This window comes from Pan paniscus, chromosome 6 (genome assembly GCF_029289425.2).
Source record: "Pan paniscus chromosome 6, NHGRI_mPanPan1-v2.0_pri, whole genome shotgun sequence".
In the NCBI taxonomy this organism is placed as follows: domain Eukaryota; kingdom Metazoa; phylum Chordata; class Mammalia; order Primates; family Hominidae; genus Pan; species Pan paniscus.
Window position 1 is genome coordinate 153,029,630 of NC_073255.2, and position 72,089 is coordinate 153,101,718.

The 72,089-nt window shown below is 37.9% G+C and overlaps 1 protein-coding gene and 1 long non-coding RNA gene across 3 annotated transcripts in view; one reads left to right on the forward strand and one right to left on the reverse strand.

The window, feature by feature from the left end:
• Positions 1-6,100: 6,100 nt before the first annotated feature.
• On the forward strand, positions 6,101-54,591 carry TES (testin LIM domain protein). 2 transcript variants are annotated; one of them, XM_003808656.7, is made up of 7 exons: positions 6,101-6,547; positions 30,296-30,381; positions 44,818-45,070; positions 45,960-46,295; positions 47,562-47,777; positions 48,120-48,278; positions 53,102-54,591. In XM_003808656.7, exons 1-7 carry the CDS (start codon positions 6,521-6,523, stop codon positions 53,288-53,290), a joined length of 1,266 nt encoding a protein of 421 aa, XP_003808704.1. In that variant the 5' UTR covers positions 6,101-6,520; the 3' UTR covers positions 53,291-54,591. The 2 variants fall into 2 exon arrangements, with proteins under 2 accessions (XP_003808704.1, XP_063462427.1); XM_063606357.1 differs by lacking the exon at positions 6,101-6,547 and adding an exon at positions 18,565-18,830.
• A 16,805-nt stretch (positions 54,592-71,396) lies between these two features.
• LOC100993867 (uncharacterized) overlaps positions 71,397-72,089 on the reverse strand; it is an 11,114-nt gene continuing 10,421 nt past the window's right edge. Inside the window, exon 3 of the long non-coding RNA XR_155846.5 lies at positions 71,397-72,089. This exon is cut by the window's right edge and continues 1,138 nt beyond it. This is a non-coding gene — a long non-coding RNA (uncharacterized LOC100993867).

Below are 72,089 nucleotides of genomic sequence, written 5' to 3' on the forward strand. Positions count from 1 at the left end.
CACCACATTGGTCAGGCTGGTCTTGAACTCCTGACCTCAGGTTATCCTCCCGCCTTGGCCTCCCAAAGTGTTTGGATTACAGGCGTGAGCCACCGCGCCTGGCCTCCTTGTTTTTATAAAGTGCTAAAAATAAAAATAAATAAAAAATACAGCAGTACTTTTGAGATTTCCTGATACTGCTCCCCTCTCTGGCTGTTGAACATTTGAAGCATGGCCAGTGTGACTGAGAAGCCAAATTTTAAATTTTAATTAATTTTAACTAATTAAAACAAATAAAATTAATTAAAATTGAAATAACCACGTGCAGTTAGTGGCTACTAAATTGGATGGCGCCCTTCTAGACTTCTTTCCATTGCCTCTACTGCCCCATCCTGCTCAATTTTGATTTCTCTCTAAGCAATTTCTGATTGTGGAAACTTGTCCTAGAAGAGAGTCCTGGAGGGTCAGCTTTGACATAGCACAAGGGCTAGATGGCTTAATTCCCTCCCTTCGATCCTTTTTACTTTTCCAGCTGCTATTATAAAATTGGCCTGAAACGCTTTACAATAAATAACTGGAGGAGAGCATTCTAGTTCTTCCATCCATCAGACACCATTCCATTATTTTCTTCCCTCCTCAAAACATAATCTTTTATGCATATATGTCTTGTGACTTTCGGTGGTTTGCCCTCACCTCTTGTGTTCTGGGGTTTATGAAGGTACCTTATTACCGAGTTTTATTGTAAAGTTTATCCCTGGGCATTTGGTTTTGCTAATTAGTGGATCTGGTTTTTGTTTGTTTGTTTATTTCTTAATGTAGATTTTCGTAGAGATTGAAAATTACACAGACACTCCTCTGTCCCCCTAAAATGCTTGAAATAATGTATTTTTAAATAAGGTTTTTCCATTTAAAATAGTCATACTAATCATGGAATATTTTTAAAAGGAGGAAAGAAATCCCCATGGACCCACCAATCAAAAGCAAACTGCAGGTGACATTTTAGTGTATTTCCCTCATGTTCTTTTTCTATAGCTGTGAGCATACTGTATATACAATTCCATATTATATTCTGTTCTTATAACATTATAATTGTTTTCCATTACAAACATTCCTAAGTATCATTGATCAGTAACTATGCTAAATCTGTCATGTGGCTCATCCATTATTTACTTAGTCAATCCCCAATTTTTGGTCAATTAAAAAAGTTATGGGATATTAGTTTGCTCTAAGCTACATTGGCACCTATTTTCTTTAAAAAATATCCCTAGAGAACAACCTGTAATCTTATACAACCTGCTAATGAGGAATAATAGCTGTGTCAGGCTCACAAAGGAGTTCCTATGACAGGTGTTAATAAATGATTAACATCTCTAAAGAGGCCTCCTGGGACCACATTAATAATTGATGAGACAGGTGTATCATTTTCATCTTGAAATGTTTACCTCATCTAGTATAGAAAAGTTTTCAATAATTATTTTCCCTGGCATATGTAGTGTTTACTCTGTATGTGTATTTATGTGTGTACATGTATATATGTTTATGTATGTGTACTTGTGTATGTAGCATCATCTGTATCTTCAGCCCTGATGTTTCTTCTGTCCACCAGACTCATATCCTATTGGCCTTGCCAAATCAATACACACAAAACAAAACCCATTATCTTTCTCAATCAAATTTTCTTCTCCTCTTTTGTTTCCTACCTTAAGGTGTGTGTTATATCCACAAAATTGGTCACCCAAAATAGATTCCTAAGAGATAGAAAATAGAATCCTAATGGATTCCTTATCCTCTCTCTTTTCAAGAATCAGTCAAGTCCAATATTTTCTACCTGTTTAATATCATTGATAAATCCTTCTAACTCTCCACAGTCATTGCTACTGCTTTACTTTGGCCCTCATCATATTTCTTGTGGGCTACAGCTAGAATCTCCTGATTAATCTTCCATTCTTTAGACTTGTCCCATTCATTATCTACCCCCATTCCTAGCAATAAAATAAACATCTACAACTTTTTGCCCAAGTGGGGTTTCTGTAATTTAAATAGTTTTTGAAATGTTCAGAAACATTGAGTACACCAGAACACACAGAGGGGAACAATAGACAATGGTATCTACTTGAGGGTAGAGGGTGGGAGGAGGGTGAGGTTCAAAAAGATACCAATTGAGTACTATGCTCACTACCTGGCTGATGAAATCATTTGTAAACCAAACCCCAGCAACATGCAATTTAATCATGTAACAAACCTGCAGATGTACTCCCAAACCTATAATAAAAGTCAAGGGAAAAAGTTCTCCAATATCGACAGAAAGAAAAATCTTCTGCTTGTACTTACTAAGCCTCTTCCTTTGCTAATTTCCTTATAACATCTGAAACAGAGATAGATATCTTTGGAGGCATTTGGAAAACTCTTATTACTCCCTCTCTGTGAGATTTGTCCTACCTATAAGTTTGGGCTTTAGTCTATGTGTTGTCCTTTGTGTCTCTTAACTGGCACCAGCTTCAGCTAATTGAATCAGAAGTTTAAGCTTATCCAAGCTGGGCTATTTAAAGTCTTTTTGTTAGAGGGGTTGAAATCCCAAACTGGGTATTTTGCTTGAACTAAGGTGATGTCAATTAATGAGCTGAGACTGCCTTTATTGGTTGCCCATGTGTGCAGGAAAACAGAGTCTTCAAAGAGAAAGAACTAAAGCTGGTGGAGGCCAAGCAGCAAGATGAGAGACCACGTAACCCCAGTGAAGGAGTAGATTCCTTGTTCCAGATGTTGGCAAGTGCCTGGTCTAGTCGCAGATGCATCTGGCCCTTGAGTTTTGCAACATGCCTCTGTATCCTTAAAATAAAATGCCATCTTTTTAAAAGTAAACTAGCTCGAGGGTTACTATTACTTGTGATATGGTTTGTATATTTGTCCCCACCCAAATCTCATGTTGAATTGTAATCCCTAATGCTGGAGGTAGGGCCCAATGGGAGGTGTTTGGATCATGAGTGGCTTGGGCCATCCCTTTGGTAATAAATGAGCATTCTCTCTGAGTTCACAGGGGAGCTGGTCATTTAAAATTGTGTGGCACACCTCATCCTCCCCCCACACACATTCTGTCTCTCTTGCTCCTACTTTTACCATGTGAAGTGCTTTCTCCCACTTTGCCTTCTGCCATGATTGTAAGCTTCCTGAGGCCTCTCCAGAAGCCAATGCAGAAGGTATGCTTCCTGTACAGCCTGTAGAACTGTGAGCTAATTAAACCTCTTTTCTTTATAAATTACCCAGTCTCAGGTATTTCTTTATAGTAGTGCAAGAACGGCCTAATATAACTTGCAATCAAGAGTTTTAACTAAGACACTTATTCATCTTCCAAGACTAAGCCAAGGTTACTCTTTTCTAAAGATTTTACAAATCCCAATACCACCTTCTCCCTGGCTCTCACGTGTGCTTCCCTCTACCTATAACATTTCATTACTCTTACACACCTGCTACTCCCATACTAATCTGTAAACTGCTTAAGAACAAAGGGAATGTCTTATGTATTTTTACATCTCTCCAGTGATGAAGGGTACATAAATGTTTAACACATTTCCCTCATCGGATATTGTAATTTGATAGCATAGAAACTGAATTTAACCTGAATAAATATTTTGTTTGGCCTATACAGAGAACTTCGGTCTCTCTCTCTCTCCTCTGTCTCTGTCTCTGTCTGTCTCTCTCTCTGTGTGTGCCTGCACACGTGTAAAATCTGGTATTTTCATTTACTTCTCTAAAGATAAAGATCTTAAGACCATTCCTTAGTATTATCCAGTATAGTATACTGATTTCCTCTCTACTTGATTGAAACAGCAGAGTTGGGCATTTATTTGGCTGATGTGTCCATAAGTTTTGTGGAAAAGTCAAGTCCAACATTGACTAAAGCACTCTGGTAGAAACAAAGGGAGATAAAATTATAAAGTAATATCTTTCCCCACAACTGCACCAAAAATGCACTTTCCAAAGTCACCAACGATCTCCTTTTTGTTAAATCCGAAGGGCATTTGACCCTTTTCTACAATTTGACATTGTTAACTAATTTCTTCTTCAATTTCCTTTCTTGCTTTTAGGGATTTGACTCCTAATTTTTTTCTTACCCTTAATCTAGCCCTTATCTCTTTTATGTGGTTCTCTTGCTCAGCCTTGCTCACTTGGTGTCTTTGATATTCTTCTCTTTTATTTTACTGTCTCCGAGGCTCATCTCACTTCTTGGCCTTTAATTATTTATTTATGTAGGATGCGAACTCCTAAATCAGCATTCAAGATGTATATTTGGATACTCATTTCAATGTCTCAGTCTCAAACTCAATATATTAAAAGTTGTATCCTTTATGTCCACCACCAGCCCCAAAGAATGCACAACTGAACAAAACCCTGACCATCATCCTATATTTTCTCTCTTTCTGAGCTATCCATAGAGGTAATCAAGATAGAAATGTGTGCCATCTTCTATTCATTCCACTGTCATCAACTACATGTACTCATCAAACCATGCCAGTTCTACCTCCTTAATAACTGTAGCTTAACACCTGAATAACTGAACAAAAACTTACAATTTAATTCTCTTAACACTTATCTACCTCAATTTTATTTTTATAATTTATACATAATCTATAATTATTTTTATATAATTGGCACAGTGATAATTCCAGATAAAACTCACTGAATTTCTATTTCCATCCTTGCCAATGATACACACACACACTGTAATGCTGAGAGGGTTGGGAAGGAAGAATGAGAGAAAGGCAGAAGTTGACAGTTAAAAAAAAAAAGTTTCCAGATGGTTTTCTTAGTGTCATCTCTGCAACCTCATCAAATAAGGGTCCAAAATTTATGTTACAACATTTGTTTGATGCCTTATTTAAATTGCTTTACTGGACATTTTCCATCTGTTAAGCTCTCTGAAAGAAACAAAATTGCCTTGTCATAGCTAGACCTCATGATCCTGTACACTTACAACGGGCAGACTTTGCAGGGGCCCACACCTTTCAAGGTGGTTTGGGAAAATGATACAGAAAAGTTTTACATCAGCTGAAAAGAAAAATGCATAACTCATTTTGGTAATTTCGGTTTTAATTCTTAATAGGATAAAGGAAACATGCACATTATAAATCAATGCTCTGTGTTAACAAATAATCAAGTAAGCAGAGTTGCAAGTATTGGCTAAAATGAATTTTGGATATTTTTAGCTACCAAATTTCTCGAGGCAAGGCAGACATACATCTGGACCTGAATATCTGCATTATTAGGGAATTTTTGTTTGTTTGTTTTATATTGTTTTGTTATTTTTAAAAGTAGGTGCCAAATTAGGTCACCTGCTGTCTGGGCAATGTTATTTTTTGCCATAACCACAAATTGAAGAAAATTGACCACTCTTTTTCCTTAGTCAACATGCTGTGCTTCCAGCCGCAAACATCTTTGAGCAGTTGTTTAGATTCATGAGCAATGCCTCTGTCCCCAACAGGCTAAGACATTAGGCAGGTCCCTGCACCTCTGGAGTCCTCAGTTCCCTGCAAAGTGAGGAAGCTAGACTAAGTAATCGTTAGGCTCCCTTCCAGACCGACCAATCTGATGGTATTAGATGCAATTGCTCCTGAATTAGGGCATGAAATGAATTCAGCTTTGGTGCACCAATGTGATGACTGTTTCATCAAAGCCTGAGCACGCGATAGGCCTAGCACCATCTCACACAGAGACAAAGGGCAACCCTCTGCTTCCAAAGGAATGACACAACCTGTTTCTGAAGTGATTCACATCATCTTTACTTTTGAACAACCCAATGCTCAGAAAACAATCTAAGAATCTTTGCTGACTTTAGGGATGTAAGATACGGTTTCTTGACAGTATTTGGGATTGTGGAAAAAAGTAATTGAGGAAAGGGCATCTCCACAACGCAATATTGAATTTAGTGCCCAAGGTCCATCACAGGAATCCCTAACGATCCCTACAATCTCTCTCTCTCTCTCTTTTTTTTTTCTCTCTTTGCCCTGAAAATAAACTGAGAAGTTAGTATTGGGATAACTATTCCCCTTGACCCAAATAAAAAGTCCTGGGCAAACACAGGTACAAATTGCCAAATGGAAAAAGTTCTTCTCCATCTTCAGCTAGAGGGAGGCTGGATCCCAGCTCTTTAGAAGCCGGCCCGTGGACGCCCAGAGAATCCCTTCGGAGACCAGGTCAGGGTCACTGAGCTTGCCCAGCACGGCGCCGCCCCGGACGCGGCCCCGCCCCTCACCTTGCCAGCGCCGCGCTCGGGCCGCGAAGGTGCGTGCGGCGCTCGGTGATTGGCGGCGGCCCGGAGCTGCACGGCTGCCATTGGCTGCCCGGCCCTCTTTGTTCCCGGGTCCGGGCCGCAGGGCGGCTGCGGCGGACTGGGCGGCGGAAGTTCGACGGCGCCGGGCGAGTGGCTGTTGAGCGGCGGCGCGGGAGTTCCGCAGGTTCCCCGTGTCCGCAGCGGAGCCGGAGGCCAGCTGAGCCCGGCCGTGGGATCCCGGATAGGAGGAGGAGGGGACCCACAGGACGCGTAAACATGGACCTGGAAAACAAAATGAAGAAGGTAGGGGGGCGCTCGTGGCGGGCGGCGGCTGCTTCACCTGCGCGGGTCGCGCGGCGCGCGGCGGCCGGAGGTGCCGAGGTGGGTGGGGCTCGCGGGCCCCCCGGTGTGAGCCCGGCTCTGGGTCTGCGGTGCCCCGGGCCCAGGGACCCGGCCCCCTGGGTAGAGGAGGTGCTCGGCGGCCCCGCCAGCTCCCCAAACTCGGGAGCGACAGAATTGGAAGCGCGAGCGAGGGCGGGCGCGGGACTCTTCTCTCCAGTCTCACGGAGTCCCAGTGGTTGGAGGTGTTGGAAACTTAAGATGTTTCAGCTCTGCCTGTGCCTCCTCAAAAGGAAAGGACGAGCTTAGGGCGAGTGCGGGCGAGACCGTGACACTTCCTGGCTCAGGAAGTTCAACTTCATTAAGCCTTTGTGGTTTGGGGCTCTGCTGTGCTTTGACAGCTCTGATCTCCTCCCTTCGAGCTTGGCTGCCTGGGGCGCTCTAAAATGAGTGTTGATTTAATGCACTGCCTTCGCACCCGTGCTGGTGATAACTTCTAATGTGATTTTTTTTTCGGTCATTCATTACTTGTCTACCGACCGAGGCGGTGCCTCCCTCTTAGGGAATTATCTGTCAAAGAGCGCATTCTCCCTGTTTGGCAGGTAGTCCCAAAGGGCGGTTGTCACCAGCGTCTCAGCGCAGGGAGACATTTTCAGCCTGGCTGCTGCCTCGCAGGCACTGGAACCGACGGCCCTACCTGAGCCACTCCCGGGTTATGCGGAGCCTGGTGTCGCCTGGGAGAAAAGGGTGGGGACCAGACTATGACTCAGAAGGAATGCTGATGTCACATTCGAGTGAATTGCCCTGTGCGAAAGTTCTCCTCGTTCCAGGGGATTTGCTCATGTTTTACTTTGTGGTAAATTTAAGCTAGCTGTCCCTTATCAAATAGAGAAGTTTTGCAGAGAGAGAAAACAGTTTTTGTTTTTCTCGTACTCATGGTTTCTAATATTCTTATTTTATCTTCTAAACACAAAGTTTTTGACTTGAGCATTAATTCTATTTTATGCCCAGAACTGGATTTTTGAAAGTGGATACAAAATATTGTGTTAGGACTGCCGAGTTTTCGGTTAGGAAGCTATTGACCAATAAAAACTGGAAATGAGAAAACAGTTTTTTTTCATTCCTTGAGACTAAAATTCTCAAGCACTCAAAAAGGTATCCAAGAACAGAAAAACATAAATTGTTAATGGTAGCGTGATTGCATTCTATTCTCTTCCCATTTGGTTTCTTTCTTTTTTTCTTTTAAATAACTGTAATATTTTTGGTTAATCTTGCTTGTCATGGGGGAAAAGCGGGGAAAGCATTTTGCCCGCTTAGCTTTCTGTTGATGAATACTACTCTCATTTAGTTTTCAAGTAGGTAAGAGCTACTTAATTTAGTACTTGTCTAAAACTTGGGGGGTCTTGTCCTTGCTTTTAAGTATTTATTTGAAGACAGTTTTGCAAAAGTAAACATATTTTGGGCTGGCAAGGATGAACAGGTGAAGCACAGGATTTTTAGGGTAATGACACTATTCTGTATGATACTATAAAATGGCGGATACATGTAATTATTCATTAATCAAAATCCATAGAATGTAGAACACCAAGAGTAAACCCTAATGTAAACTATGTATGTTGGGGATAATGATGTGTCATTGTGTTTCATCACTTGTAACAAATGTACTGCACTGATACGGGTTGTTGGTAGTCCGGGAGGCTGCTGGAGACAGGAAGGCATGGGGGAGGTACATGGGAACTTCGAATTTTCTGCTCAATTTTGCTGTGAAGCTAAAAAATGCTTTAAAAAACAAAGTCTGTTTAATAGGGGGAGAAAAATCAAAGACATTTTTGAAACTTTTTGAGACAAGGAGTAATTCTGAGGGAAGAAGTTCAAACTTAAAAATTGTATGTGCTTGCAAAGGAAAAATCCAGACGTTGTTTATAAACAATTTCCTTAGAGTTTGAAAATGTGGATTATGATAAATAATGCCCTTGACATATGGTGTAATTTTCCTCGTTTATCCCCCACTTTACTTTTAAACGTTATATTTTCAGCCAAGAATCTTAACTTTCTCTAATCCTCCTCTTCTCCGCCTCTACCACCCCAGAAAGAATTCCATAAATTAAAGGTTTTAGAGAGAATCCCATGATATAACAAATCCCTGTTTCACTACGTTGTCTTCACTGATGATTCTTAGAATCCTCAACTGGTAAATTGGAAGCTATTAAAAAACCGCAGAGATGTGCCGTATGACTCCAATTTGTGAGTCCCTTAATAGACTTGATATTCTAACAAAAAGTTTCCCAGTACAAAATTTGGAAATCTCAGGAATGTATTTCACAATCTTAGCCATACTCTTAAAAAGAAATTTATGTTCCTTTTAGCAATTGTTTTCTAACACGTCCAAAGAAGGAAATATTACAAGACTATCTGATTTACCAGCAGAGTCCTCACCCTATTTTGGTACCTAGTTTTCAAGTCTCCTTTCTTTTTGACTCAGTTATTCAAGAAAATTTATAGTTTGAATGTACCTTGAGAAAAGGAAGATTAAAAGTTGGAACAAAGATACAACCATTTAAATACAACTAATATGACTTCTGTTTTAAGATGTATGACATTTTTTCCTTCTAAAACTTTTACATTGTTGATTTCATGAGGAATTTCTTCCAGACAGATGAAAAGCATCATTGTTCCACATTAACATTTCATGTTTAAAGATTTAAAGAGGACTGTCTTTATTAAACAGTGATTGAGATAGATGATACTATTCTAAAATTCTTGGTTTGTGAAAGGAAAGCTCGTCCACATCAGTTGTACAAATTGGGATTAATTACCAGTTAAATCCCACCATCACAAAGACAAGGGGTTTTTATAATTAGATTTTGCTATATTTTGTTTTGTTTGAAGTAAGCGAGCTGTTGCTAGGATGTGGGAGCTAGTTTGGTTATACAAAGTTTTTGTTTTAATAATACTTTAGAACAGAATTGATTCTATGTCCTTGCCCTGTCTTCTGAGTTACACATCTAGACCTCTTTTTTATTTTTTAAGTTTCATCTTAATTGGCTTTGTGTCAGTATGGTCCATGTCTGCTTGGGAAAAACAGTGGACTTTGAGAAGCAGAAACAGTCTCATTTTGCGGTGAATGGTAAATCATGGCCAACAGCCAGCTGTTTTCCTCTTTCCTTTCTGTGTTACTCTCCCATGAGAATTATTTTTTTTCAATTAAGAACATACCAACAGAGAAAGAGAACTACAATAATTTCCCTTTTACTGCCTGGAATTGCTGCAGGGCTTTTTCATTTTACCATGTTCATTTTTTCTCTCCTCTAACCCCTTTATTTTGATTAATCCTAATATTTTGCATACTTTTCTTAAGACTCTTATTTCTTTAATTTTACTTTTTAAAAATATGATGCATTTTAAAGATTACATGTTACTAAAAATCCCCTTTCTCTGTATCCAAACTTGTTTTCAAAACTTTTGTCATTAGCCAAAAAAGCATAGTGAAACCAAATGAATACTATTGGAAAAAGGACTAAACTACAAAGATTATTTCCATTGGAAATTAGAATGAGTTATTTGCCTTAGGTAGCCCCTGGTTGAAGTGGAAAAGGCAATATATGGTGACCTGGATGCTCACATCTACAATTGCATTCCAGGCTTGAAGCCATTCTTGCTGCAAGAACCATTGGCAAGACTAAGGGTAAAGGTAGGGCAAGGCACATCCACGGCTTTGCTTTAGAGGTGTTCTGCCTCTCAGAACAAGTGCAGAAGAAAATGAGTGGTCCTCGGCCAGGCTTTTATAAAACTATTCTAACCCATGGTGTGATTCATTACATTGGCAGAATATGAAAAGTCCCTTTCTCTTAATTGTCCTGAATATTGGTTGGAGAAAAAAACTATAGTAGGTTTTCTATTGATTCTGTTCCTTTATGCTGTCCTATGAAGTAGAAATAGGAATTTATATTGCTACTGGCTATTACCTATGTCCCATCAACTCACCCCATGACTTTGCTTGTGCATGCCCATACTCCATCTACAGTTCTAAATTTTTTCCATCCTTCAAGGACCAACCCTTCACACTGCACACTCCTCTAGGAAATCTTTCTCCATGCTGCCACCTAGATGAAAAATATTTTCTCCTTTTCTCCTGAATTCCCAAAACATGTTATTGGTAACACTTAGGACACTAATCACTCTCCACCTCTGGATTATACTTATCTGTTGTATGTTTCACCTTCTTACCTTGCTTACAAACTTCTTGAGAGATGCATCCATATCCTGTTACACTTACGTGGTTATTTTGTTTGCTGTTCAAAGCAACCTTAGGAAGTAGGCCTTAGCCCCATTTTCAGGATGAAGAAACTAAAAGTTTAGATAGCGTAATCCGAAACCTTACTATAGAGAACTTTACTATGAACTTGAACCATAATCTGAAGAATCCATGCTGCTTCCATCATGCCAACTAGGCCGAGTCTTATATTCTTCATCTTGCTCACTAAATATATGTGGAATGATAACTGTTATAAAAAGAGAAATAAAATAAGGTACATTTCAACACTTTCACTCATTTTTTAAAGGAATTATATTTGAGGAAGTGGTTTATATTCCAATAAAATCACCATCCTGCTAGTTTTCTACATTTTGTTTCTACTTTGTCCATGTTGTATGTATTCCCTTTAGTGTAAGTTGCCATTGACATTCTTTGGGCAGAGGCAAAGTATACGAAAAGTAAAAGTATTGTGAAAAGGAATTTCTGGGAAACTTCTACAGTCAAAGAAATAGCATAAACTCCAATAATATTCTGTACCTTATCTTCTAAGATTCTCCCAACTTCCTGACTTTTGGTGTGAGCCAATGGTAATGCTGTCTCCTAACTATGTAAAATGGCCCTAGGTAACAGTGACCCTGTATTTGGCTCTTTGTTTTGTTAAGTTTAACCAATGGCATCTGGAACTATAAAGGGATGCTCATGGTCTTTTCTCGTGTTGAGCTCTGCAGTTGAGAGAACGCCTTACACATAGCATGAGTAGGCGAAACCTCTTTTCCCTAGTAGCAAAGTGTTCAGAGTGCCTCTGGAGTGGCAGACCAGACAGCTAAGAATGGAGCAGCTAAAAAGAAACAAAAAACAAACAAAAAACCTCTTAATATTGGGAGAACTATTTTTTTGTTTTAATTTCCCATTCTTCATGCAAAAACATTTCTTATGAAGCTGAGAAGCTGTGGGAAACACCAAAATGATCAGATATTTCATGAGGCTCTCATGGAGCTCCAGAGTGACATCCAGCATTGTTAGCATGCGATCAACATCATAGAACATCAGTGTGCAACACGAGTTACCAAGAGGGGCTTTCTTAGTGGAAAGAGAGTGATAAATTGGTAACATGGAAGCTACTTCCTGTGTTCTTTTTCTGAGAACTAGAAGAAGGAATACAAGTTGGCCCCATGCTAATGTGTATATACCTTTTTTACATACCAATCACTAGTGTGTTTAGAAATTAGGAAAGGTCAGTAAGTCTCCAGTATATATAAACATCTATAGTGTATGGAAAGGTCTTCCATAGTGTATCCATTTTCTCACTTCCATTTATCAGTATATTTAAAATTGCCCTAAGCTGAGAGTTGGTAGATCCGAGTCCACTATTTTTTGTGATATTAACCACTTTGGCTATCAATTTCTATTTATATAAAAATCAGTAGGGGAACCAGATGATTTCTGAGGTTTCTCCAAGTCCTGTGACTCTTTGATCGTGGGAAATAATATCAGTAGTCTACCACGTGTAATGTTCCACAGTGCTTTAAAATCACACAAACGAAGAACGTATAAATATATGTATAAATATATACATAAAGGAGATGGCATAGTTTAAATGTTAGTGAATTCCATGAAGAACCTATAGATTGAACCAAATAATTTTTTTCCACAAATCTTAGCTATTTTCAACTTGTTTGTACTTAATTTTCATAATATTTGTGGAGGTATTTGAAGATATTAGGTTAAGTTTAATTAATTTAAATCTGTAGTATAAGGCTCTGAAGGCTGTAATAGTGTGGGTCCCATAAGTCTAGGAGTGATGTATTACTTACCTTGGTATTTAATTATGGGAAAACGAAAAATAATGGAAGATTTATTTTCTTTAAAAGTTATCTCTCTCAAAATAAGGCTGTTAAAATAATTTTAAAAGATTTAAAAAAAACTATATGAGTGCTTTTTTACGTACCATGCACTGTTCTAGACTCTGGGGTTATAGTAGTGAACAAGAATGACACTGAACTTAAGCTTGTATCATAGAATTATGCTATTGCAAGTGTTGATAGAGCAATGTAAACATTGAAAGTAAGCACAACTGGGATTATACCCGTCAGTGAACTCTTGATAGGTTAGCAGTACACTATGTTTCTAACACAGACAGTGAGCAATTTTGATGGTGATCCCTGGGCTTGATTCTTGGTTTTGCAAACTTTGTAATTAGGGATTCTTATTTCATTTGTCTTAAGTAATAGCAAATGTAAAAGATGGGAAAATGAGAAAGCAGCTTTTATGTATTAGAATGTGAAAAAGATTATGAATGCATAAAGCTATACAAATAGACTTACACCTATAATATACACAAACTATAAGTCTTCTCCCTGACTACAAATGCCTTACAAAAGAGTCATTCTTGGATTTCCTGTTTGCAGTCATAGCTAATTTTTGTTTGGTAACTACTGCCATGGTAACCAAAATTATGATTTTAAAAGAATTGTTTATTAAATCATTAATATACAGGAAATTATTTTACTTTTTACAAGGTGGTGGTATCCAGAGAAATTATATTATTAATTATGAAATCAACTTTTTCTAGGAGAGGAAGATAAGGAAACAAAAGACTAATCAAAAACATTGCAAAACTGCATATTTTCAGGATTTTAAAGAAAAATAATTTGGTAATTGATAACTTCACTACTGTTCTTTGAGTAAATATCCATGTTTAAAATTTGCCTCAAGCACTATTAGAGGATTAAATTTAGAGGTTATGCTTTTCAACTGCCCAACTACAATCTTTGACTCTCCTACAAAAGAGCTGCCATTTAGCGTGGTTTTGTCAATTTTCTGTTCTAAGTGCCCTGTCTACCTAACATTCTAGTTAGATAATGGGGAATTAGAGCGATAAGGGTATGCATGACTATAATTTTCTAAGTATCACTGTATTTATTTTGGTCAAATTCAAAGAAGTAAAAAAGCATAGTTTAGAATTGCCAATTTCTCTGTTCCTTAGTCTGTTAGAATGGTGGGGAGTCGGCTCAGATTTGAGCATGGCTTAAAGTGGGAGAGCGTTATTAGAAGCCAGCCTAGTGGGGATTGCTGAGATCTCATCTGCTGAATGACAGCAAAGTTACTACTCTGTAAATATACTTAATCTGAAATGCTGAATTATCCTCAAACCATGAGTGATTCACCTTGTGTTTATCATTGTGACATTCTGGCCACTGTGAAAAGCTGTAAACAGGAGTTTCAGGGTGTTCATTGCATAGCTTATCTGAGCAGCGAGCCCAGCAGAAAAGATGGGCTTTCAGCCCAGCAGAAATGCCTTGATAAGGAGTCCATTAGTGCATCTCTAGCCACAATGAACTTTTCCCTTGCTTTGTTTGATGATAAAGTGATATCATGTTTCATTGAAAAATGACCATGTAGATGTTAGGTGGATTTTTGTTTTTATATGAGCACAACGTGACAGTCTTAACAGAATGAGTCACAAAGTAAGGATCAAGGATCTGATTTTTCCTTTATGAGATACTGGCCTACAATAAAAATAACTGGGGGTTAAAAAAAATTACCCTTTGTTTTTCGTAGAGAATATTAAAAGTGCAGTTTAGATTTAAAAATACAGACTCTAAACTCCATATCTATCAGTATCACCTCTTGAGCAAAATACCGATGTCACCTTTGATAGATTTTTTTTTTAAAAAAGGAAGGAAGATGAGTGAGCAAGACAGATGTGTAAGTTAACTACAGTGCTGGATAGAATGACATAAGTGCTATAATACAATTTCTTATCTGGGATGAGGAACCTTTTTATAAACAAAAATTAATCATTGGTTGATATTTTTAAAAACACAATAAAAATTTATTACTTAAAAGACAAATACAGGGCCAATTAAAAAAATTATTAAATGCAAGAGACACAAAATTACTTTAAGTATATAGTAGTTCCTAATTGCCTACTGTCAGTTTCTCTGCCTATCTCATCACAGACTAGTGACTTACAGTTTGCGAACTGCCACTTTGAGTAGCACAGCAATAATAGAAATACAAACAACTGTTATGAAGTCTTAGAAGCAGAAGTAACTAACTTTAATTGTGTGGGTTGGGATTATTTTATCAAGGAAACACCTCCTATAGAATAAAGAAGCTTTCATTAGGCAAAGAAAGCATTCCATAAGGAGGAAATAGCATGAACCAAAGGTACCTGGCTGTGAAAAGTCAGTAAAACCACCCTTGACATTTTCAGTTTTGTCTCTTCTAAAATAAAGCTAAAGTAGATGAGCTGCAGTAATTTGTAATTTTTCCACAGTACAGGTTTGAATTAAAGAGGTATGTCACTGAGCTAGTATAAGACCCTAGCCCACAGCTGAAGAGTTTCTGATCTCCCTTAACTGTGATGATTATTTAATACATTGTGTCATCTATTGAGAGAGAGGAGGAAATTTCACAGTAGAGTCTAGCTCATGTAGGCTGGTCTGGACTCTGAGCTGTGGACTGGGACCACAATGTTGCCAGGTTTTCATCCTTCTTAGATCAGTGAAGCCAACAGTAAAGGTCATGCCCAACTGCAGGAGCACCTTTTAAGCCTCTTCTTATGCCAAAGCAGTCACGTGTCCAGTTCTGAAGTCAAGGAGAGAAGTCCAGTCTAGCAACTATGAGGCTACGGCAGGGATATGATGTTGAATACTATTACGTGGGAATGAAGGATTGGGACCATTACTTCAGTCTACCACGTGTGCTATAGAGGGACAGTTGAATGTAGGGGCTTGAGGATACTTTTCTGAAGATCTTTCATGTATCAAGAGTATTCTGAGATGATATTCTGTATGGTATCAGACTACACGTTTCAAAGCAGGGTAGTTTTTGGTCATTCTGAAAAACTGTAGAGGAAAGTTAACTTTGCAGTATCCCTTACTTGATATTTAGGGTTTCCATTTTTTAATCTGGTCACTCTTCTGTTAGCTTTGAAACATAGGCCTCTCCAAATTCATTCCAGCCGGGTCATGTGACTTCCGTGTTAAACGAAGAAATGTAAAACTCATTTCTTTGGGAAATGGCAAGTTGCCTAAGGTTTTGAAGGGGAATTACAAAACATTACCTTTTATATACTGCAACAAATGGAAAATATATTCTGTGAACATTCCAATAATATGTGTTAGACTCTATCTTTGGTAACGGAATAGAAGGTTATCCCAAGATAATTGGCAGAATTTAAAGGTAAAAAGAGGCAAGACAGATTTCAGTGGCCTAACTCCACAGCTCTTTTAAGATGTCCCAGGTAAACCAGTAGTGATGTTATTCATTGTTACTTTCTCATGGACCAGATAAAATTAAGCCAGAGGGTAGGATCATCCTGTGGACCACTGTTGCCCACTTTTCTCTAACAGTTAGGGAATTTAAAGGAAGCAGCGCAGACTTTGACTTTTCCAGACATAGATTTGGATCCCACCTTTGATATTTACTCAGTAATTTGGCAACAGTTGCTCCTTGGTTTCAGAGATCTAATCTGCAAAACATGGATAGTACTTCTTTATTGGATTATTGTGAAATTAAATAAAGTAGTACATGTAAATGTTTAGAACAGTGCCTGACATATAGCAAGTACCTGGTCAGTGTTATTAATGTTCTCTGATCAGTTTTGTTTAGTTAGTTAGACCTTAGTACCAATAAGTAAACATTTTGAGAACCAGAATTGCATTAAAGTTGGGTATCAGCTTTAGAACCCTGGGTTCAGTTTTTGGCCCTGGCGTTTATTAGCTGTGTGAATTTGGGAAAGCTACTTAGCCCTGTAAACCTTAGTATCCTCATCTGAAAATGGGTTTCAACTGTCTACCTCACAGGGTTGTAAGGATAATCGAGATGAATATCTTAAAGCACAAAGTATGGTGCCTACACATAGACAATAAACAAATGTGTGGTAATCCTCTTCAAGAAATCCAATCTAGAGGGAAGAAAATCCTGCATAGATCTTCATGCTATTTAACAGACACCTGAATATATTGTCAAGAATTTTATGATGGCATGCTCTCAGTAAATTATTGCCACTTGGTGCTTTGTTGGACACAAATATCCATTTAAAGTTCGATAACTGGGGGATATATTAAATTACTGGATTTAATATATCCTTTTGCTAATTTAAAAATTTAATATATTTAATGTATCCTTTTGCTAATTTAAAAATTATTCTGATTTATATTTTTATAATGAAATTAAAATTTATAAATATTTCTGGAACTTGAGTACCTACCATGTGCCAATCGCTATGCAAAGGATTCAAAGCTGGGTATATTAGGTTCCCTGAGAAAGCACTTGATTCAACACTGCAACGTATTGTGGTCCCGTATAGGGAATTGGTATGTTTCCCTGATTGGAATCTTCCTCAGAGTTTCTGAGGTAAATTACAGAAATGGTTACTATTCTTTGCAGCACCTCCCATTAAAAAGTGGAGTCTGTTTTCCTTCCCTTTGAATCTGGACTGCTTTCTGACTTACTTGGATCAGTAGAATGTGGTAGAAGTGGTGTGTGAATCCTAAGCTTGGAGCTCAAGAGACCTTGCTTGCTTCTATTGCTCTGTTGCTGGGATTTAAGTCTTCACAGCCTCCCACAGTGAAAGCTGTGGAAGGAGTCTTACAGAAGACTATCCCCACTCTGAATTACTCTCATATTCCTCTGTACATCTGAAAGAATCAAGAATCAATGTACTGAAACTGCTCTAATTTCATTGGTGGCTTAAGATTGAGCCCACTTTCTGCTCTAGACGAATCTGATTTTGATTTTTGTGTTTGTTGTTCCATTAAAGTGAAGGAAAATTAAATTAACACGCAACTGCAATTTTATCTTAGTTGTAAATAGGTGGTATATGCATATTTTGAAAATTGTCTGATTTCCTTGAATCACTAGACAAATTTTAAATGATGTCTGTGCACCTTCTTTAGTGGTATAGTCTAAATATAGAGCAAAAAGTATGGTAATCCAAACCACTTCTCTGATACATCAGAAGTTAAAACATGGGTCAAAAATTAGTTAAGGCTCTTTGATTTATGCAGCACAACATATCAATAAACAGAATTCTTTTTTTTCCAGAATAAGGGATGGTGTGAAAAGGGTATGCAATAAATAAATAAGCAAGCATGAGGACCTGGCAGTAGGGTTCTTACATCTCTCCCTTCCTTTCCTGGTTTCCAAGACCCCTCTCCTTGCTATAAGACTTTGTTTTTGTTCTAAATGCCTGTGAATGCTAATTTGGGGCAAAAGAGAAAAACGAGAAGACTGTCTTTTTGCACCCCCTTTTCTGTTTTCTTTGCTGTCTCTGTTGGGCATTACGCTCTAGGTTTCCTTGGATCCTCCTGCTCCTCTGGGCAGCCTCCTTCAGTGAAGCCCTCAGCCAATGCCATGAGCCTTTTCTTTCATTCTCCAGTCTGTGAAAACACATCTGTACTGCCGTCTTTTTCTGCATGTGCTCCAGTTAGATAGTTAAAGAATTAGTGGCAATAAATCACTTAATTGTACAGTCAATCTACTCATCCCCTCACCCATGTATTATGATGGGTTACCCCTGAAGAAATAATACCATAGCCTTTAGGCATCGCAAGAATGATCGCACTATTCAAGTTTGGGGATAAAGAGCCTTAATTAAGACCTCTCAAAGCAGCTCTCTGTGGGATCCACCCTTTAGAAGCAGCTGTGGAGATAGTGACACAAGACCAAATTAGGAATGGTTGCCATGATCCAGATTCTTTTATGGAACTCCTACAGATGCGTTTTGGAATCAGGTTTTTAAAGTCCCTTTTATAGCAAATAAGTAGGAGGTTTTGAGGGCTGTTTATGAGCGCATTCCATTGCAGTGTCCTTCAGCGGAGCCAGAGCTCAGCCAATCCTAATTAAGAAGCAATTTCAGCTGCAGTCATTGCTTATTATAATAATTGTGACATTTTTATAGCCCTACATTGTCTTTCTCAAAGTAACGGATTCAGGAGGAGTCCTTTTCTGAGTAGAGTCCACAGAAGAGGTATTCTATTGGTAAGCATTTCAAATGACTTCCTTCATACAGTAGTATAAAAATAATTTGATAGCAGTCCGTTTGAAAAATGTTTATAAGGAACCAGCTTAAACTGATCAGATGGAATATATTTTCATCAGTCGCTTACCTAAAATAAGTACAAACCTTTTTTATTTTTTTAAAAGGGGGGCCTAAATTTCACTCCTAATAATATTGTAAGGTTACATATTAAGTTTCAAATAGATAAGTAGTACTGTGAGGGAAGGAACTGCTAACTGTAAATACTACCTAATTTGAATCAAGTAATTTTGGCTCCTGATGTCACATGGAAGTACTGAAATGTATTTTCTTTTACTTAATTCCATCTCCAGGTGGATTTATATAATAGAATTTAAAAGTTTATGTAAATCTTTTCCTATTTTTATTCTGTGTTCTTTAAGGATGACTGTGGCATAATATAAACATTGCGAAAATTTTCTCCCAAATATATTTGGTATTTTAATAATCTGGTTTGCAGCTGTCTTCTGTAACACAAGTGTGTGTGTATGTGTGTGTACCCAAGTGTGTGTAACTATATATTGAGAAAGAAAATGAGACTTAGAGGCTAAAAATCATATTCTTCCCTGTCTTCTGAAAGATCATTTCCTGGTTCTTACTGAGTGAACAACTAACAAATTGAAGGGAATAAGTATTAATGAGGAAGGAACAAAGTTCTGATTTAGATGCCCATTGGGTGAAGAGAATTTAAATATTTGAAATGGGCAAAATAAAGAGAAGTGGTAGATAAGTACCCCATATACCCCTGTTCCCCTTTATAATATGTCTGTCTCATCACAAATCACTTAGTCTTTGGATTTAAAATCAAAACAGAAAAGAGGATATAGTAGGCAGCATCTAAGATGGTTCCCAATTACTCCCACCTACTAGTAGTCACACCCTTACATATTGCCCTGCCATTGAATGCAGGCTAGCCTGATCAGTTGCCAAAAAATGAAATGTGGCAGAAGCAATGGCATCACTTCTGAGATTAGGGATTACAGCTTCTATCTTGTGGTTCTCTTGCTCTCTCTGGGATCACTTGCCCTGGGGAGAACCAGCTACCATGTCCTGAGGTACCCATGTGGACAGGCCCATGTGAGAAATCTTAGAAGTGGGTCTCTCCCTAGTCGATCCTTGCAGCCCAGCTGACCCCGATTGCAAACTTGTAAGAGACCGTAAACCTGCCCATCTACCTAAGCCACTTCCAAATTCCTCAAACCCTAAGTTTTGGGGTAGTTTGCAGCGAATACAGAGGTGTTCCATTATGAATCTAGAAATTCAGTGATTTGAAAAATTTGAAAAGAATGATATTTTGCTTCATTGCCCTGAGTACTGCATAATGTATGTAATCTTACATATAATATAGCAGATAATTTTTAGTACTAGTCATGTCTACATGTTTTGAGTAAACACCTTTCAATTTTGAAATATAATTTGTTCATTTGTATTTCTTGCTCATTCTTTTAATTTTTTTTTTCTCTTGCTGTAACATTGAAAGAGACCTATTTTGCGTCAGGACCCTGGAGATTTTTGTTGACTCACACCTCATTCTTCTGAGGGTCCCCTTGTGTGTGAATTTGTCACCTCGGGGACTTCCATTGTTAGTGTAGCTGATGTGCAGACATTCAGCTTCCTCATAATAAGTCCCAGGTTTTGCCTAGGATGGAGGAATTCCTGCCTAGCAAACAATGAGCAGTCTTTAAGATCAAAATTGATTACTCTAGAGAAGTTACAGAAGAGGAATATTACCCTTTAAATTACTATTTACCTTTTTAGTTTCAGTTTGGAGGGAAAAAAAACAGTGACTTTGTAGTGAGTGCATAGAGTTTGAGTGAGAAATGCCAAGATGCAAATCTCACTTCTGCCACTTGCTAGTTGGGTAGTCTTAGGCAAGTTAATTTCTCCAAGTCTCAATTTCCTTTTTATGAAATAGGGATGATAATACTTTTCCAATAGGTTGTTGGGGATTAAATGTGATGGTTATATGTATTTTAGCTGGCAGGTAGTAACATTTTAACAAACGGTGGTTGAGGTGTTTTTACTAACACTTCCACCATCACAACCCTCAGTGCTCATTTTTTAAAGTATAGTTAAAAACACTTCAACATATCCTGCCAAAACTAAAATTTATTATTGTTTCCTAGAATGTAGCAGGATCTATTTCTGCTCTTCTTCAAATATGTTACTGTATGTATTGAGGTATAGATGTTTTGAGTAATCAGCTACAACTTGATTACATCTCAAACTCAAGTAGAGAAATTGTCTTGATGACAATACCTTTGTCATTAACTTAATACTGTTACTGCCTTAAGAAATGTAGGGATAGATTGAGTAGGAATCATCCACTTTAATTTGTTAAAGTCCCAGAAAACTTGACCTACTACCTCCAGAATATATTTTATTACAAAATATTTAGGCAGAAAGAACACTTGTTTCCTTTTCATTCCTAACATAATAGTCTATGTGATTATTTACTGCTGTCTGTGAACAAGAAAGATTTCTGACCATTTGGCTTACAGTGGATTTCGTGATAGAGATGCATACAGGGCTTCTGGCTTTATACATCTAAGCTGAAAAGGTGAGGGGATGTGGAAATGAATCCTAGAATCTGCAGTAAATAGTTTTATTCCTGTTTCCTTATGGATGAGCCATGTTGACAACTAAAGACCCTTAACTGATTATTCTATTCTTGAGCTATAATATTTGGTCTTCAGTTAAAAATTCCATTACATTCTATTTTTAAAACTGATTTAGGAAATAGGGCTTCTTTATCAGGGCGTTCCATTTTATGACCTATCTTGAGGCACTATTTATTGGTTAGGAGCAGTCACAGCTCTGTCCCAGTTTCTCCATGTGGATAAAAATGTGGGTAGTAATAGAATCTCAGACTCTCATAAGATTGTTACGAGGTTAAAATGAGATAATCCATGTAAAATACTTAGAACCCTGCATGGCAATGTAAGTGCTCAATAAAAATCAGCTGCTGCTTTTATTATCACCACCCCTTCCAGTGTCTTTTTGTGTGTGTGTAAAAAGGCAGTGGAAGTTCCTTGGGATAAAGATATGTTATGATAAAGATTGTTTGATAATTAAAACAATTAAATAAATAAAACTTTCTAGCACTATTGTAAATCTCAGACACTGGCAGGTACTAGGAGTTCAAATATGAACAAGAAGCTCACAATCTAATGGGGGTAAATTGATGTGCACACAATCATAGTATAGTAAGGAAGGACTTAATAACACAATTTGTGCCGAGGGGATAGTTAAAGAAAGGTATCACAGAGTTACTGACATTAGAATTGAGTCTATGGGCCCAGTAGAGACAACTACTTTGGCAGATGGAGAAGAAGAGGAGCAGAGGTTCAAGCAAAGTGAAAAGCTCCGCTTAAAACAGAGAGCGGCTGGAGGGGAGTGGTGTGAGGAAGGCAGGTGGCGCCAGGCTTTAAAGGAGCTTCTTTGCATGCTAAGAAACGTGAAATTCATTGAACTTATTAAAACCATCTAGCAAGGGGCGTGTTATGATTATCTTTAGGTTGATTAAAATAATTTTGAGAATAGCAATACAACGTCATACAAAATGATCAGTTAGGAGAGTGTGGTCTCAGGATGATGTGATGTGAGTTTGAACATGAACACTCGAGTGCAGATGAGGGAGCAGACTGTGTGGTTTTTAGAAAAGAGACTAGAATTTGGAGCATAATAAGCATGGCTAGACAAGGACAAGGAGGCCTCTGGGCCCCAGGTTGGGTGACCAAGTGGGTGGTGACAACTTTGTCTTCAGTCTTCTTCTCATGTATTTTAGCCTTGAGTAAGTGAGAGATGGGAAGTTTTTGTTTTTATTAGCAAAGAAAGAGAAATGTAGCAGATTTATTAGGAATGACTAATTGTAGCTCTTAATCACACTAGTTCTTTGTATTCTTACCTAAGAAAGTTGGCAAACTAATAAAGTGTGCAACTATTTTTATATTTAAGTTTGGTTTTCTGTGTAACCTACACTTTTTATTTTATTTATTTATTTATTTTATTTATTTATTTATTGGAGATGGAGTCTCACTCTGTCACCCAGGCTGGAGTGCATGGCGTGATCTCAGCTCACTGCAACCTCTGTCCCCTGAGTTCAAGCGATTCTTCTGCCTCAGCCTCCCGAGTAGCTGGGATTACAGGCATCTATCACCGCGCCCGGCTATTTTTTGTTATTTTTTTTTTTTTAGTAGAAACGGGGTTTCACCATCTTGGCCAGGCTGGTCTTGAACTCTTGACCTCATGATCCACCCGCCTCAGCCTCCCAAAGTGCTGGGATTACAGGCATGAGCCACCGTGTCTGGCCAACCTACACTTTTTTGGTAATGCAAATCTTGTTAGAGATTTGGAAACAGGCAATGAACTAAAACAAATTTTAAATCTTGTGTCAGATCTTAATAAAAATATATTGATTGGGTGGGGGACTTCACAGATCACACTGGATTTCTAAGAGAGCCATTTGCTAAGAGGAATTATTTAGATATGTAGTTCCTTTGTCCAGAATATTTATCTGGATGAACAAAATCTAAAATGCTTCTTTAGGAGTGTAATATGAATATATATGTGTGTATATATACATGCATATGTGTGTGTATATATGATAGGTGGATAAACATGCATGCACACACACACTGAGAAAGCGGGAGTGGGAGAGAGAGATGTATATTTCATATGATCTACCTTCATTCCAATATTATTAAAGAAGTCTTAGTAATGCTTGTTTAGTAACCACATAGGATTCTTTACTCCGGAGGGAAATTTGGTTATGAAAACAGCATGAATCAGATGATCTCACCCTGAATACTGCATAATATCTTCCAGACCCAAATTGTCTCCAGATCAACTCAGACCATGTTTGAAATACCAGATGTTCCATACTCTTTTTTTTGTTTTTTTTAAGTATCTGACATGCAGTACCTTTTTCTGGGTCAGAAGGGTCACCTGAAATGTTGCCAACCTATTCGACTGCTGAAAATTATGAATATGGATACATTGATTCCATTCCCATTTCTTATTCTAAAATAAGCAGGGGATAAAAGGGTGTTTAGAGGCACAGATCATGGGAATATAAATTCAGTTTATGGAGCCTGCAGTTAAAGATACTTAAGACCTATTTGTCTATGATTCGTGTTTCACAGTAAAATTATGTAGTCACTTTTTTTTTTTTCTTAGGACCTTGATAGATAGTCTCAAAGCCTGACTGTAATTTCTCCCAATATAGTCAATCCAAAGGACCTGTTTTCTTGGACGCTGAAGAAGAAAAATTATTCTGTCATATCCTTTTATTGATGCTGGCCAGAATGTGTTACTAAAATTATATGAAGTAGACAGCTTTGAGACTTGTGCGCTTATGAAAAACATGTGTTTTTAGGCACTAAGTGTTGAGTCTGCAGGGAATACCGTATCACATTTACTGTTGAAATTATGTTAAAATAATTACGTGCTACAGGACTGAGTTTTATCATTCACAGCTTAAGTCTTTTGTTTCCTATGCATACTTTATAAAACTACTCCACCAGAGTTACAAGTGATTCTGACTTCTGAGAGTCATTAATATATTAGCTTTTTCAAATAATTATTTTCTATTTAGTGATTAAACTTTGAGCAGATGACCATGCTGAATAATAACCAAACTAAGACACAGTTAATCTGACACATGATTTGCAATAAAATTAAAAGGTATCTTGGAGCCAATGTAGTTTAATTTCCTCATTATCTAGATGAAGCCTAAAGAAGAAAGATCACTTTCAAAATCCCTGAACACGCCAGTGACACTCTGTGACCAGAACACAGTTTTCCTGACTCTCCTCCAGGGATCTTTCTACATTTTCAAAGTTCCCCGTTAGCTCTCTAGTATCTATAACTATATATATATATATATATATATATATATATATATATATATATAATCATTTCCTTAATATTTGGTAATTCTCACAACATAGATATGACATACAGGTACACCTATCTTGGTTATATTTGTCCAAGGGTCTAGATTTCACTTTCTAAACAGCTAGTTCGCCTTAGCTGAGGAGCTAAGCCTCTCTGGGCTCACCTTCCTCCCTGCCACTCTCTCTCGCACCCTGGGCATCGTTAAATAACACCTTCCCTATTTATATCCCTCACCAAGAGTTCTCCAGCCCAGACATCTGTAGACATCTTGTAGGCAGAAACTAACCTACAAGATTTGGATGTCCAAGAATAGTCATAGCCTTGGCTCTTCAGGAAAGGAGAAGAACACTAAGGAGAAGGTGTGGTCTATGCTGAGGGTAAAGAGAAGGGATGAGAAGAATTCTGGGTCCTGGACTTCAGGGAATCCTGAATACAAAGTGAATGATGGAGAGAAATTAGAGAAGCCCTTAGAGTAGATGGGGTTCCAAATCCTTGAACTGAAACCAAGAGGAGTTGAGGAACCTCAGTTCTTGTGACACTCTGCCCAAAATAGGCCCTAAGAAACTGTACTTGGGGCAGTTCTGGCTGTGAAACTCCTTTTACCACAGATTAGAGTCCATATGCTTCCCTTCATCTGATATGCATTTGACTTATGAAGGGGAGAATAGCAGATGATTAGATGCCTCAGTTGGAAGAAATTTGCCTCACACTGGTAGAGGTATGTCTGCTACTGTGCAATTTTATAATATAAATTGGATTTAACAACTGCATTCTAAATTATAATTCAGTCTGAAACTAGGCACATCCTAAACAAGGAAAATGCTAGAGTGTGAATCACGTATCTTCTTTCTTGGAGAGGCATTGTTTTTGTTTCCTAACAGAGGGTTGATAAAGAGGATACAAATATGGAAAAAGTTCTCACATTATTATGTGGCATAAGTCAGAGATCTTCAGTGCTGGTATCAATGAGATTTAAGTTTTGTAGCTATATACTTATAGCTATAAAATAAATTTCTTACTGAAATGTTCTCAGGAAAACAAGTTTATTGCCAGTCTGAAACTCTAATTTCTCTAGCTGCTAAAAGTGATTTTGAAAACTTGGTGTCATTTTTGTTTGTGTTTGGTGTGTGTGTTTGTTTTTAATTAGGACTGCTTCCATTGGGTTATAGTAGGAGAAAGTGTATCATATTGCCGTGACCCATTCCACTCTTTCACTTACTTGCTCTCTGTCTGTGATGTTTAAAAGTTCCCTCACACTTAGGTCTGAGCATGTGGGGAAAATGAAAGTGTTTGTGTTTGGAAAGGTAGAGGGGCACTTTTTCCAGGCAGTCACAAATCTAACTGGAAAGAGTCCATAGAGAGATTAAGTTGGCCTTCCAGGCGGGGCCCAAGGGCAAAAGAACCCTGGAACAATACTTTCTGGGTTTTCCAGAGCGGCCTACAGAGCCAGTTTCTCAAGTTACTGCTTTTCCCAAGGCCTGGTCTCCTGGTCCCTGTGAGGGCTTCCTGAGCTTCTGCTAGCAGAGCTTGAGAGGTGCTCTTGCTCCTCACCCTCCCCTGTTGCCCTGTGGCTTTCCTCTTTACCAGTCTCTCCTATCTCTGAGGATGTCATCCTCTGTTAAGCTGGTAGCCTAAGACATGGCATTGAATGCTTCAAGAGGTTTAGTTTCTTCCTTGGGAAAATGAAAAGGAAAACAAAACAAAGTACTCCGCCTGCTACTCAAGGCCAGCCCTGTCACTCTGAAAGTGCTTTACAATTTTTTGGCTCTTCCTTTGCCCTCTTCTGCCACAGGCCTTGTGTATGGTGTTTCCTCTGCCCTGAATGCACTTCTCTGAGCCAAATTAGATACTGCTCAGCCTTTCCATTGTAATTCATGCACCTCTCCTTCAGCGAAGCTTCCTCAGCCTTCCTTATTTATCTTGTCTTCCTTTTTAAAGCTCTCAGAAAGTCATCTACACTTAGAGGTGGTGCAAGAGTGTTTCTGGAAAAGAAAGTTCTTTTCTTTGGGGCAGAAATTAGCTAGTGACTCTTTGGAAGACAAGAGCTCCCATTTGACACGCTAGTCGTCTGCCCCAAAAGAACAATAGAGCAGGAGCCAGATGCTGAGTTTTAGGTCTGGTTTGCTATTGAGTAGCTGTGCAACCAGGAGCAAATTATCCCTCCTCTCTGGATTCTACTTTCCTGATCTCTTACATGAGGGAGATGCCTAGCCCTGTCCAGAATAAGAATATGTGGGAGACTGTAAAAGAGCAGCAGTTCATGAAATACCACCAGCTCTAGTAATTCTAATAAATAAAATGATAGCTATTTTAAGAATATATTGATGAAAAGAGTCAAACTCTGTAAAAGTATTTGAAGATCTTATTCTGAGCCAAATATGAGTGATCAATGGCCTATGACACAGCCCTGAGGAGACTCTGAGAACATGTGCCCAAGGTGGTCAGGCTACAGCTTGGTTTTATACATATTACAGAGATGCAAGACATCCGTCAATACATGAAAGATGTACATTGCTTCAGTCTGGAAAGACAGGACCACTGGAGGTGGGGGGCGGTCCTTCCAGGTCATGGGCAGATTCACAGATTTTCTGATTGGTGATTAGTTGAAAGCCTTATTATCTAAAGACCTGAAATCCAAAGAAGGAATGTCTGGGTTATGATAAGGGGGCTTGTAAGGACCAAGGTTTTATCATGTAGATGAAGCCTCCTGGTAGCAGGTGTCAGAGAGAATAGATTGTCAATGTTTCTTATCAGAGTCTGTTCTGTCAGTCTTAGGTCTCTGTGTTTCTGCTAATGCTGGTCAGCTGTGAAGCAGCGCCCACCCACCCCCAGCTCCCCATTTCCTATCATGGCCTGAACTAGTTTTTCAGGCTCACTTTGGAATGACCTTGGCCAAGAGGTGGGGTCCATTCAGATGCTTCATGGGTTTATAATTTTATTTTTGATTTACAAAGATAAAAAGTTGGTAGGAGAAAACAACTTGCCCCTTTGCAAAGTTGACTTTGTAAGTCAGTAGCAAGCTACTCCAAAGCCTTAGTGTAAAAACTGCTGACTCATGGAGGTTCTAGTTACATTTGCTGAACTTTCAAGTTGCATTCAGAAATAGTGAATGAGATGGTATTGTTCCAGGATGTTTGCAGTCTTTTATAAGCCCAGTGTTGTTCAGACCAGGCAATTCCAATCTGAAGGCATGCAAGAATTTAAGTGGCCATTTAATTTAGAGGCAGAAGCATATTTCTAGATATTATCTGTCCACAAATATCAGGATTTTATACACACATGTAAGTTTGTATGTGTATGTGCAAGTTCTTTGTCATGAGGTAAAATTTATTCCATGTTGTGAATTATATAAAAGAGAGTTTAAAAGCCTCTGATTTAAGCTAAGCTATATGATTAAGCCTTAATAATGTAATCAAAATTTTCATTTGGGATTAGAGTTTATTTAGCAGGAGATGCATGAACATAGTATGAATCATATCCATACTCCAGGCACATTCAGAACTAACTCTTCTGTAATGGAAAATTAGAAAGGGCCTGAAAAAGAAAACACTTTTTTGGATTTGCTTTTCGTTTTACTATGGATATTGTAATGGAGAAAACATGTAACTATGCTTCTTACACAAGACCAGAAAAGTCTCCCTCTGTCTTTTGTTTAACCTACATTATTTCCATACTGTGTGAACTGTGATCATCAGTGACAAGGAAACAATTTAATTGCTTTAAAAAAAAGCTTAGTGTTGACACTAAATATACAACTTAAAGACTTTCATTTCTTTTGAAAATTGGTAGTATGGACATGGCAAAGATGATAAAGCTTAGCTAATGCTGGACAGGTGTTTATTCTTTAGAGAGTATACTTTATATGGTCTAACTTAAAAGTATTGTGGGTTTTCCTAAGCAACTGTGTGGACCAGTTGGGTTTGAATATGGCCTTAATTATGGAAAAAGGATGCGGTCATTTTCTTTAGGACAAAAGGAAAGGCTTCACTTAAACTTCAGGACATGTCAGACTGATCTTTCAAGGAACCAGTTACAATGTGGTTTTGATTGCATAGTGACAAACACAACTTGGTAAAGTTACAAAAGAGAGCCATTGAAAAATACTTATTACTTGTCCAGCTTGAACTGCTACTCTAGGCACTAACCAGTAACTAATTCCTCATGGTCACTGATGTGATATTTAAAACACAGAGTAATCTGATTACTGGTGGTTTGCCACTGTACTGATGTAAGGCTGGCTACTCTTTTTTTTCCAATATCATTCGTTGGGTAAAAGAGCTTAATTACAACCTTGTGTCCTTCTGCCATCTGCACCCCACTCCTTCCACTTATTAGGCCATGTCTCAGCAAGTTCTCAAAGACTATTGTTTAATATGGTAAAGAAGAAAAGGGTTTGCTATAGCAAGGGTGATAATACAGCTCTCCACTCCTTGCCTCCCTACAACTTCAGGCAGAAGAGCACAGGCCTTGGAATCAGAAAGACTTGAACTCAAATCTCTACCATTTATTAACATTTTGATCTTAAGCAAGTTTCATAGTCTCTGAGTTTCAGCAAAAACATTTCAAAAATGGCAAATCATATTGCCTACTTTGTAAGCATTTTATATAGTTCTGTAAGATTTTAATGAGATATAAGTAAAGTACTTACCTCTATTCCTTGTGTCTTAGTCTATTCGTGCTGCCATAACAAAATACCTTAGACTGGGTAATTTATAAATAATAGAAATTTATTTCTCAAGTTCTGGAGGCTGGGAAGTTCAAAATCAAGGCACTGGCAGACTCAGTGTCTAGTGTGGGCTTGCTTTCTGCTTCCAAGATGGCACCTTGTTGCTGCATCTTCACATGGAGGAAGGTTCAGAAGAGATGGAAGAGAGGAACTCACTCCCTCAGGGGCTAATCCCATCAATGAGGGTGGAGCCCTCATTGCTAACTGCCTAATCATTTCATAAAGGCCCAGCTTCTTAATATTGGTACATTGGGGATTAAGTTGCAACATGAATTTTGGAGGAGCACGGACATTAAAGCCATAGCACTGGCATTCAATAAGTGTATATTGTAGCTATTATAATAATATTTATCATAATAAAAATAATATTATTTCAGTTGTAATTCCTAAAATCTTTAATTCCTTGTTTGATGTAAAATATGTTATTCAGGATGAGACTTGCTTTTTAAGGTATAGTTTTCTGAGTGTTGTACCTATTGTGCTATGGGGCTGTACTGTGGGGCAAGTAGTGGCCAAAGACATAAATTCATGAGTTTTTGTTATTTGCAATATTTGTAGTTTTCTATACAGTTATATTCTGATGCTTTTCTTTTCATGATAAAAAGCAATCAGAATATAAAATATGTTATGTATGTACTTGGAACTGCCATGTACATACCCCTGGGTATCATCATTGACTAAACATAAGATTTGTTTGAAAGTTATCTCAACACAAGTGGTAAGTGGAATTAAAAGTGCAATTTATTGAATTTTTAGATTTGTAAAGAATCTAATAATAGATTCATGATGTTTTCTTTTTAACAGATGGGCTTAGGTCACGAGCAAGGATTTGGAGCCCCTTGTTTAAAATGCAAAGAAAAATGTGAAGGATTCGAACTGCACTTCTGGAGGTATTGTTTTGAAAACTGCAACCACATTAGTAATTTATACTTTTTGCAGTACTTCCTCAGACAGTGGAGATATCTTCGAGTTCTCCAGCATGGTTGCTAAGTTGCAGACCTGTTACTGTCTTTTCTGAGAAATGAATACAACATAAAGTGTTCTGTCTTACTGTCATTAAGTTTGACTTAGTGAATTGGACCATAATAACTATTTAGAGTTGTTGGATTTGCTTGCTGTCTTTAAGATTTCCTTCGAGCCTGAAATACTGAATATATCATCTTTCTGGTGGTAAATAAGTTTGTGGTAATCCTCCAGGACTGTTTAATAATTTATTTGTTACTTTTTTTTTGAGACGAAGTCTCATTCTGTCACCTAGACTGGAGTGCAGTGGTGTGATCTCAGCTCACTGCAACCTCCACTTCCTGGTTCAAGCGATTCTCTTGCCTTAGCCTCCTGAATAGCTGAGATTACAGGCTTGTGCCACGACACCTGGCTAATTTTTCTTTTTTGTATTCTTAATAGAGATGGGGTTTCGCCATGTTGGCAAGGCTGGTCTCAAACTCCTGACCTCAAGTGATCAGCCCACCTCAACCTCCCAAAGTGCTGGGATTACAGGCGTGAGCCACCACGCCTGGCCCTGTTTAATAATTTTTCTCTTCTTAAAAATTGGTAACTTTACATCTCATCTCTACATTTTCAGTAAACAAATATGAATACTGAATCGAGCATGTATATGTTAGTTATCAGGAAATGAAGTTGAATTTAGATCTCTTTAAAATTTTTAGCTGTAAAGTTACTAGTGAAAAACCATTGAAACACTTGAATTTTTTTAAGAAAAAAATTAATTGTAGTGTCTTGGTTTGAATGAAGTGCATATATACACAAGACAACGTTAGTGAGTCAAAAATGTGAATTTTCTATAGATCTTATCTTTAGGTTGTTTTGAAAGTACTACTGCACATCATATAAATCTAAAATCAGTATTTGAAACCTGTGCTTATGAATGACTGTCAAGTCCATAGTGGTAATTCACAAGTCTGCTCAAAGTTAGAATTAGCAGGAAAAAAAAATAAAGATAACTATACAGTTTTAGGATGGCAGCTACCTTGTTAGGATGACTCTCATTTGAGAACCACTTTTGTACTACAGATTTCCACAGGAAACCGTTTAGAATAAATACTTTCATCAGCTCTTGGAGATGTGTACAGTGTAAATTAAAGGAGAATATAAACAAATAAAATTTTAGACATTAATCTCTTTTAAAAGCTAGTTTATTGAATCGGTTTTCAGAAACAAAGATAATTGTTTAAAATAGGAAAGTCAGTAGAAACCTGCTAGAACTGATACAATTCTTCAGTTTTAAGGAGCTAAAGTTTTCCAGAATTTTTTTTTACAAGACTTAAGCAGCTCTCCCTTGTGCTGTCTCTTCAAGGGACATAGAAGTGAGGCAGTATGTCTCTCATGTTTTAAAAAGGTAAAGTGACTTAACACAAAATAGTTTTCATGGATTAGAACATCTCTGCTCTTAATGCTCACACTATTTTCTATTGGGCCTATTAGTTAACTTTACAGAAGGCTGCACTGCCCTCTCCTGGGCATAGTTTTTACCTTACAATCTTATAATACATAAAATCCAAAATCCAAAATGCTCCAAAACCAAAACTTCTTGAGTGTCAACATGATGCCACAAGTGGAAAATTTCACGTACCTGACCGTGTGACAGGTTGCATTCAAAATGCATTCAAACCTTTGTGTCTTGTACAAAATTATTTAAAATATGTATAAAATTACCATCAGCTTATGTACATAAGCTGTATATGAAACAGAAATTAATTTTATGTTTAAACTTGGGCCCTATCCCCAAGATATCTCATTGTTTATGCAGATATTCCAAAATTTAAAAAAAATTTGAAATCTGATACACTTCTGTTTTATTTTACTTGTGAAGCATTTTGGGTAAGAGATACTTAACCTGCATTCTTTTTAGTTCTGCTATGCAGTTGCCAAAAACCGCTCGTGAGATTTTAAAGCTCATTCCTAAGAGATATCATCTTTTCTCTAAAGCAAGTTAGTCATTTTTGTTATGTCTATATTAATCATTTTAATCGATATTTTCAGATGAAAATATATCCGACAAGAGCAGATCTCCATGGCATGAAAATAACCTTTTACATTTCAATTTATCACACAGACTCATTTAATCAACTGGGTGTAGTCTGAAAATCTAAGAGCCATAATAGTCTAGGACTTTGCATATGGCCTGTCATTCAGCTGGGGTTGATAACAGTCCACCCCATTGGTATTTCTTAGTAGTTCTGACATCTTCCTGGCATGGGTCCAGTCACATTTCTCTCAGAATTCTTGATAATTCCCTGACTTTTTCACCATAGCTAAAAGAGCTGAAGCAGGTGCCTTTGACTTCCATATGTAGCCTCTTTCAGTACAGTCTTTGAAGTAAAATATTCTAGACTAGTTGTCCTGAGTGTAACAAAGATTCCAGGTCTAGTCTAGGGCCACAGAACTTATGTGGGTGAAGTAGACATGGGATCCCATGACCCTGCCCACTTAGCCTCCTCCTCCAGCTTCATGGTGATCCTTGACTTAGGACCCTGAGGGCTCCATCGGGCACATTTCAAAAATCAGAGTTAAATTATTCTCTACCTCTTTATTAGTCTGGCCTCTCACACAATCACAAGAATGGTCTTTTGAACATGGATACTATTACATACTTCAGATGACTTAAGAACCCTCAGTAGTTTCCCACTGGACTTCTTTTAGGCAAATTTCTTGGCCTTTGACGTTAAACCCTAACATCTGGCCTCTGCTTGCTTTTCCAGCCTCTTCCACTTCCCTTCCAAGCACTCTATGATCCAAGTGCTTGATACATACTATTCCCTGAAATTTTGTGCCTTATTGCATGGTGTTCTCTGCCTGGAAAACCCTACCTCCCACCACTAGGAAACAAAAAGTCTCAGCTCAAGAAATACCTCTGAGAAGTCTTCCCTGCCCATGTATGTCTTTTCAGGCTGCCATAACAAAATATCACATACCTGGTAGTTTAAACAGAAATGTACTTTCTTCCAGTTCTAGAGGCTGGAAAGTTCGAGATCAGGTGCCAACATGGTTGAGTTCTGGTGAGGTCTCTCTTCCTGGCTTACAGATGGCTGCCTTCTCACCATGTGCTCACATGGCCTTTCCTTGGTTGTGTGTGTGTGTGTGTGTGTGTGTGTGTGTGTCTGGAGAGGAAGAGATCTCTCTCCCTTTTCTTATAAGGTTACCTATTCCAATGGATTGTGACCTTCACCTTGTGACATCTTTTAACTTTACTTCTTAAAAGCCCCTGCTCCAAATACAGTCACATTAGGAGTTTGAGCTTCAGCATATGACTTTGAGGAAACACAGTTCAGCCCACAGCACCCCCTTCCCCTGCTTCCACATACCCCCGAGTTGTTAGGAATCATTTTCCTTTTTATCACCTTGTATACTTACAGAAAGCCAGGAGATAAATACCCAGACCTCATTCTTCATCACTCTGATTTTCTGCTGGCACCTCCCATTGTCCCATTGCCAGTGACAAGGGAGCCCACAGGTGTAGTCCTTAAGGATCAGCCTTCTGGGAAATAGCACAGAGTACTGAGGCATGGAGAATGAATCTGGAGAGGTGAATGGAAGATGCCGGATCAAGGTGTATCACCATAGTTGCAGGAGACTAAAAATTAATTATTAGGAATTTAGAGTGAACTTGTAACTTAACTAGTCGAACCTCATTTTACAGATCAAAGAACTAAAACCAAAGGAAGTTAAAATGACTTGTTTGAGCCCATGGGTTATTAATAATATAATTTGTGAATGATTTCTATGTGTCACACACCAGTAAGCACTTGTAATAATTTTCTACTGCTGCATAACAAATTACTACAAACTTTGCAAGTTAAAGCAACAACTGTTAACTCAACATCCATCATTATTATTATTATTATTATTATTATTTTGAGATGGGGTTTCACCCTTGTTGCCCAGGCTGGAGTGCAATGGTGCGATCTCGGCTCACTGCAACCTCTGCCTCCTAGGTTCAAGTGATTCTCCTGCCTGCCTCCCGAGTATCTGGGATTACAGGCGCCCGCCACCACGCCCAGCTAATTTTTTCTATTTTTAGTAGAGACGGGGTTTCACCATGTTGGCCAGGCTGGTCTCAAACCCCTGACCTCAGCTGATCCACCAGCCTCAGCCTCCCAAAGTGCTGGGATTACAGACATGAGCCACTGTGCCCAGCCAACATCCATTATTTTTCAGGTTAGAAGTCTGGGATAGGGGAGCGGGCTTAGCTGTCTATGCTTAGCACCTCAAAAAGCTGAAATGAAGGTGTTGGCCAGGCTAAGTACTCACCTTTAAGTGCGAGGGAAGAATCTGCTTTCAAGCTCATTCTTGTTGGTAGAATCTATTTTCTGTGGTTGGAGAACCAAGGTCCCTGTTTCCTTGTTGGCTGTCAGCTGGGGGCTGGCTACTCTCAGCTTCTAGAAACCAGTCACATTCATTGAGGTACAATGCCTTCCATCTTCAAAGCCAGCAACACTGCTTAGAATCCTTCCTGCACCTCACATGCCTCCAACTTCCTCTTCTGCTGCGAGCCAGAGAAAACTCATTGCTTTTTAAGGGCTCACATGATTAGAGTAGGCACGCCTGGAAAATCTCCCATTTGCCATATAAAAGTAACATAATCATGAAAGTAACACCAGGGGACAGAAGTCATAGGGGCCATGTTAACATTCTGCTTACCACAGCACTGTATGTACCTGATTGTACCTAATCCTCCTAATATTTATTTTATTATGTATGAGAAATCAAAGACGTAGGAAAGTTAAATAACTTACCAAAGTTATGGCTTATACATAGCAGAGCTGAATTTGAACTCAGAGTTTGCCAAAACCTTTCTCCATGGCAGAGTAGATATTAGAATGCACATTTTTCACTCTCAGGGCCAGTGAACTTTGAACTGCACCAGGCTGTCGCCTCTGAAGTGTGATTGTTGTGACACAGACATCCTTGTGGACAAAGGTGTACTTTTACTGTGAGCTCTCTCCTTTTTCAGTGTGCCCATGATTACAACAGTAGAGGAAAATAAAAGGTTCAGGAAGCCTAATAATGACCCAATAAGAAACACTATCTGCTGGGAATGCTTTCAAGTAATATATAGAGATAAAGAGTGTTTATTGAAATGTATGACAGACCCAAGGTTTCCAGGAGTTTATAGCCAGTTATTTCACATTGAAGGTATAATTAATATAATTGCAACCATGTCATTTATCATATTAAGTAACAGAATTATTGTTTTGCTTTACCTTTGTTAAAGTCTCCTAATAAAACAGTTGCATTTTATTAAAAATGCATTACTTGATTATAACATACATCTGTTCAGAATTTCTGATTGATTTAGAGCTGGGTGAAAACTAAAAATTCCCTACCATAAATGGATTAATACTTGTGTTGAATTCTGTCACAGAGGCCCACACTTAAATCCATATATGTATATCCCTGTTAGAAAAGGGCAGCTTCCAACCCTTTTAAATTATGGTTTGTAGCAATGCCATGGCCATGCTTTTAAATCACTGTGAATGCTGGCAGCATGTCAAAGCACTCTAGTTTCTACTGCTTGCCTTGGAAAAATAGTAAGTTTTACAAATAGTGATACAAAAAAATTTCTTTTGGGAGAATAAAGGATAGTTTCTTGATTTTTTTCAGCTTGAAAATGTAAATATGTTTATTTGTCTGAGGCAATACTTTTGGTAGTTTTGTTCTTGCATTCGCTCTCCCAGGCTCGCTCTTTCTCTCTCTCTCACTCCTTCCCTCCCCCTCGCTCCTCCCTTTCCTCCACCAGTTAGATTTAACTCTAGAACTTTTAAGTTGTAATGTAAAGTTTTGAGGGTGCAATTTTGATTTGCCATACATATTAATGTTTGCATATATATGTGTTAATGGTGCTAAATTCTTTTTGTACAAACAACTTTTTATACAAATAACCCTCCTCCATCCCCACACCTTAGAGCTTCCCAATCTGCCAATCCACCTTTGCACCTTTTTAAAAGAATCATGAAAAAGACTTTTAAACTAACTTAATTCTGAATCCCCTTCCCTTTTTTTCCCCATAGAACTTTTCTTAACATCCTATGGAGAATCTGGAGAGAGAACTGCTCAATAGGACAGTTTAGAAAATTTAGAGGTTTGAAAACTGTGTTAAATATGGGAACTGATTTATATACTCTCTTAAAACTATCAACTCAGTATAGCACAAATAAATTAAATAAACAAGCTGTTTAAATCTATATATATCATCAGAAGTTACTTATGGATCATCTGATGAAAGATAATCCACACACCGTGCAAACAGCCCCTTGCACATGGGTATTGTGCTCACCCATACTCTGTTTGTGTTTTTGTTTTAGGTTTGTATAAAACCACGTTTTTAAAGTTCTTCATTTTCTTAAGGGTAGAATCTGGGTTAGTTTAGGCTGAAATTGAATATGTGATAAACGTCCCACTTATTCTCAGGCCACTCTTGGATAACAAGATGACAGTGGCATCCTTTTCTTCTCCAATTCCACAACAAGGTTTTTCTTTTAATAAATGTATTGGATTGCTTCCAAATGACTTTGAAAGTTTTTATAGGTATTTCTAAAAGTAAAATGTTTTAGTTTAAATGTGGGAGATTCAAATATAAAACACTGTAGATTAGAACTCTAAGAAAAATATTTTTAAAACCTAAAACTAGGTAAGTGGTAATAGCACAGATTTCCACAATAGATAGCTCTGGCACCTGGTGCTGATTTTATAGTATGTTTTCTTGCAGAGTGGTTTGTAGCTGGCTCTTCTCCTTGTAGAAATGGAGCTCCAGTGTAAGGCTTCTGGAAGGGATGTGGTCATCCCAACTGTTTTAGTGATGACAGCTCTAGTTGAAGAGCCATCCCACCCTTCTTGGGTCACATTCTTACCAAGGACTCTGTCACCACAATTCACCACATTGGAGGATGCAGATGAGGCTTTTAATATAGTCATGATTTTTAAAATTATAATGAATCAATCATAGGTTTTCTCTACTTAGGAAACTGAAAATTATAGGGCATAGTATGACTTCTTAGGTATTTCTTTTTTCTTACCACTAGCGTTATTGGTGTGTTGTTTTAACCTGATTTTACTCACTTATTAACAAAGGTATGTTGGGTGGTTAAAGGCATTGATAGAAAAGCAGAGGCTTCCTGAGATTGTGAATTCTTCTAATTGTCAAGACAAATAATAATTTAAAAAAATACAGAGCTGGTTCTTCTATAATTAGTAAATTTAACTCTTTATATTTAACACTTTCACAGTAAATACAAATTTTTTAACCAAGCCACAGCTCACCATAGTTTATTCATGCTTCAGAAATCATCAGGCTTTATTTCACTTGTATCTTTTATTATTTATCTTTCAGATTCTAAAATCTGACCCTTCTTATTTTGTGGTATTCATGTTGTACTGGTGTAGAACATAGACTGTAAAAATTTCCAAAGTCCAGTATTTATTATACGGCCTCGATCCTTTAAGATACCACTTTGCTAATTATTGGGATGCATGCTGTAGCTCACAGCCATATAAGGATCTATTTAGCTATATTAAGAACTAAATTCCCACTCCACCTTCTTCCCCCCTCAGGAAGGTATAATTTTAAACTTGATCCAAAAACAGTATGATAGTTTTATAAATAATTACATTGTTTTTGTTAACCAAAGAGTAAAAGTAAAGAACATGCTGTAGTAGGATAACTTGCTGCTTTCCACTAGATGGGAGTATGAGATAACCAGATGTTAGAAAGATTCTTTTATAGCTGAACTAGCATATGCAAATTCTTCAACAAATTCTTACCAAATAAAGATTTCTGACTAGTGTGCACAAGGAAAGCAATTTGCCTCTTCACCACCTATCTCTCTCTCTCTCTCTCTCTCTCTGTATATACAAGTCAAATCTAATATTTTCAGTTTGCATACTGAAAAGTATTTTAAGAAAATTCAGAATACAACAAACTAAAATCTATAATTAATAATGTATTATTTGGCAATGAGATACATTTGGGTTTTTAGTTGTTTTTTCTGTTTCTGATGTAGATAAATTCCATGATTTATATTAATTTTAAATTTAGAAAACTTAGTAAATTCTTCTTAATGCTAATTAATACATTGCATTTCTCTGTGGTCATAGCATCTGTGAATAGCAACAGTTTAGTTTTTTTCTTTCTGATGAATTCTTGTAACTTTTCACACTGCTCTGATTAGTACCTTCAGAACCATATGATTAGAATTGGTGATAGCAAGGTTGCTTTCTTGCTTCACATCTTAAAACTAATGCAGTAAGTATGATCTATGCTGAGTGTCTGGGTTTGTTCCCCCCATGCCTCATCCTCTAGGAACTCTTTCTAGAATAGTTTCTATTTCCTTTTACTAGTTTCTGCTATTCTCTTTATTTTCCTTCCTTTTACTTCAGGCTTATTATGCCTTTTTCCTAACTTCCTGAGTTGAACACTTAGTACTTTATTTTTTCCTTTTTTCTAATTTGAGTGTTTTAAACTATAAATTATTTAGTTATCTAGTTATTTCAACATGCATTCTTAACCTAATTGTATCTAATGTTAATCCATATTTATATAGACTGAACAATGTAAGTATCTTTAGAATGTGTTTTACAACACTCAGATTGCCACTCTTATTGTTATGTTGTCGTTGCCATGTATATTGGTTCCAGCTTAAATTTTTAACACCACTCCCTACTCCTCTGTTTTTCTCTGTCACCTTTTCCAGCTTCTTTTCCTCTACTAGCCTCTTCTTGAGTCCTTACTTTTTCCCTCTACATTTTTGCCAACAGGCACAGATGATCTCTTTAACTCATATTCATTATATATTGTTCCCTGACCACCAAATTTATATTTCCTACCAGGCTACAGTTTTTAACATGAGAGTTATAGATCCTACACTCTGTGATATCTTTACCTTGTCTCACAGGCATATCAAATTTATCAGTGGTTTCATTTTGAAGACTTCCATCAACCTTCCCCACTCCATACTGCAAAACTGTTCATCTTTTGAATATACTATCTTAATAAATTATATTCATTCTACTAATTTACTTATCCCAGAAACTTGGTTTTATTTTTCAAGAAACTGAGTGTATTAGTCTGCTCTCAGTTAGTCAAGACATACCCAAGACTGGGTAATTTATAAAGGAAAGAGCTTTAATTGACTCACAGTTCAGCATGGCTGGGAAGTCCTCAGGAAACTTACAATCGTGGCAAAAGAGAAAGCAAACACATCCTTCTTCACATGGTGGCAGCAAGAAGTGCCTAGCAAAAGGGAGAAAAGCCCCTTATAAAACCGTTAGCTCTCATGAGAACTCACTCACCATCACGAGAACAGCATGAGGGTAACAGCCCCCATGATTCAGTTACCTCCCACCATGTCCCTCCCACAACACGTGGGGATTATTGGAAATACAATTCAAGATGAGATTTGGGTGGGGACACAGCCAAACCATATCATTCTGCCCCAGCCCCTCCCAAATCTCATGTCCTCACATTTCAAAACACAATTACGCCCTTCCAACAGTCCCCCAAAGTCTTAACTCATTCCAGCATTAACTCAAAAGTCCGAGTCCAAAGTCTCATCTGAGACAAGGCAAGTCCCTTCTGCCTGTGAGCCAGTAAAATTAAAAGCAAGTTAGTTACTTCCTAGATACAATGAGGGTACAGGCATTGGGTAAATACAGCCATTCCAAATGGGAGAAATTGGCCAAAAGAAAGGGGCTACAGGCCCTAAGGGAGATCAAAATCCAATAGGGCAGTCATTAAACGTTAAAATTCCAAAATGTCCTTTGACTTCATGTCTCACATCCAGGGTGTGCTAATGCAAAAAAGGTGGGTTCCCATGGCCTTGGGCAACTCCGCCCCTGTGGCTTTGCAAGGTACAGTCCCACTCCCAGCTGCTTTCATTGGCTGGCATTGAGTGCCTGCGGCTGTCCTTGGATCTACCATTCTGGGGTCTGGAGGATGGTGGCCCTTTTCTCACAGCTCCACTAGGCAGTGCCCTTGTGGGGACTCTGTGTGGGGGCTCCAACCCCACATTTCCCTTCCACACTACCCTAGCAGTGGTTCTCCATGAGGGCTCTGCCCCTGCAATAAACTTCTGCTTGGACATTCAGGCATTTTCATACATCCTCTGAAATCTAGGCAGAGGTTCCCAAACATCAGTTGTTGTCTTCTGCATACCTGCAGGACCAACACCGTATGGAAGCTGCCAAGGCTTGGGGCTTGCACCCTCTGAAGCAATGGGCCAAGCTATACCTTGGCCCCTTTTAGCCACCACTGGAGCTGAAGAAGCTGGGATGCAGGGCAGCATGTCCCAAGGCTGCACAGAGCAAGGGATCCCTGGGCCTGGTCCACGACGGCATTTTTCCCTCCTAGGCCTCCAGGCCTGTGATGGGAGGGGCTGCTGTGAAGCTCTCTGACATGCCCTGGAGACATTTTCTCCATTGTCTTGGTGATTAACATCCGGGCACCTTGTTACTTACGCAAATTTCTGCAGCGGGCTTGAATCCCTCCCCAGAAAATAACTTTTTCTTTTGTATCGCATTGTCAGGCTGCAAATTTTTCAAACTTTTATCCTCCGTCACCTCTTGAATGCTTTGCTGCTTAAAAATTTCTTCCACCAGACAACCTAAATCATCTCTCTCAAGTTCAAAGTTTTGCCCCTGCCTACAGATTCTAGGGCAGGGGCAAAATGCCACCAGTCTCTTTGAATAGCCAGAGTGGCCTTTACACCAGTTCCCAACAAGTTCCTCATCTCTATCTGAGACCACCTCAGCCTGGACTTCATTGTCCATATCACTATCAGCATTTTGGTAAAACTCATTCAACAAGTCTCTAGGAAGTTCGAAACTTTCCCACATCTTCCTGTCTTCTGAGCCCTCCAAGTCTCTAGGAATTTCCAAACTTTCTCACATCAACCTGTCTTCTTAGCCCTCCCGACTGTTCTAACCTCTAGCTATTACCCAGTTCCAAAATCGCTTCCACATTTTCAGGTATCCTTATGGCAGCACCACACCCTTTAAAGTACCAGTTTACTGTATTTATTAGTCTATTCTCGTGCTAATAAAGACATACCTGAGACTGAGTAATTTATTTATAAAGGAAAGAGATTTAATTGACTTACAGTTCAGCATGGCTGAGGAGGCCTCAGGAAACTTACAAACATGGTGGAACGCAAAGCAAACATGTTCTTTACATTGTGGCAGCAAGGAGAAGTGCCGAGCAAAAGGGGAAAAAGTCCCTTATAAAACCATCAGCTCTCAAGAGAACTCACTCACTATCATGAGAATAGCATGAGGGTAACAGCCCTCATGATTCAATTACCTCCTACCACATCTCTCCCACGACACATGGGGATTATGGGAACTACGATTCAAAATGAAATTTGGGTGGGGTCACAGCCAAACCATATCACTGAGCCTTCCCTTTACCATCACTATGTCCAAATAAACCACTAAGTTTAGTCAGTTTTTTGTTCAAGGAGACCTCAAATTTCTTCCTTTCTTTTCATCTCCACTGTTGAATACTCTAACCCAAGCCATAGCATATTTTACCTGGACCACAACAATAACCCTCCAAGATGTAAATTCCATTTGTGAAGTAGTGGCAGCATCCTGTTATTTAGAACCATGCCATTGCAAACTGGATGCATAATTAACATGTTAGCTTGTCTCCCTATTGCCAGTTATGTTTCACCCCTAATCCATTTACCACATGGCAGATATTGTGATATTTAAAATTACAGATCTGATCATTTTATTCCATTACCAAAAAGCCTTTGCTGCTTCCTGATTGCTCTTACGATGAAACCCAAATTCCTTAATGTGTTCTATGAGCCCCTGCATGACTTCATGCCTACCTCTCCAGTCTTATCACCCTCCTATTGACTCATCTTCCTACAGTCATACCAACCTCCCCTGGTTATGACACCTAAGGGGACAATTTCTTTGCTAATTCAGGACCACTGCAGGTATTCCTCTTTATACCCAATACTAGAGACTTTTCTTTCCTTTTCTCCTCCCCAGATACATACCCACATACACAATTTACACCTATGTTTCATACATCGTCCAGATCTCAACCTAAATATCATCTTCTTATGGGGTCCCTTCTTCACGAGTTTGAAGTCAAAATTACACCCTCTCAAGGGACCCTATACTTTCTTTCCTATCACAAATGAAATTTTCTCTGTGTGTGTATGTGTGTGTGTGTGTGATTATTTAATGTCTATCTCCCACCAGAGAGTAAGTTCTAGAAATCAGAGACTAGGCCCTTTTTTTTTTTTTTAGCACTATGTCCTAGTGTCAAGTACATTGCTTGGCACATGGGCACTCGTGTATGTTGCATGAATGAATGAATGTCTGTGTGCCAGACCAGAGTGAAGGAGAGAACATTGTCCTTGAACTATAAGAAACACCATGATGGCAGAGAGCACATGGTAGGTGGCAATAAGTGTTTGAAGAAATAAAATAAGGGAAGGAAAGAGAAAGGAAAAACAAAGGGAAGGAAATGGAGGGCAAAAGAAATTGAGAAAAAAATGAGAAAGGCTGTAAACCTAAATCTAGGATTATAGTCTTTGATGGGAAAAGTTTCCCTGTCTCTCACTAAAAAAACAAACAAACAAGAAACCTTGGATAATGGCTATAAAATGTTAACATGCAATAAAGTACAAAGCCTCTTGCTTAAATAAGGAAACACATATAATTTTTGTGGTTTTATTTAATTCATTTCTTTTTCTTTATTATTTATTTTATTCACTATTGGGTGACAGCATAAGGAATATCAGACGGGGTTACACTCAGACATGTCCCTTTAAGTGTGCACTTTTTAATCAGTCTTTTTTTTTAATGGTACAATTGAAGATGTCTATTATTGGGGCCATCACCACTTCTTTCAGTGAATTCATTGAAAAAGTCTTGGTTGGTTTTGATAAAAATCAAATGAATAATTGCTTCTCGTTATCATATCAGAAATGCAGATGCACGTTTGGTTGACAAAACACACTGAATTTGTTAAAATACTTAGAAAATTCAGTTGAAACGTTATGGTTCCATCTAAATCACAAAACTTAATTCAGTAATTTCCAAAAATACATTATTAGTGACTGATAATTCTGCTGCTTTCCTCTTTTTTTCAACTTCCATTTTAGGTTCAGAATGTACCTGTGCAGTGCAGGTGTTTTACGTGGGTAAATTGCATGTTACTGAGGCTTGGGTTATAAATGATCCCATCACCCAGGTAGTGACCATAGTACCTGAGAGTTAGCTTTTCAAACGTTTCTCCCTCTCACCCTCCCCACTCTAATATTCCCTAGTGTCTATTAGTTCCATCTTTGTGTCCATGTGTACTCAATATTTAGCTCCCACTTATAAGTGAGAATATGTGGTATTTGGTTTTCTTTTCCTGTATTAATTCACTTAAGATAATGGCTTCCAGCTGCATTCATTTTGCTTCAAAGGACATGATTTCATTCTTTTTTTATGGCTGCATAGTATTCTATGGTTAATATGTTCCACATTTTCTTCATCCAGTCTACCATTGATGGGCGTCTAGGTTGATTCCACCATGTCTTTTCTATTGTGAATACTACTGTGATAAACATACGAGTGCATTGTCCTTTTGGTGGAACAATGCATTTTCCTTTGGGATTGCTGGGTTGAATGGTAGTTCTAAGTTCTTTGAGAAATCTCCAAACTGCTTTCCACAGTGGCTGAACTAATTTACATTCTCACCAACAGTGTATAAGCATTCCCTTTTCTCTGCAACATCTGTTATTTTTTGACTTTTTAGTAATAGCTATTCCGACTGATGGAAGATGGCATCTCATCATCGTTTTGATTTGCATTCCTTAATGATTAGTGATATTGAGCATGTTTTCGTATATTTTTTGGCCATATGTATATCTTCTTTTGAGAAATATCTATTCATGTCCTTTGCCCATTTTTTAATGGGGTTGTCTTTTGCTTGTTGAATTGTTCCTTATAGATTCTGAATATTAGACCTTTGTCAGTTGCAGGATTTGCAAATATTTTCTTCCATTCTATAGGTTGTCTGTTTGTCCTGTTGCCAGTTTCTTTTGCTTTGTAGAAGCTCTTCAGTTTAATTGGGTCCCTCTTTCAATTTTTACAACCTAGCTTTTAAAAGCCTTATCAAGCAAAGTCGTGTTTTGTTTCCTTCTTGCTTAAATTTATGGATACTTATTCTCTCTCCTAAAAAAGGACTTGCCTTTGCATACCATGATATAGAATAGGCCTAAAAGTATTTTATGAACTACAAATGTATCAACATAAATATCAATTAGGTACAATTAATCATTTTCTACTTATTTTCAAAATTATAGAAAAATATGTCGTAACTGCAAGTGTGGCCAAGAAGAGCATGATGTCCTCTTGAGCAATGAAGAGGATCGAAAAGTGGGAAAACTTTTTGAAGACACCAAGTATACCACTCTGATTGCAAAACTAAAGTCAGATGGAATTCCCATGTATAAACGCAATGTTATGATATTGACGAATCCAGTTGCTGCCAAGAAGAATGTCTCCATCAATACAGTTACCTATGAGTGGGCTCCTCCTGTCCAGAATCAAGCATTGGTAAATAATATGGGGACAGAGAGTTTCTTTATTGAAGTTCCTGGAGTATTTATTTGGGGCAGTTTCTTTGATGACCTAATCAACTTCACACGTCCCAGATCTGTTATTCTTCCGGGGTTCTCATTACTTTGACTTCTGATTCCTGTTCTAGTCTTTTGAATGTAAGACTAGATACTTCATAAAATTTTTCCAACTCCCTAGATATGTTTACCTTTTTGAGGGAATGGTCTAACGTTCTTAATAATTAGATGGAAATCAGATGTTTTATATCAATCTAGTAACTCTTCTAGCTTAGTCTTGAGAGGATTTATCTTAAGATGGTAAAGAAGAGAATTTTTGTCATAGTTTAGAACTGAAAAAAATATTCAACATTATCTTTGTGTTTTTTTCATTTCCTTTATTAATACTATATAAGACCAAAAAGATCACAGTTTTATATCAAGCTCCTTCCACTATTATAACAACCAAATGAAACATTTGGAAGTCTTTTAAGGTTAGTTAAATCATTAAAGTGAATTTTGCGATATCATTTTTTATGTGATAAAAATGTTCCTGGTCCTACAGACCATTCCAAACATGTCTGCCTAAAAGTTTGTGTTTTCTTTCAATTGTACATTTGTTTATTTAGCTTAAGTAAACAGTAGTAACTCAGATCTTACAAACTGAAAAAATATATAATTTCATGGAGAAAAAGTGTTACTTTTTACCCAACTAAATCTATTTAGTGTACCGTTTTTGAGTTTTAACTTCTTAATATACTGTGAGGGTGAGTTGCTACTATTGGATAGAACCCACTTCTTTCTTAAGTAACTTGCTTCTGATGTGTGTTATAAAACATCACACTGCCTAATGGCCAATCCCAGTTAACATTGGCCTCCTTGTGGTTCAGGCCAGGCAGTACATGCAGATGCTACCCAAGGAAAAGCAGCCAGTAGCAGGCTCAGAGGGGGCACAGTACCGGAAGAAGCAGCTGGCAAAGCAGCTCCCTGCACATGACCAGGACCCTTCAAAGTGCCATGAGTTGTCTCCCAGAGAGGTGAAGGAGATGGAGCAGTTTGTGAAGAAATATAAGAGCGAAGCTCTGGGAGTAGGAGATGTCAAACTTCCCTGTGAGATGGATGCCCAAGGCCCCAAACAAATGAACATTCCTGGAGGGGATAGAAGCACCCCAGCAGCAGTGGGGGCCATGGAGGACAAATCTGCTGAGCACAAAAGAACTCAATATGTAAGTAGAGTGGTCACACTGTTAGCCCGATTTGTATACTTTACAGAATTTTTTTCCCTTACTTTGAACTTTTTTGGGGACTATTCCTCTGAGTTTCCGAAAGGGAATAAGTATGGGGAATAAATAGGATTTAGATTCAGTTTAGACTTCCCACAGAGGGTCATCGTGTTTGAAACTTCTGTCTAAAGCCAAATTTTCTATGTATTTATTATCAAGGATAATTGTGGATAGTGAGTTTTATGTACAGACAGTAGTTGGTATTGGCATGCTGATCAAAGACAGCATTATTGTTCTATAGTCTGTTTCTAAACATAATCTTGGTATTAATTGCTTATCTCTGCTGCCCATAAATAGGAATATATGCTTAGGTTAATTCAGTTTTGCTTGTGAGAACATGCCTAAAATTCAAACTTAAATTTAATTTTTGTGGATATATAGTGAAGCTTTTTTTTTAAGTCTCTTCTAAAGGGAGAAATTGAAGTATTTTGCTAATGACTTGAAGGTAGCAGGCAATTATGACACAGATGAACAGACATAAGAACTAAACCTGCTGTAATATATTCCTCATAGCTCCAGTTAGCACACCAACCAATAAGGCTTAGTCCTGAAAAAAGAGCACTAATAAGCCCTGAGGTGATAGTTTTAGAGAATCTACTTAAAATTGACCTGAAAATTACTATTTTCCTTTTTCCATAAGTGAGCTTAATTCAGGAAATAATGCCTGTTACACACAGGGTGAATGAAGTAGATTTGAATAGCCTGGAGAAAGCTGAGATTCCATTTCACAGAATTATTAATACGTTATTATCTACATCGACAAATTTGTAATTTCAGTAGAAATTATGTCTCTTCAAAGTTGTTTCTCTGAATTTCTACTGAAGTCAATGATAAGAAATGGCAGTCTTAGCTGGGCACAGTGGCTCACGCCTGTAATCCCAGCACTTTGGGAGGCCGAGGCGGGTGGATCACGAGGTCAGGAGATTGAGACCATCCTGGCTAACACGGTGAAACCCCGTCTCTACTAAAAATACAAAAAAATTAGCCGGGCGTGGTGGCAGGCGCCTGTAGTCCCAGCTACTCGGGAGGCTGAGACAGGAGAATGGCGTGAACCCAGGAGGCGGAGCTTGCAGTGAGCCAAGATAGCACCACTGGACTCCAGCCTGGGCGACAGAGTGAGACTCAGTCTCAAAAAAAACAAAAAAGAAAGAAAGAAAAGAAATGGCAGTCTTCTAATGACTAGGTTGTTCTGGATGGCTTCCTTTTCAGTCCTGCTATTGCTGCAAACTGAGTATGAAAGAAGGCGACCCAGCCATCTATGCCGAAAGGGCTGGCTATGATAAACTGTGGCACCCAGCTTGTTTTGTCTGCAGCACCTGCCATGAACTCCTGGTTGACATGATTTATTTTTGGAAGAATGAGAAGCTATACTGTGGCAGACATTACTGTGACAGCGAGAAACCCCGATGTGCTGGCTGTGACGAGGTATGTTCTATGGGACCACCTGCATGCTGGTGCCCTCTTAGACCCTCATATGGTCCCTTTACCTAGAAGGCAACAAGACTTGACCAAACAGCAGTTGCTCTGTTTACATCCAAAGAAGTTTTAAAAAATAAACTTCTGATATCATTCATTCTGTCTGTGTTAATTGGGTTGACAAATGAAAGACTAGAAATATAAAAGATTGATTTAGACTAAACTAAGTGATAGCATAAGTTCAAGCTTTAGGTTATCATTTTCAAACTTTAGACCCTGAGAAAGTATGTTGTTACAGATATAAATCTCTTATTATATAAAAATCCGTCTTTATTTTTATCTTCTTCCTAGCTGATATTCAGCAATGAGTATACCCAGGCAGAAAACCAGAATTGGCACCTGAAACACTTCTGCTGCTTTGACTGTGATAGCATTCTAGCTGGGGAGATATACGTGATGGTCAATGACAAGCCCGTGTGCAAGCCCTGCTATGTGAAGAATCACGCTGTGGTGAGAAGTGTTCTAAGGATATGGTTGCCTCAGCCTGCTTTAGGACTTGAGTTTATGCTTTTCTTAAAGCCTCTTACAAATGGGAAACAGAAAGCAGTCCTCCTAAGTAGAAAGCAAATTATTCCTACCACAGGGTGTTAAAATCAAGGCAATTCAAAAACAATGCATGCATTGACTATGAGCCACCTCAAGATTTCTACCTGTGAAGTTTACAATATCAATTATAGGTACTGCTTAATAATAAAATCCTCACTTAAAAAAATTCTTAATGGGAATGAGATTGTTTTATTTTCATGGTTAGCAATCAGATTCCATTTCAATAAAGGTGTCTAGGGGCTATTGATATTCTTTAGCTCTATTTGAATATGATGCTTTCTGTTTGTGTTATTGGACCACCCACTGGAATTTTGTTTTTGCTACCTGGAGATTGTAAGATACCTATTTCTTAAACCCTCATTGAATTGATTTAGCATAACAAAACTTGGCCTGCATATTTAGATTTTTGTGTGGGCCAAACATTCCAATGTGAAAGTATATTTTTTCTTGCATTTACTCTGCTTACACAGAGCTGCTGTTGTATAATGGCCAAGTGATGGTAATGTAGATAAAGGGTAAAAAGTTGACCATAGATGGTAAAGTGTATAATCCAGGAGTATCCAAATAGACATTTACTTCTTTATATGCAGCAAAACACATATGTGTTAATGGTCCCCTGAGCTATCAAGTAAAAGGGACTCCTGGCTAAGGAATGAAATTACATATGGTTTATATAGTTATAAGAGTGTGGTACTGTGAAGATAAGGTAACAAGTTTTTATGTCAATGCCAATTTTCAGCGTTCACCCATTGCCCCAGATACAGTTATTCGTTCTCTATCAACTGTGCCTCACCAATATATTTCACATTCTTATAATTACAACCATTCTACTTTAGACCTTTTTTGTTGTTGTTATTTTGACTATTGCAGTGGTCTCAAATTTCGTTCCTCCACTTTCATTCATCTTGCTCAAAAGCTACCCACCATAATGATGGAAAATTATCTTCCTAAAATGCAAATTATTAAACTTTTAATAGATCTAGCCCCTTCTTGCCTCTCCTGTCCCTTCTACTAGTTATCCAATGCAAATCATACATTTCCACACGTTCACCATCATTTTCTAGTTTACACACTGTTGTCTTTTGCTTACTCCTAATAGTTTTTCTAATACACCGTACTTTTCCCTGTTTTACCTGACTGTACCTACACATTTATTCCTTTAGATTCAGTTTAGGTTTAACTTTTTTTTCGGAACACCTTTCCTGATTCCCTATGCCCAAACTCCACCATTTCCTCCAGACTCTCCATGTTCCCAATGGTGCATGTGTGGGTGGGTGTGTGGGGGTGTGTGTGTGTGTGAATATCATTCATCTGTCTCCTTCACTAGACTGTAAGCAGCTGGAGGGTAGAGCTTGCCTTATATCTTGCTTTCTATATCTTCAGCGTCAGCACTTAGAAAATGTTTGAGTGACTGACTCGTGTTCTTAATATTTCTCGCTTTGGGGTTACCATGGTCATTCCTTTTCCTAGGGAACAAGACGTCAAATCACCATGTAACCTGATACATTATTTAGCTAAAAACTGCTTCAATGAATATTGTTGCAACAGTTTTTCTACAGACTAAAGGTATTATAATGTATACCTTTTTTTGCTGCTGTCTGACCTTTAGTCTCAAGGACTAGAATGTAACTCCATCAGGGCAGGGATTTTTTTATCTGCCTTTTCTATTCTGTTCCCAACACTAGGACAACATAGGTGCTCAATAAAAGTTTATTGAAACAGATGAAACTGCTTTTTTTTCTTTTTTTAGCTGTTACAAGCTTCTCTGTATTACATTGTTTCTAATCAATGGCAGGGTATAACCACAGATATGATTTGTTTAAATAAAAGAATTTTCAAATTATTTAGTTTTATAGCAGAGCATCATTTTGGCCAGGCATGGTGGCTCACGCCTGTAATCCCAGCACTTTGGGAGGCCAAGGTGGGCGAATCATGAGGTCAGGAGTTCGAGACCAGCCTGGCCAACATGATGAAACCCCGTCTCTATTAAAAATAACAAAAAAATTAGCTGGGCGTGGTGGCAGGTGCCTCTAATTCCAGCTACTTGGGAGGCTGAGGCAGGAGAATTGCTTGAACCTGGGAGGTGGAGGTTGCAATGAGCCGAGATCCTCCCACTGCACCCCAAGCCCAGGTGATTGATAGTGCGACACTCCGTCTCAAAAAAAAAATATATATATATGTATGTGTGTGTGTGTGTGTGTGTGTGTGTGTGTGTGTAGCATCATTTCTTTTATGTTTACTTTCTCAGTGGGATATACCATTGGCCTTTGCCTAATATTAAAATGAGCATACATATCCATTGCCAGAACAGATTCCAGCTAACAGCAAAGAGAGCTACCCACACAGCATGCTACATTATATAAAATTTGGAGAAGGTTATCTAGTTCAGGGCATTGATCTGCTTAGATCTTTTCATCTTAAAGAGAGAGAGAAAATACAAATTATTTTTAGACCTGAAATCAAGTGCTCAACTCCAAACAACATTTCTGAGAAAAAAAAAAAAGTACCTGGAAGGAAAAAACATGGCAGATGCACCTACTTTGTCTCTGTGTAGTCACTAGAACTCCATAGTTACCCCCAGAATTCACATCCGTCAGATTCACAGGACACTCCTGCAGAGAGCTCATTACAACAGGTGTCATTAGCTCTTTTACATCCTGTGTACAAATAAGAAGAGGGATTGAAGGAAATAAGAATTCTTTGAAATATTAAAGGTTTAGGAACATGGGAAGATCAAATGGCAGGCAGGAAGTGGTGAAGCACATCATCTCCCTGAAGGGTTCTGCAGTCCCCAGGCCCTCGGCGCAGCCTGGGCCAATTTTAGATTTTTGAGGAATTAGGGAACAGTAGATTCGACCTGTGATTACATGTCAGATTTTGAATGAATGGTAATCAAATTATTAGTAAAATGAAATTTTATGAAACCCCAAACTTTAATTCTCTATACCATTTATGTGTACTAATTATCTTTTTGCTTAATTTTCTTAATTTCATGTGTAATTGAACATCAGTTATCTCTTTTTTGTAAATTGCAACTGAAAATGTGTGTTTTGGGTAATTTTAAAAAATCACAGGTCTGAGAAAAAGAAGATAGATCATGGTCTGAAAGCAAGGGAATAAAACACACGGTGTATTTTACAAGAACACATTCAAAATACATAAACAAGAAATATTGGAAGACAGTTCTTATCACAAGGAAATCATAAATGTTTAAGGAGAGGGATATCCTAATTACCCTGATTTGATCACTACACTACGTATACATGTATTGAAACATCACATAGTACACCCATAAATATGTACAATTATGTGTTGATCATAAATTTTAAAATGGAAAGATTAATATGAAATGCAGAAAAGACAACATTCTAAATGCATAATAAAGCTATAAAAATATATACAAAAAGCAGTTGCTTGCATGGTGCAGCTGCACATTAGAAATGTGCTTGTAATTGAAACGTTCATTTTTATAGTATTCAGGAATAGTGTGTTGATCACACAAAGAAAGAATTTTCATTGTATCTCAGGGAAGACTGGGTTGACCTAACTTATAGATTACAGAGCTATAATCTCTGTAATCAGAAGCAATGTAACAAAAATATGCAGGTCTGAAATGGACATATATAACCAGGCCTCACTTCACTGCCTAAACCAATTACCCAGTGAGTAGCAGCCACATTTTGAAGTCTTTTCAAGTAAGGAGGCTCAAGCTGAATGACCTCCACTCACCTGTTCCCACCCCTTATCCCTCAGTAATTCCTGACAATCACATTACGAGACCAAGGGTGCTTAAGATTAGTCACTGTGATACCAGACAGTCTTGCTGGCTTCTTCACTTGTTATGAAATATTTAAAACAAAAACTTTAAGACAGCCATATTCATTCAGAACATGTATAAACTATAAGGCATGGACTATCCAGTGTTTCAGAGGTCCGAACTGGTTTTCTGTTTTCTGCTATAACATAGGTTATTTATTCATTTTCCTCATGTGCATGTTTGAATAAGAAGAAAATTTTGTGGTGTAAATGTATGTATGTTTGTGTATGTATATACATGTTTGTATGTCATGTATATATTCATAACATACTGAATGGTACAGGGATTGTAAGTATTAATGTTCTACAATATTAGATTACACATAAATTATGACTGATCTTATGACAGAATAGAAGCCAATTAACTACAAGTTATATTTTTAGTGCAAATTCATTTTTCTCAAACACTGTCAGTATTTTTAATTGAGTCCTTAATTACTTTGAACATGATTTTAATTTACTACTGTCTAGAAATTAGTGGTGTTAATAATCTCATGTGTCATAGGTAAGACAGGTAAAATTACCACTTCAAAGCTTTAATGAACAAGGAAAAATCATCTCATAAACTGTGTAATTACAAATGTGCAATCTAATAAAATACATCAGAACTAAGCACACTGCTTTGGAACTTCCCATCAAGACTTTCTGCCTTGAACGCCATGAAGTTATCTTACATGCATCAAATCACCTGTTTGGCCTTCACTCGTTATTTCTCAGGCTGCTCAGAATATTGACCTCCATTAACAGTTGGCCAAAAAGGTTAGCTAGAAGGCCACCCTCCGTTGTGTATTTCTGAGGTTGTCATTGTGAGTTTTATCATCTAAAGAAACATATTCAGTTTGTCCTAAGATGAAAATGTTACCATTACAGCTTGATCTCTCACCCTCTTCTCTTGTATTATTTCTTAATAGGTGTGTCAAGGATGCCACAATGCCATCGACCCAGAAGTGCAGCGGGTGACCTATAACAATTTCAGCTGGCATGCATCCACAGAGTGCTTTCTGTGCTCTTGCTGCAGCAAATGCCTCATTGGGCAGAAGTTCATGCCAGTAGAAGGGATGGTTTTCTGTTCAGTGGAATGTAAGAAGAGGATGTCTTAGGAGGGGGGCACCCAGAAGTATCGAGCCAGAGCTATCCAAAGTGGTCTGCATTTCTACTGTAAAATGCAATTTGAAAAAAATAAAACGCAAAAAAAAGAAACTGTAAAGGAAACCAAGAGATTTTGTTTAATTTTTTTGGCCATTTTTTCTTCATCAATTTTTTTTCGGTCTCAACTTTTAAACTTGGTTTAAGCATTTGATTTGTAAAACAGTAAATAACTGTATCTTTCCATAGCTTTTCAAATGTGAAATCATTTAGTTGGAAGCTTGGATCTCATTAAACTTCATGTCTCTATTCCATTTGTGCCACACACTTAAAAGTTAGTGTACTGAATGGAAAGATGAGCATTTCTAGTTCTACACTTCTTTTTTCCCCCTCATGTGTAAAATGAAAAGGAAACTAAATTTGCCCTAATACCAAGGCGCTACGTTTATTGCCTCGTCTTATTCACTGACCTTTGTAATGATACACAGTGAATTCTTTTTGACAAAGAGAAATGCAGTGTAGTATGCAGAGCTGCTGTTTTAATGCCTATGTATTTACTCTTTCCTGATTTAGGCAGAGGTGGCATTTTCTTTGTTGCATTTCTCTATTTTTTTAATGTACCCTACCTTCAGTATTCTCTTTGTAAGTTGGGGACTTCCATCTGTGGCCTTGAATATTTTATTATCACATGTGGCATAACAGTATCCACACTTTTTAGTTCTTTATTTTTTTTTTATTTTGAGCAATTCTCCTGCCTCAGCCTCCCAAATAGCTGGGATTACAGGTGCATGCCACCACACCCAGCTAATTTTTGTATTTTTAGTAGAGACGGGTTTTCACCATGTTAGCCAGGCTGGTCTCAAACTCCTGACCTCAGATGATCCGCCTGCCTTGGCCTCCCTAAGTGCTGGGATTACAGGTGTGGGAGCCACCATGCCTGACCCACACACTTTTTACTTGTATAGATGATTTTTGGCTTGGACATAAAAGCCAAGCCACCCATTTGCTTTTAATCCAAAGAACATGTATAGTTTTTGTACCCAGAGACTATGATTTATATTGATTGCACTTGCCTGCCATGATTTAGATAAGATTTTTTTTGCATGGTTTTTATTCTTTCCTAATGGAGCCTGTTTTATAATACTTCCAAGCCTGTCCATGGATATATCAAATGTCTTCACTTGTATATTTTCATGGCTAGGTATTTCTAATGTTTATTTTTCCCTGTGTACTTCTACACATAGCTATGCACTATGAAAATTAAATGGAATGAATGATATGTATATTACTCAAAATAAAGTTTCTTTCACTTTAATAATCATTGTATCTTTTTATTCATATCCTTTTTTGAGTGAAAAATGCTTCTGCAACTAAGCATGTGTTACAGCAGGGGGCGATGTCTCCAAGGATAAAAATTACCCAAACGAAAATAAAAGTCTGCCTCTGACAGGACAGCACAGAATCTAGACGTTTCATTATGGAGAAAAGATAAGGTTTATGAAACTTTCAAATCAGGACTTTTAAGTTTGGTCATGCAAGAGTTTTTTTCTTTTTCAAAGAAAGGGAAAGTAATTTTAATTAAAATTTGGGAGAGCTTATTTTCTATTCAGTTGGATCTAACAAGCCTTTTATACTTGGGTTTCAACTCTGGTTTCTTTATATGTAAAAAATATTAAAAGAAGAATTTTTTCATGGAAACTTACCGTGAGACAGAAAGCAAATGGGGAATAGTGGTAGACTCATGCTTCCTAATGTTAGCAGGCCATAATACTTTCTCCCTCAGTCTACAATTATTTCTGTCATAGTGGGAGTAGCAGTTTTCTCTGATACATACCCAGAATAACTTGACTTTTTTTTTTTCCAGCTCCTGTTTGGCCAATAGTACTTCTCTTTACATTCCACCTCTCCACTCCCCACCACCACACACACATGCACATGTGCATACCAAGCATACAAATTTACTCCTCCTGCACTATGCCTTCAACCATGCAAAAGTAACTTTTGGAGCTTGGATACGTGTCACCTTATCTAAAGTAATCTAATTCTGCATATAATTTTAGAAGCTAATATCACAAGTATCATTACTGTCTATAAAGATCGCTTTATGGTTGCTCATATCTTTATCTTAAATGGCAACAAATATATTTTCCACAGCATATTGTCCACAAAGTTGTACAACTTAACTTTTCCCAGACATGGCTAAGTGAGAATAAACTGAAACAGAACCCATCTGCTACTAACACGGCCAATTCCCTTAGGAAATCTGGGTTGCTCTTGAGACATACTAGCCTTCATATTTGTTGCATGGTACCTACATATCTCCCTTTCCTCCTTTTTTTTTTTTTTTTTTTTTTTGAGGTTGGGGGCGGGTGGCAAATGAGTTAGGGATTATTCTTTCTTTTCATTGACTAGCTGAAACTTCTATTACTGAAGTCTTCAAGCATAGATTTCCAAATTTGACTTTGAAGTATTTCAGCCCAATTTCACCAAAGGCAAGGGATTCATCACTGATTCATTCTCAAGGAATTTCCAACACATAGCGTTTAAGCTTATACAACTTCACCGTAGTTACCAAAGAGACACCAGCACCCAAGATCAGTATTCAGCCTTTGTCTTGAGATGCCTTGGCATGCCTTGGCATATCTGAACTTGTCTTCTGGGTATTCACTTAATTCTTTGGAAAACTTGGGTTTCCGTCAATGTCTCTATAAAAAGACACTTTGCCACAATTTCTTACTCATCTGCCCCTTCTTGACCTCTGCTGATTTAAATGCTTGCCGACAACTTTGATGACTGTACTGAATGCCCACATGTATGCAAAGGACCCACTGTGCTGGTATATGTGTATGTGCTTTGACCACACAAAACACATTCTGGCTTGATTAATAGGATCTTTTTTCATATATTTAGTTGATGCTTAAATAGCTTTGGCTAATTATTTTGTTCTTTCACAGAGAACTTGTCATTGTAGCTTTTATTTGATCTGATAATACAACTTGAAGCACTCAAAATAAGATGCCATTAACTTTTTATACTTGTTTTGAATGGCATCTTATGATGACATTTACGAAGGCTGCTATCAATTTTTTTTCAGTGATACTCCTCACCAGGGTATCTTGCCCCTCAGCCAATAATAAAACCAACTTGTATCCTGTTATCTTTACTAGAGTCAGACATTAGTGAATACAGAGACTAATATTAGAGTTGATTTCTCCATAAATATTGATGGACTGTGAAGACATCATGGTATATAGTTCCAGGTAGAGCTGGATTTAGGAATCTAGACAAGACACTTTCTGGCCACATCCCATTGATTCTCCTCCTCTCCCATTACAGTAGGATGGAGGACAACATTGTTGGATTTGAAGAGTAAGAAATACCAGGCCCAAGTGTTGAATGGATATAATGTATTGAAGTCATCAAGAATAACCACAGGGAAAATAGTGGAGAGAAGAGTAAGCCAGAGCTAAAGTTATAAAAGTATGTGGAGAAGTATTGTGGCATCTGATAGAAGATGGAAACTCAGGGTGGAGATGGGTGGTAAAGTCTAAGGCCATGTGCTACACCTCAAAGAGCTGTGATTGTTAGGAAACAAACAGCCTTTAATGGGAAAAACAGTAGACGGTGAAGAAGACACCTACCCCACAGGGATTGTGCCAGACACTACTTGAAATACTACAGAAGAAATAGGCTTTGGGGATAACTAGGTGTCAGTTGGAGAAGATGATGAGGAGTTTGAGAGTACAAAGGAGTCTGCAGTTCACAGAAGTTGGATGTCAGTGGATACAGAGATAAGAGTATAGGAGGAGATAGGGCCAGATTCGAAGTACAAAGCAGAATGGGTATCAGGTTTCCAGTAAGGCTGAAAAATCTAGAGGCCAGGGGTAATAAACAGGGTCGAGAGGCAGGCTAAGGTTAGTTTTGGTAGTTTCCTAGGGAAAAGTGGGTTATCAGGGATGCTTTTGGCTGTAAGTAACTAAAAAACTAAGAGTGGTTTTAAGACAAGATAGAGGCTAACCCAAATTTGGCTCAGAACAAGTTTATTTTTATCTCTCTATTCTTCCACCCTCTATATGTTGTTGCCTTCTATTCTCATTTGTCCCTTCATTCAAGCAACACTCCCTCCTATGACATCATCCAAAATAATAAAGAAGAGAAATGGCAAAAGCGTATTTTACCTCTAGACAACGAAGAAGATCTTTCCCAGGGGCCCCCAGCTGATTCACCTGCCTTTCCACTTCATTGGCTACAAATATGTCACCTGCTCATCCTCATCAAAGGCAAAGGGAAACAGAGTTGCTATGGTTGACTTATCCAAGCACAATTCATACCATGAGGTCTGGGCACATGCTGCCCAGAACAAAATTATTTTGCTAATGTATGATTGTTTAGATTCAGCATTGTTTAGATAACTAAAAGGTATGTTTGTAAATAAGTATGAATCTAAAGTTTTGGGTTTCTGTTGACTTGTGAGATGAGTCAGGAACATCATTTGGGGAATACCCTTCTTAGGTAACATTTCACTTTTCATGGCCAGCAATGATGTGGAGTCAGGGCAGGAGACACTGACGTCCTTGTGGTTCTGGTTACTGGACTATGCTTCGCTTGCTCCTCCCAGCATCTCATTCTGTCTGATCCATTCTCAAAGCCACAGGTCACTGTTATATGTCTATCAAGCACCGCCCCCACCTCTCTCTCAGAAGCGATGATGACTTATTCCTTGATGTTCCTATCACACTGACTTATCTGGCCACTGAAACACTTATCTGAATTTGTCTATGCCTGCTTCTCCATTACTGTAACCAATATTTTGGCTGATAAACTTAGCATTTCTCACAAGGTATACTGTAAGTTCCTATCAGTTCCCTTGTTCTCAGACTTTAACATGCATCCAATTCACCTGCAGGGCTCGTTAAATGCAGACTACTGGACTCCACTCCCCAGAGTGTCTGATTCAATAGATCTTATACAGGGCCTGATAATTTGCATTCTGAGCAAATTCTCAGGTGATGCTTACACTTTAAGAAACATTGTTCTAATCCTGAGAATATTGAGGAAAAAATTAAAGTCATTTTCTCCTACTTCACTCTCAGCAACACATTTCTATTTTTTTCTTTTTCTTTTTCTTTTTTTTTTTTTGAGACAGTTTCACTCTTGTTGCCCAGGTTGGAATGCAGTGGTGCAATCTCAGCTCACTGCAACCTCTGCCTCCCAGGTTCAGGCCATTCTCCTGCCTCAGCCTCCTGAGTAGCTGGGATTATAGGTCCCCACCACCATGCTCAGCTAATTTTTTGAATTTCAGTAGAGATGGGGTTTCACCATGTTCGCCAGGCTGGTCTCAAACTCCTGACTTCAGGTGATCCACCCGCCTCGGCCTCCCAAAGTGCAGGGATTACAGATGTGAGCCACTGCCCCTAGCCCAGCCTTCACCAACACATTTCTAACACCAGACGTAAGGGGGTGTTTCCCCACACACCAAGCAATCGGAAAATTCTGCAGCAGACACAAGCCAGGTGCCCTCCAGTTTACTTCTGATGCTATCTACTTGGAGGCTGTGTTAGATCCCACAGGTTGAGTGCTCACTTTCACAAGATTGTTCCCCATTTCCAATACCAATCTCAAGCCCCAGGTTGCTTTACCTGTGCTTCTGGTCAACTGGCTATAGAAATCAGGCTTCCCACAACCCCTTATTCAGGTTCTATTAACTTGCTAGAGCCACTCACAACAGAACTCAGGGACACAATTTACTTATATTTCCCAGTTTATTATAAAGAATGTTACAAAGGATACAGATGGAAAGACACATAAGGCAAGGCATGTGAGAAGGGGCACCATGCTGCCATTCGCTCTCTGAGGTACCACCCTCCAGGAACCAGAACGTGTTCGGCTATTTGGAAGCTCCAAGAATCCTGTCATTTGGGGTTTTTATGGAGGCTTCATTACATAAGCATGATTGATGAAATTATTGGTCATTGTTGATCAACTTAGCCTTCAGCCACTCTTCTCTCCCTGGAAGGTGGGTGTGGGGAGCTGAAAGTCCCAACCCCACCTCTTATCCTGCCTTGGTCTTTCTGTTGACCAACCCCTATTCTGAAGCTACCCAGGAGCTGCCAGCCATCAGTCAACTCATTCACATACAAAAACACATTATTACTAATAGATTACATCTATTACTTTGGAGAGTCTATGATTTTAGGAGTTAATGCCAGGAAATGGGAAGAAAGGTCAAATATATATTTTATACTATCAGATCCATTCTCTTTTCTTCTGCCAGAGTGCAATACAGAGAACATATTAGTATTCCCTTACTGAAAAATCTAACAATGATTCAGCCTCTTTCCCCACCCTTTTCATGTATACACATGGTCATCTAGCCATAACTGAATGCTTGCAGTTTTTTGAAGTTAGTCGCTTCCTTCATATCTCCATGACTTTGCAAAGATAGTTACCTCTAAGAAGCTGATCCATGACCCTTCCACACCCCCTCAAGCTTGAAGCCCATCTTTGCTCACATACATCTTGACCTATGCTACTAGTTCACTGATATCATTGCCCTATTTAAGTGCAGAAATATAATTTTTTCATGTTTATTTCCTTAGAGCCAAATATAGCACTTAACACATGATATGTGCCCCAAAAATGGTAAATAACAAAATGAATTAAGTGGCATCTGAATAAGCCATAATAAATCAGGTAAGAGTTTTACTAATTGAGATGAAACTCATTTGGACAAGTTTCTAAAGGACAGAGCAAAAGAAGAAACATAGCTTAGTAACCGTATTTTTTTAATTAAAAAATCACTTGTGTTTTAAAAAATGACAGTACAAGGATCCAATTACATTATCCTCAGCAACACTTCTTAAAATTCCCTCTTCTCTGCTACCTGCCTTTCTTGTGCCTCCAGCTGCTCTCTCCACAAGTCCCCCAAACCTAAATCCTCCCCAGTTTCTTTTCTCTCACACTCTGCCATCTCCACTTCTCTCCATTGCTTCATTCATTCATTCATTTGCTTAGTTAATCAAACAATATTTATTATCTGCTATGTGTCAGGAATGGTTGCAGGCACTGGGACCAATGATGTGAACAAGATAAACAAGATCCCTGCTCTCGTGGTGTTTTACATTCAAGAGAGAATAGGCCTGAAGTAAAGAATTCTAACAGAAAATGAAATGCTGGCCAAATGGGCATGGGGAGGGGAAGGCTCCAGAACACAGGATATGTTAATAACAACAGAAGTCCAAGGCTATTAAAAATATTTTAGAAGGGCCTGCAATAATACCTAGAATGGAGATTCAAATTTTCTTCTCAGATTCTTAGCATTGCTCTTCACCTTGACATGTGAAAATTGGATTTCTCTTCAACAATCTGGAAGGATTGAGGAAAGGCTATGATCTTTCACATATGAATCATTTTTACCTGCCTAAGAAATTACTATTAGATCTTAATACTAACAGAGCTTCACTCCCCAAAGAAAAGTGTATAGTTCCTCCTTTCTGAAATTGAGAGTAATGTCAATAACTGTATCTTTTTTTCTTCATTTTGACTTCCAGGAAGCTTTGAGCAAAATCTGACCCTTCACTAACGTAGCAATTATGATTTAAATCTTTTTTCCAGACAATGTTGTTGTATGAATTCTCATTTCAGCCTGCTTCAAATTCTTTGTGGAATTTGGCAGGGGGTCTTCTTGGTTAGGATTATTTATCTTTTCTAAGTATCAAAAAACATTGATCATTATAAGGGTACAGGCAGGAGTATAGGAAGTAGCCTACAGATGGAACAGAAGCCAGGGCTGGGCAGCCACCAGGTCTTTTTCCCCTCCCTCCAAGTTCCTCCCTGAATATCTGCTTCTTTTTTCTTTCTCTGTAGGCACAGTCTCTCTGCTCCTTATCTGCATGATCAGTTAGTAAAGATGGGTGCCCTAAAATTTCTGAGTTCATAGATTACAAATATTGTCACACTGAGAGACTGATGGGCTAACTCTTGGTTCTGATTCCAAATTCCCCAGGAAAAAAAAAACCTGATTGTCTCCAGTTGTTTTACAGATAGACAAACCAGTTTATGATCAGGGGACAGAGTCATGCAACCTAAGCAAAACAGTTAAAAATCTCACCAAATGAAGTTTGAGAGGGGAACACAGTGGAAATAAGTGGGAGTGAATCAAGGAGCTTAGGGGGTCATTGTGAGCAGAAAGACACTCTTCTAGTTTATTATTATAATTGTAAGTAGAGAGTTAGAAGGATAGCATGGCAGACACTGGCTAGATGATCTCTAAGCTTATTTCCAGTGCAACTATATTTCCCAGCATCCACTGTAGTTGTGTGGAGCTTTCTGATTGAGTTTTGGCCAAGAGATCAAGGAAAGAAGCAATGTAGTCTCCTTCAGGCTTTGCCATGACAACTCAGGGCAAGATGGTGGAGCCAAGAGATAAAGCAGGATTTCTCCTTTGCAGTGTTGGGCATGGAAACATAACGTGGGCAAGAAATATGCATTTATTGGTTCAAGCCACTGATACTGGGCTTGTTGGTCATAGGAATTAACCTTCCCTAACTAGTACAGATAAATAAATAATGAAGATCACGCTTTCATCCTGAAAATATCTCTTTACTAAGTCATGAGTCACATTGGGATGCTGGGGAACTGAGGGTGAATAGAGCAAAAACTTCTGCTGTCAATTGTTCAAAGGCTCATGGAAGAGACAAGTAGGTAACAGAAAATGAAAATAATGAAGACCTGTCACTGACAGGAGACAACGGAAGTGATGCCAAAGCAGCTGTTTGTGATGCCAAAATATCTTCTCTAGTATGAGAGGTTGCTTTCACTGTTACCCTAGGTAAGTGGATGGATAAAAGGGAACATTGCAAAAGTAGAATCTATGAGGCATGGTCACAGTGGGACTGAAGGACAGGGAGGAGTCAAAGACAACCCTGCCAATTGGAAGAATGGTGGTGACCTCAACAGAAATGGGAAATCCACTTAGGGAAGAGCTGAGAAGAAAAATGATCAGTTCACTTGGGAGTATGTGGAGCTTGAGGCAAGTGGAGGAGTACAGCAGGCAGTTTGGGACCTGAAAGTGGATGCTCAAGAAAAAACTCTGGCTAGAGATATAGATGAAGAAGTCAACAGACAAAAGTTACCATTCACATCTGATAATAGCTTACTGGGGCTCCAGTCTCCTTATCAAATGTGATATGACAAAGACAGTTTTGAAATGATTTTCACGTTATTTTTCTCCAGGTAGCAATGACAAGTTTAGTGTATTTTCTCTTTTTTGGTGAAATTATATCAGCAGTTTCTGTATTTCCACAATAGATATTGCAAGTTCCGAGACCTAAAAAATTCTGAGTATTCATTGCATTGCAAAGGTTGTCAAGGATCTGCTTATCTGACAATAAACTACAGAAAAGATTGTAGTATTAAATGTTTTAGCAATGCCAATTCCTTATTTTCCCTTTTCCCCTAGGGAATTTCAGATTTCCTCTAAAATCTCAGGTCCCAGTTTGCACATTGATTTTCTTGTACTATTATGAGCCACTGATTGCCGTATCTATTAACTTCACCTATGCATAAACCATGCAATAGATGACAATATATCACCCATTACTCTATTATCTTTCTTTTTCATTTTATTTTGCCTTTCTGAATTTTTCTCCTAAACTTTTCTTCCTCTAAATTTTACTTTCTTTCCCAAACTTACTCCTGATCTATTCTCTTCTTTCTCTGTTTTAACTATTTGACGTATTATTAATTTATAGTTTTATTCATTCATTAATAAAATCCATCAAACAGGAATTAAATGTTTACCATAATCCAGATATGGATAAAAAGAAAAAATAAATATATTTCATGTATATTACATTGAATCAGCCTAAATACTGCAGCCCAATGACTCATTAGCTACAGTTTCATTCTGCATTCATTAGCTTCATTAGCTAGAGTTTCATTAGCTACTCTTAGAAGTTGAAGGAGATTCTTCATTAGCTACACTGCTTTCACTTGCATCCTATAAATGATAGACATCTTATAGTCCCATCTTACTGACAGAGAAGAGGACCATTAACAAAAGCAGACTCACACAGAGAAAAATAATTCCTAGACAAATTAGCTTTGTTTATTTTTTAAAACCCACATCTATTATGTCTTAAAGAATCATGAACTTCTCCAAGGTAGTAGTTACTCCTTTGAATAACAGCTTTTTCCTTTGTGAGAAGATAAAAGGAAATATATTGACTTGCTGCTTTTCCTGAAAAAAATTATTCTATTCTAGTGTCTATTTAAATTGTAGCCAATAAGGTTCATATATTAGATAATAGTATTATATAATATTTAATTTCCTGCTGTGATCATGCAAGAGAATGTCTTTGTTTTAAAGAAATTCACATTGAAGTAAGCATTTGGGGGTAAAGGAGTATCGTATCTGCAACCTACACATAAATGTTTAAAAAAAGTATAGTAGAGAGAGAATGAGAAAGCAAATGTGGTACAATGTTAACAGTTGAGGAATCTGGGTAAAGGGTAAACAAATTCTTTGTAATATTGTTTGCAGTTTTTCTATAGCCTCAAATTATTTCAAAATACAAAGTTTTAAAAGTTGTCAGTCCATGGTTCAGGGGAAATTTGGAAATTTTTATTATAATTTTCTCTTATTAATGTTCTCAGTTTAAAATATCATGTTTCATAAGAAGTCTCATAATTATATTTTACCAATTGAAAGAAGAAAATACATCTCATCGAAAGTCATTCATCTCTTCATATAAGTGGAGTGTTGGTGTGAAGGTTTGGCTCTCCACAGTTGTAGTGTAGTGGCAAAATTATATTGCTAAATCAAAAGAATTGGATTGAAGTGTGAACCCTCAACTTACCAGCTGTGGGGATGTGAATAACCATTTAAGCTGTGCCTCGATTTCTCACCTATGAAACGGGACTATCAATCCCTATATGGCAGCTTATGTTTTCACAAATGATCATAGCAATATTTCTGGTCACATGTTCTTGCAGAACCTTGTCGACAATCATCTGGAGTCTATCTTCCCTCTCCTTGAAACTGAGTGGAACTTTGTTACTGCCTGGACTAACAGACTGCAGCATGTCTGTCTGGCTAGGCAAGGTCATCAGAGGTGATAGGAGCTCTCCAGGATCACTCTCACCCTCTCTCTATCTTTCTCTCTCTTTCTGTCTCTTTCTCTCTCCCCCACCATCTACCCTGGGAATGCTTGCTTTTGAAACCCAATCATAATACTGTGGAGAAACCCAAAGTTTTCCACCCAGAGAGTCCATGTGGAAAGACACATGGAGATGAACTGAGGCTCCCAGCCCAATGCCAGCACTGACTGCCAGAAACCTGGGTGAACAAATCTTCAAACAGTTCCAATCCTGGGCCTCTAGTCTTCCAGCTGAAGCCCCTGACATCAGAAGAAAAACCTGAACCCACTGTGTCCCATTCAAATTCCTAAGCCACAGACTCTATAAGCAGAATAAATGGTTGTTTTATACTGCTGAATTTGGGGTCATTTTTTATGTGGCCAAGACATCTAACACCTACTGAATAGAATTATTATATAATAATTCTGTTATTATATAACAGATACATAAAAGGGAATTTCTATAAAACACATACATTTGCCCTGTATGCTATAAAATGTTATTTATACAAATTCATATAATTTGTTATTTACACAGATGCATTTTTTTGGATATTAACTTTCATCTTCTCATCTACCTTTCTTCTTCTTTTGCTTAGGGATTTATGCAGTTGTGCAGCCTTAAACTTAATTCTATAAACTCTATTTAAGAGTTTATAAACATCAGGAATTTTTATAATATTCTAGACTCGGAAATTCTGGTGAGCACTATTTTCAGGACAGTACATTCCAGAGGTTAGGATCACAGTCATGGAGCAAACAGAAAGCCTATATTTTCACAGAGAGTCTTCAGTTCTTGAATTTCTATGCTGAACAAATGGAATCCTCAACACTCCAGGTGCTAAAGGGAGAAACACCTTTGGTGCTGCTAAAGATTCAGTGGGAAAGAACTTAGAATACAGGACCTTGTTTGTTCTCCAGATTCTATGAAATAAAGGACATTTATTTAAGGAAGATTGGGGGAAGTAGGGATTTATTAGTCACTCATGAACTCCAGAGTACTATGAGTACAAACTTTTATACAATGTAGACCTTGGCCTCAAGAAGTTTACAGTGTCGTATCCCATAAACGAGAGAGGTATTTAAACAAACTGGCAATCCATTGTGATAAATGCAATAGTAGCGAGAAAATCTAGTGCTTAGCCCTGAAGTTTGTGAATATGTACAATTTTCCAAAGAAAGATGGTATGCAATAGTATTCGTAATTAGTGACTTACCTGATTTATTACTTTTTTGTCAAATTTTTAAATAAATTACTTCTATTTAATTGCAACTGATAAAATTTAGGTAAGATACCTTTGAATAATTTATGTGTTTGTAAGAGAGAGTCGTAAGGAAGGAGATAAGAGTATTGGCAGCTCTGCTTGACAAAGTCATATAGTACATTCTTTTTTATCCCACACACATTTTCTCTCTTTTCCCTTGGTCCAAACAAAGTTCTGAGGATGGGTGTGAAATGGGAGCAAGGAAGAGAGGAGCTGGAAGACAGCATAGGTCTGCAGCAACATGAGGTGCTTTCATTTTGAATTGGTTTTCCATGTCATGCTCCTTTTTTCACCAAATGGCACAGCACTCAGCATTTGCCTCTACTGGGAAATACCGTATGCTGTTTTGCAAAATCCGTAAGGTAATGAACTATGAAACACTATTATGAATTATCATCACCACTCAATCTTTATTAAGCACTCCCTTCTGCCCATTCCAATGGCTGGCATATGATGGCAAACATGGCAGGTGAAGCCCCTGCCTTAAAGGGTAGCACCTCAGAGGGAAGATTCAGTATTCTCATCGAAGGCTGAGATGGGTTCTTGATTCTTAACTTATAAAATGAAATGGAATTTCTATGACTTATTCCCATCCAGAAGAACTTTGCAGGATAATTATAGAACCTTTTCCAAAGTACTTATAGATTTTACAAATAGGAGAGGAAAAAACATTAGAATGACCTCTTTATCATCTCTTGCATGCATGTGTGAGCGAGTGAGTTGTGTGTGTGTGATCGAGTGTGTGTGCAAGTGTGTGTGAGCGTGTGTGAGCAGTGTGCATGTGTGAGAGCAAGCGAGTGTGTGTGTGTGTGTTGGGGCAAGTATTATCATATGAGAGTAAATTTACTGGAAAACTTTTAAAGATAAAGTTTATTCTTACTCTGTTCTATTTAAAATTTTCTTAGCATTATTTCAAAAAGTGGCTCTAGTCAATGTTATATCTACTTTATACATACAAACTCAGTTAATCCTCACAACGACCCTTCGAGGTAGGTACTTTATCGTTTTACAGATAGAATAACTGAGGGCAGTAGAATTATTATGATTATGTAATTTGGAAAGCCACCAAGCTAAGAAGTAAAAGACCTGGAATTCACACCCTGACAATCAAGGCCTAAAGTGTGAATTTGTGTTCACCATGACATACTTAATACTGAATGTATATCTTCTTCCCTTTCATATGAACTATGTCAGGTCACGATGTCAGCACCACATAGAAATAGTTTTCTTTTGCTTGCTTGCCCTTTCACAGAGATTTCTTCCATGTGCCTTTGCAGCTTCCAAAAGCTGTAGCCTGTTCTTTGAGAAAGCTCTTCTCTCCTTAAGGAGTTGCTCCACATCGGATTGATTCTGGGCCATGCATCATGTCAGCTTGCAAAAGACAAAACCCTTTCTGTTTCTAACGAAATTTCTCATATTTTGAAATGAAAGCAAGAATTGCTCTGCCGAGGTGCCAAGGGCAACATACTTCCATTACGAAGTGTTTCTAACAAAATGTTTTGGAGATTTTAAAGGGGCAGCTTTCTAAATATCCCAGGCATCTGCAAACAACCAGACATGCAGGCCCGCTTTTCAGCCCAAACATTGTTTCTGGGTTGTATCATTTTTTTTTCCTGAAAGTCAGCACAGCTGTTGCAATGCCCCTTTATCAATTGTCCAATGATCCCAACAATTTTTTTTCCAAGAGTGAATAATCAAAATGGTATTACAGGTCTTTGATTTTGAAATATATGCACTGTTAATATAATTTTGGCCTTCTTTAGCAGAATTTCAAAGGGGAACCAAAGGTTTATATTTATAAAGTTTATAATCATTCCACAAAGTTCAAGACATTTGGCAGTGCTTGGGAAACTTAAAAACAGTAATAAAAGGTTACTGCGAGGAATTCAAAGCTGCCTTGTATGGTAATGCTGATTCAAGCCACCACATACTGCAGCATTAGAAGTTTAGCTGTGATTTGGGGGTTGGATGAGAACTATGCAGCTGTAGAGATATTTAAATGGCTTACCCATTAACAACAAAGAAAGCACTTTGGAAAATTTACAATTAATATCTCCGCTTTGAAAACACATTAGGAGTATGCGGGGGGAGAAAATCATGCATTCTTAGCCTGATTTACTAAGCATCTATCAGCCTCCTTGACTGTTCTCAAGCACCAACCTTGCCTTGCAATTGTAAACTGTGCACTTTTGCCAACCTGGAATGCACACTCTGTCCCTGCCCAGCTCCAGCTCATTCTGCATCTGTGCTTGCTCAAACTCTGGTAACCCAAGCTCTTCATTTGTTGGCAGCTGGTAAAAGGGGTTTCCTTATGAGTCACAGTGTGGAGGGAGGCTGAGTAATATACCCTATCCTGTGCTACAATCTGTATGGAATGTATTTGAAATAAAACTAAACTTAGAGTTTAGTTCGACATCTGATTTCAAACACATTCTTGAAAAATTGGAGTGCAATAGGGAAAAAATCACCATGTCTCTCCTGCTACGGAAAGCTTACTCCCCTACAATTGTCTCCAAAGGGACAGGAACTAAATTGCACTCATTCAGGCTCTGAGGTCTCTGATGAGGAAAGAGTCCACAGCTTGGCTTTTTTAGATGATCCTGCTTTCCTGTTATGGCAATGAAGTAGCTAGTCCCATGGCGAAGGAAAGTGGGAAAATGAAGTTGACAATGCACAAGTGTCACAGGCTAAGGCTTTTGTCAATGTTGTTTAACAAATGTAAGCATCTGACAGATCACATCTTTAACTGAAAGAAGGTAAAGAATATTACAAGACAAAGTGTGTTTACAAAAGTCATAGATGATGCAAGAACACTGTTTATCACCATATATTCACCTGTTTACAGTAAGTTCAGGAAAATGGGTTTTCTTACTATTAAATGCAGTAACATGCATTTATCTAGAAAAATAAATTCAGACTATCAAGGTCTAAATATAATTTCAAAAAAACTAGACACACTGTACTAACCAAATATTATATTTTTTCTTTTTAAATATCATTAGATACCCAAATATCTGAAATGAAAAAAAGATTAGTGACGACATACTGAATGAACGGAAAAACTGGAAAATTTGTGGCTAGAAATTTAGAATTATACTATAAGCTAGATGTATCAAACTCACATATTCTTCCAAATTAGAGAATTAGTTATGCTTCAGAAATATAAAATACATATATGCCAGAAAGTTTGCTCTGTTTACTAAGCAATAAAATAATCATATCTTCTTAATTAATGAATCTTATAAAGTAAATGAAATGGAAATATGTCTGTTACCTGCTGCTTTTGACTAATATTCAAATAAAATAATCAAGTTATTTCCTTCTTATAATTTGTAACACACATTTCTAAATACAGGTGAGTTGCATGAGAAAAGGGGAATGAAAAATAAAAATTTCTATTTGGTTACTTGTAATTTGGGCTTGATACAAAAATTACTTCAGTACCAACAATCTGATATGGTCACCAGGTATAGCCGATGTTAACAAATCCACCAGATTAAATCAGTATGTAGAAAATGTCAAGTCTGTGTTTACTCAGTTATTCAACAGTCAACACTCAGAGCTTACCAAATACCATGATATTTACAAGGCATGTAAGAAGCTCACCAAGTGAGGACAGAGGCAGACATGCAAACAAGTAACTGTCAAACACAAACTGAATGTTTGTGTCCCCTCAAAATTCGTATGCCAAAATCCTCACCCCTAAGGTGATGGTTATTAAAAGGTGGGCCTTTGGGAAGTGATTAGGTCATGGTGGAGGATGGGGGAACCCTCATGGATAGCATTAGTGCCCTCATAAAGGAAGTCTGAGAGAAATCCTTTGCCCCTTCCACCCTGTGAGGCTAGAGTGAGAAGATGACTATGAGGAAGTGGGCCCTCACCAGGTAGTGAATCTGCCAGAGCCTTGATCTTGGACTTTCCAGATTCTAGAACTAGGAGAAATAAATTTCTGTTGTCTATAAGCCACTCAGTTTATGGTATTTTATTACAGCAGCTGTAACAGACTAGGACCATCATATGCAATGTGATAAGCCCTCAATAGAGGGACACAAAAAGGGAGGAGAGAAGAAGAGAGCAGAGAAGACTTGGGGGAGGAGGGCAACCTTTGAACTGGGTCTTAATAAGAGAATAAGTGACCCAGGAGGAGAAGGGTGGGAATTGGGATAGCAAAGGGCATTCCAAACATAGTTTCACAACAGTCTTGTAGACAGAAGGCATTATGCAGTAAGAAGACATGAGCATCAGGGAGAAGTAACAGTTCTGACCAATGATAAGAGGGTTATTGGCAGGAAGACTAATGGACTTTGGGTTGGTGAAGAAGGGAAGTGGGGTATGAGTATCACTGTAAGGCTAGCTGAAGAGTATGACTATACTCAGTGACATTTTCCCAAAGGTGTTTTATAAAATATTAACTCCATAGACCACTTATTTATTGGATTATTTATGGGGACTAGCAAACAAATTTTTTCTTTTTCAAGAAAGTGTGGGAAATGCTCAATTTTTTTTCTGTAAAACTTCTCACAGTCTTCAATGTGCTAATGTATATGGTTCTGCAAGATATGTTAATAAAGATAAAATTCCCCATACTAAGTTCACCAAATATCCCTTTAGCTGCACGGATATTTTGAAAAGTTAGTGTTCCATATAAGAGAGTTTGGAAATGCTACTATAAGGAATCGAGTAAAACAGAAAGTCTTAATTAATAAAGATGTGGAAAATTCATGGCCAAATTTGTATTTTAAAAACCTAACTTTGGCAAGAATATGGAAGAAGGGTTTGTACGTGAGATATAGTTGGGAAACTAGTGTCTGGGCAAAGCCCATGGGAATGAAGGAGAATATCTGAATTGGTAGAATTTCATAACTAAACATCCAGGTGTTCATGGTGAGTGAAGAAGTGAATGAGGGGAAAATGTCAATATATTACTTAATCAAGTGATCAAAGGTAACATAATTCGTAATGAGACAGACATTGTGAGCCTTCTGATGTGATGCACTGAGAAGAACACTACATTACTTATGTTACATCCCTGACAACAATGCATAAGCTGAAACTAGTCTTGAAAATCATTCTGTAAAATCAATGGGCTGTTCTGTAAAAAAAAAAAAAAAAAAATCAATGTTATAAAAAACAAAGAAAGGCCAAAGAACCACCCCGGATCAAGGACGACTAAAGAGATTTGAAAACTAAGTGCAACTGTGATTCTTCATTGCATTGTGGACCTGTAAAATACATGCTATAAAAGACATCAAAGAGACTATTAGAATAAATTGAATAGATCTTATGAATTAGATAATAGTATAATATCAATATTAACTTTTCTGATTTTGAAAATTTTACTGTGATTTCATAGGATAATGTTTTTATTCTTGGAAAATAACGCAATATTTAAGGGGAAAGAAACATGAACTTTGTAAGTTACTCCTGAATGACACAGAACAAGATAGATAAATATTATATATAAAATGCATATATTTATATAATTGGTCGGTCTTGGTTGGTGTCTATGTGTGTGTGTTTGTGTGTATATGTACATATATACACTATATATTTATACACATGTGTATATAAAGAGAATGCTAAAGCAAAGCAAATATGAGAAAATGTTAAAATTTGGTAACCAATTTGGGTGAAGGACCTATACAAAAACATTAGTACATTTTTGCCAATTTTCTGTAAGTTTGAAGTTATTTGAAAATAAAAAGTTAAAAAAATAATTCAGCAACCCCGTTTGGAATTTATCTTAAGAAGCAAAGCCAACAGGTACTAAATATGAATCAATGACAATTATGCAGTTTCTAGCTTCAGTAATGGATGAGCATATGGAGAGCACAGGCTAGGGAGGAACAGGATTTGAAAGAGGAAGATGGTGATTTCTGTTTGAGGAATGTTTTTCAAAATGTCAGTATCATCTCCAGGGGGACATTACTGGTAAGACACGCCTGGAGTTCTTAAAAGAAGGAGCACTGGAGTTTGAGATTTTGAAGACATCTTTACAAGAGATATTCTCTGTTCAGGGATTCAGTTTCTTCCTGGTTCAATCTTGGGAGGTTGTATATTTCCAGGAATGTATCATTTCTTTTAGGTTTTCTAGCTTGAGTGCATAGAGGTGTTCACAGCAGTTTCTGAGAGTTTGTATTTCTGTGGAGTTGGTGGTAATATTCCCTTTGTCATTTCTGATTGTATTTATTTGGAACTTCTCTCTTTTTTTATTAGTCTAGCTAGAGGTATATCATTAATTCTTTCAAAGACTCAACTCCTGGCTTCATTAGTCTTTTGTATGGTTTTTCACATCTCAACTTCCTTCAGTTTAGCTCTGATTTTGGTTATGTCTTGTCTTCTGCTAGCTTTGGGGTTGGTTTGTGATGTTAAGTTCTTAATTTGAGATCTTTCTTTTTGTTGTGGGCATT

Excerpts from the sequence above, each read along its gene's own strand:
- TES (XM_003808656.7), top strand. The coding sequence starts at position 6,521 with ATGGACCTGGAAAACAAAATGAAGAAG. Across the intron at positions 6,548-30,295 it reads TGGAAAACAAAATGAAGAAG|ATGGGCTTAGGTCACGAGCA; the intron begins GTAGGGGGGCGC and ends TCTTTTTAACAG. Across the intron at positions 47,778-48,119 it reads GATGTGCTGGCTGTGACGAG|CTGATATTCAGCAATGAGTA; the intron begins GTATGTTCTATG and ends TCTTCTTCCTAG.